Below are 72,089 nucleotides of genomic sequence, written 5' to 3'. Positions count from 1 at the left end.
ACTGGAAGAAGAGAAACTGTCAAACAAATACAGCTTCCACCTCTGAACAAAGTAGAGCTCTGATTGTGAAACAGCACCGTAGAATTTTAAGTAACTTAAGTACAAAACTCTTTTTTAATTCTTGAAGAAGCTGAAAAATAGTCGTAGTGCCAGTTTAAACTTTCTAGCATATTTCTGGTTTCCGGAGCGTGTTCATGTGGGCTATGGCCTTACCAAGTCTGACGTGAAGGTCGGCGGGGCTGGGGACACTGAGGAGGGACACGGACCAGACCTCCCCTGGCCCCACTGACTCCTAGGGAAGAGATGGTCTTAGCAAAAAGTCCTGGGGGATTGAGACCCTGCTCTGCCCAGGCCTGGGCTGGGCTCCAAGCCTTCTGGGACCTGAGACCAGCTGGGTGCTGTGGAACTGCAGCCTCGTCTCAGCAGGGAGAAGGACTCATCCCCAGAGCAGCCAGCTCCACCTGATAAGGCCCCCCAACAGTGCTGGCCCTACTGTGTGTTTCCCTGTTAGGGGCCACTGGCCATCCCTATCAGACTCCTGGGCTGACAACCCACCTGGAGCTGCTTTTCCACTCTAGCAAAATGCTTCTGTGTCCTTTGTGTAGTGTTTTTTCATTGTCAAAATTCTTTCACATCGTATCTCATTTGTTACTGTGACTTTGTGAACCACGCAAGGCAAGTCTTGTTAGAGTTGAGAAATAAATTAACTCAAAGGGGATATATCCCACTAAGCCTTGCACCATGGAGGCGAGTGGGGGGGGGCAGCAGTTGGGAAAAGCCTCAGGTTAGACATGGCTTATCTTCCAGAAGTTCAGTTTGGGGAAGGAAAACTGTTTTTGCCCTCTCAGAAGATTTGTCCCACATGTGCATGAGCAAAATCATCAAGCCTCAGGCTTTAGCTGAGCCCGGCCCCGCCCCCCCCCCCCCCCCCATGTGTGCACACCCAGCAAGGTCTGAGAGGCTGGGTATGGATGATGCTCCTCTGCTGACATCCTAACGGTGGAATTGGACATTGGCCCAGGTTTCTTCATTCTACCACAGTACTATCCCCAAGTAATCATTCCTGTTTTTTTGAAGCCGCCTCTGGATCCCTTATCCCCCCCCAGAGGAGAGACCAGGGCGGCTATTCACTTGGCTCCCCCATGTGTACTTTTGTTAGGCAATAGACTAGTTAAGAAAATTGTTTCTCTGTACTGTATATTTTGTACCTGTTTACACCTCTAATTGATATAACTGATATTTTGAAAAACACATGAAGAGGAAATGCCCTGTTAAAATAAAACCTAACCAGCACTGAGGTGGTTTGGTGGGTTTCATTCTTAGATCTGCGTCTCTGGTGCTGATGCCTCTAAACATGGCCTCCCAAGGCGGTGTGGTCAGCTCCCCAGGCACTTGGTCACCTTGGACCCAGGGAAGTGACAGTGCCTAAGACAGCCGTGGGGACACTACGGCCCTCGGGCCGAATCCGGCCCATTTGAAATGAATAAAACTAAAAAAAAAAAAGACCATACCTTTTTATGTAATGATGTTTACTTTGAATTTATATTAGTTCACACAAACACTCCATCCATGCTTTTGTTCCGGCCCTCCGGTCCAGTTTAAGAACCCATTGTGGCCCTCGAGTCAAAAAGTTTGCCCACCCCTGGCCTAAGAGCTATGAATGGAAGATTCTGGAGACGTTTGGAGGGGTTTATGTAATTCAGTCTTAGGTAATTTGATATGACGCACATGAGGACAGGAAGGTCAGGAGAAAAAGTGCAGAACATCAAAGCAAAGCTGATGCCAGATGTTTTCTCTCTGCATCTTCTGGCTCAGCCAAGGCGAGGAAAGGATGGGCAATGCCTGTAGTTGTGTCTTAGAGTCAAGTCTGCCCCATGGCATTAGACCCAGGCTGACATGCATATTCCCACCAACCAGAGATAACAGTTATCTCATGTTTTCATCTCTACCACCAGCCCCCTTCCAAGTTCTCATGCCTTCTCTCCCTCTTGCCCATGTTCTCTGCATGCAGGAAGCTTCATGCAGAACCCCCAACCATTTAGTGGTTCACTAGATGGATGACTTGGAAGCATCTGGCCCAGCTGCACTCTTCAAGACAATATGGGGGAGAGGGTTTAGATGAGGGAGGGTGCGGAGCTGAGTTTCAGACATCCAAAAGGGGGTTCCCAATCAGTAGTTAGGGAGACCACCAGTGGCGGGGACCCAACACTGTTTTCAGACTCCTGGCAACTCTCGCTCTGAACCCATTGCTCTGAAGCATTCTGTTAAGGCCATAGCACAGTGATCCCTTCCTGTGTTAATCTTATGTTGCTACTGTGACAAATCAACACAGACTTTGTGGCTAAAGCCAACACAGATTTACCTGACAGCTTTGGAGGTCAGAGGCCAAAATGAATCTCATGGAGTTAAAATCAAGATGTCAGCTGGGCTGCTTCCTCTGAGAGTCCAGAGGAGAATCTGTCTCCTTACCCCTTTCAATTTGCAGAGGCGCTTGCATTTTAGCACAGGCAGGACAACTCTTTCATCTCACCCTCTAGGTGAACTGAAGTGCCTGCCCTTCCCTGAGCGCCATGTTGTTCCATGTGTCTACACTGTTTAGTGTTCCTGCTGCATACAGTGTCGCCCTTCCCCTCACCCCCAGCCATCTGGTATATTTCTTACCCTCAGGTCTCGGCTTAGTTTCCCCCAGCTGTGCCCAGTCTCTGCAGGTAGAACTGACGCTTCCCACGTTTCTCTAGGACCCTTGCTCAGATTCCTGTTAGCTTGTTAGACTCTCCCTGACTTTGTATATAACATCTTCCTGGAAATGTGTATAAAGGTATATGTATAAAATGAGACAACAGACTCACAGACACAGGAAGGCTTTATTCCCTGACAGCTATAGAAAGAAGTTCCTGATTTGGTATAATTGTCAAACTCCTTTAAAACCCTGAGTATTGTACAATGTATACATGATTCCTTAAAAATATTAAAAGCATAATTTAGACAATAAATATATGCAATTTCTGTCTTTAAAAAATAAGTAAAAAATGGGTGTTCTCCCACCAGGGAGCACACCCATGCCATTCCCTTCCCCCTATCCTCCCTCCCCTTGGCACGTGTCCCCTAACCTCTAAGGCAGCGGTCACCAACCTTTCAGACCTCACAGACCACCGGTTGGCGACCACTGCTCTAAGGGACTTGCAACCAGGGGAGCAATGGGCAGCAGCAGCTCAACCCAGGCTAACCCTCTGAACCTGTCTCCTTTTCCCCCTTTTCCCCCTTTTCTCTGACTTCCCAGTGAGCTAAGGCAGCCCAGCCTAGGCTCTCCTATTACTTCTTCTACGCCCTTCTGTGTTTCACTGCCCTAGTATGTTTTTGCTGTGGTCAATAAATTCTTGCTTTTCTACAAAAAAAGTCAAAAAAATGTACATATCATGGATTGTATATCCTGAACACACTCCTGATATAAACATCTAGAAGTTCCAAATGGGATATAACATAATATTAAATATAAAGATAAAATAGAAAGTAATACATGAAAATCCAAGTGTGCCAGAAATGACAAAACTAAACACCCACTGTAAGCATTCGAGGAGCTGCTGTACCTACCTGCTGTGGGGTAAGGAGTTGGAACTGACACCTCCAAATAAAGTCCCTTGAAGGCTTTGCCTTCAGAAAATACATAGTTTAGTAAAAATGCATCCCAATACCAAAAGATGTATCCTCAGGAAGTAGATGTTGAGACAAAAGTACAAGAGGTTTATTGGGGAACTAGAAACCCAGTGCACAAAATTTGTGTACGGGTAGGGTCCCTAGGTGGGGCTGGTGATCAGGGCCAATATGTGGGTCGACTGGTGACACCCACCTTGGTGGCGGCCTGGCACCGCCTGCTCATCGGCCCTGACAGGGGGGCAGCTCCTGCATTGAGCATCTGCCCCCTGGTGGTCAGTGCGCATTATAGTGATTGGTCATTCCGCCATTCGGTTGATTTCCATATTAGGGTTTATTATATAGGATAATGACTATGAAAGGTAAAAGGGGGAAGCGGGGTTTTGCATGAAAAGTCTCAGAACAGGATATATATCCAACATCTGTGAAAGGAAAGGAGAGGAAGCAGGTTCAGGCAGCAGGAACAGAACATGAGCAGCTCTGACAAAGTTTTAACGAACCGAACACAGGGTTCTAGAGCAAATATTGCCGGGTAGAGGAGTCTTGTGCGGGACAGAAATGACCAGGCCCTATGAACATACCCACTGAGGACTGGGGCTGCCCAAGAAAACTGTGACCTTGCTTAAAAGCCAAGGCATTTCTCTGGTTGGGGTGGCTCAGCAGCCAATCAATGTTTCTCACATCGATGATGTTTCTCTCTCTCACCTCCTTCTCTCTAAAAAATCAATGAAAATATTTTTTTTAAAAAGCCAAAGCATTTCCTGAAGGAAATAACTGGAACAGTCAGCTGAATCACTCCTTGCAGCTGAATGATAAGTTCTTGAATAGAGATCTGAGTGGCATAACTCCATAGCTGGGCTCTGGGTGATGGTAGTAGATGGGGCAGTATCTTTCTTGAAAATCTAAAACCACAGCTATTGCCTCATGGAGTTTGGGATTCAAATTTACATCCCACAGGGCTGATAAATTGACATAAGAACTGGAATTGGGCCAATGCTAGCACTTAAGGTTTCTGGCTGAAGGGAACTTAGAAACAGGAGGAACTACCCCACAATCCAGACCACAAAACTGGCTCAATATAAACTCACAATTAAAATGTTAAACCCACAAGGAAACAGTCCACCATTAGTGAGAACACAACAAACAGCAGGATCAAAAAACCAGGAAGTTGAGTCTGGCCTGCATGGCTCAGTGGTTGAGCATCAACCTATGAATCAGGTCACAGTTCAATTCCAAGGTTGCTGGCTCCATCCCCAGTGGGGGGCATGAAGAAGGCAGCTGATCAATGATTCTTTCTCATCATTGATGTTTCTGTCTCCCTCTCCCTTCTCTGAAAATCAATAAAAATATATTTTAAAAAAACACAAGAAGTTGAATTTATATAAATATCATTCAAAATAGAACATAAACATGATTAGTTTCATAAGGTATAAAACTAACAGGGCAGAAAGTGGAAGAAGCATGGAAAGGCATTGTAAATACAAATCACCAAACCTTAAGAAAAATCAAGTTACTATTATAAAGAAAAATTTGGAAGCAGAATTTCTAAAAATAAAACACATAGTCAATGAAATTTTAAAAAACTCAATGGGTTGGATCAGGGGTCCTCAAACTACGGCCCGCGGGCCACATGCAAATACAAATTTTGTATTGGTTCCCGTTTTGTTTTTTTACTTCAAAATAAGATATGTGCAGTGTGCATAGAAATTTGTTCATAGTTTTTTTTAAAACTATAGTCCGGCCCTCCAACGGTCTGAGGGACAGTGAACTGGCCTCCTGTTTAAAAAGTTTGAGGACCCCTGGGTTGGATAAACAGCAGACCTAGACACAGCTGAAAAGAATTAGTCAAATGAAAGATAGATGATGAAAGTACACACAGAATGAAAGACACAGAGAGAAAATGATGGATGGAAACACGTTAAGAGCACAGCCTACAAACATCTCCCATACATCTCATCAGATTTTCTCATCTACACTGCTGGTGGAAATGAAAAATGGCAGCCACTTTAGAATTCTGGCAGTTCCTCTAATGATTAAAAATAGAGTGGCCATACAATCCAGCAATCCTATATAGTAAAAGCCTATACATCTGCACAATGGAATACTACACCACTACAAAAAAGAAGGAACTTTTACCATTTGCAACAGCATGGATGGAACTGGAGAGCATTATGCTAAGCGAAATTAGCCAGTCGGAGAAAGATAAATATCACATGATCTCACTCATATGTGGGATATAATGACCAACATAATTTGATGAACAAAAATAGATCCAGAGACAAATGGCAGGGGAGGTAGGGAGGGTTAGAGAACAACCAAAGGACTTGTATGCATATATATTAACATATACAATGGACACAGACACTGGGGCAGTGGGGGCTTGCCCGGGGTGGGAATGGCTGGGGGGGGGGGGGGCGCGGTAAATCAGGGAAAAAGGAGACATGTGTAAAACTTTAGACAATAAAAAAATAAAGAACTGATCACATTTATACTGAAAAAATAAATAAATAAAAGCCTAACATGCTAAGTGTCCAGTTGTCGAGTTGGCCATTCAACCAATCAAAGCATAACATGCTAATGATACACTAAGGCCGTTCAACCACTCGCTATGATGTGCACTGACCACCAAGGGGCAAACGCTCTGACCAGTAGGTTAGCCTGCTGCTGGGGTCTGGCTGATAGGGACTGAGAGAGACAGGCTGGATATGTCCTGGAGCCCTCCTGCAGTCCCTCCCCGGCTGGCCAACCTCCCATGTCCCTCCCAGCCCTGATTGTGCACCGGTGGGGTCCTTTGGCCTGGCCTACGCCCTCCTGCAATCCGGGCTGAGGGACCAACCCCCAAGTGCATGGATTTCGTGCACTGGGCCTCTAGTTTCACTATGAAAGATTTGAAAGCAGGTATGCAAATAAATATAAGTACATGACTGTTCATAGCAGTACTAGTCACAATAGACAAAAGGTTGAGACAACCCAAATGTCCATCAACTAACTAATGGATAAATAAAATGTGGTATAGCCCTATGATGGAATATTATTTGACCATAAAATATGATTGAACAACTAATACATGCTACAACATGGATGGACCTAGAAACTATTATGCTAAGTGAAAGAAGCTAGTCACAAAGACCACATGATATATGACGCCATTCATACAAACGTTCACACATTGACAGAAACAGAAAGTATATTAGTGGTTGCATAGGGCTGGTGGTGGAGGAGAATATTAGGAGTAGGGATAACTAAAACATATAGGGGTGTTTTTTTTTGAGGTAATAAGCGTTCTAAAATGGACTGTGCTAATGGTTGCACATATCAGTGACTAAAAACCATTGAATTGTACATTTTATCTTTTAAAAAAATATATATTTTATTGATTTTTCACAGAGAGGAAAGGAGAGGGATAGAGAGTTAGAAACATTGATGAGAGAGAAACATCAACAGCTGCCTCCTGCACACCCCCTACTGGGGATATGCCCGCAACCAAGGTACATGCCCTTGACCAGAATCGAATCTGGGACCCTTCAGTCCGCAGGCCAATGCTCTATCCACTGAGCCAAACTGGTTAGGGAGAATGGTACATTTTAAATGGGTGACTTGTATGTGTGTGAATTATATCTAAATAAAACTTTTATTAAAAAGAAAAGAAAGAATAGCTGACAATATTCAAGAATTGATAAAAGACATAAAAAGAAAATACTCAAATTCAAGAGAAAAAGACTGACATCAAAGAAAAAGATATTAACCCTGGACAGGTGGCTCAGTCAGTTGGAATGTTGTCCTGTGGTTTGATTCTGGTCAGGGCACATGCCTGGATTGCAGGTTTGATTCCCCATCAGGGCACATGCAGGAGAGAGCTGATGGATGTTTTTCTCTCACATCGGTGTTTCTTTCTCTCTCCCTTCCTCTCTCTAAAAAAATTAATAATCAATGAAAACGTGTCCTCAGGTGAGGATTAAAAAAAAACTTTTTAAAAAGGTAAAAGCTATTAGATTGACAATAGACTTCTATGATAAAAAATAGAAGTCAGAAGACAGTAGACTAACACCTACAAAGTGGTGAGGGAAAATAATTCAACCTTAATTTTATACCCTGATCAATTATCATATACAAGCAAAACCAAATACAGACATTTTCAGAAAAGAAAAATTGAGAATGTACCATTCACAGAAAAACTGAGGACTATCCTTTGAGTAGAAGAAAGAAAGTAAGGGGCCTAGTTAGCAAAAAAAAAAAAATAATGAACATGGGTAAATCTTTAACATGTGTTGACTTTATAAGACAATAAAAACAAATTTGGGTGGACACAACAAAATGGAACTAAATACTAAACAACAATAACATGTAAGAAGGATGGAGCATGATATCAATGAAAGCATCTTATGGACCTTGTGATTTCAAGGGATGGGCAGATATATCAATTCCATTTAAACTTTATAACTCAAATACGTTTAAAATGTTCATCATAGCACTCAGCCTGTGTGGCTCAGTGGTTGAGCATCAACCTATGAAACAGGAGGTCATGATTCAATTCCAAGTTGTGCCACATGCCTGGGCTGCAGGCTTAAATCCCAGTGTGGGGCATGCAGGAGGCAGCCAATCAATGATTCTCCTCTCATCATTGATGTTTCTCTCTCTCTCCCCCTCTCCAAAATCAATAAAAATATATTTTAAACATAAAAATAAAATATGTTAAAAAATAAATAAATAAAATGTTCATCATAGCTGCTAAAGGAACAGAAGCAGAATAACTCCCAGCAGAAAGAGAAAAGGTAAATAAAGAAATCTTGATTAATCTAATAGAAGTAGGAAAACAGGGAAAGAAGCAAAGAAAAGAAGCAAAATAAAATAGAAAAAATCCAAACATATCTATATTCACCATAAATGGGAAGAAAATAAGCTCTCCAGTAAAAAACAAATGGTTAGCCCTACCTGGTTTGGTGCAGTGGATAGAGCATCAGCCTGCGGACTGAAGGGCCCTGGGTTTGATTCCGGCCAAGGGCACATGCTTGGGTTGTGGGCTTGATCCCCAGTGTGGGACGTGCAGGAGGCAACTGATCAGTGATTCTCCCTCATCATTGATGTTTCTATTTCTCTATCCTCCCTTCCTCTCTGAAATCAATAAAAATATATTTTTTAAAAAATGGTCATATTATAACACTGACAAATCCAGCTCTATGCTCTGAAGTTTTAGTGAGAAACATTAGGTTATGATAATGGTTGCAGAACTTTGAACACACTAAAACCACTGAATTGTATACTTTAAATGAATGGCTTATGCTACTTGAATTATATCTCAGTAAAGATGTAATTTAATAAAAGCCAAAAAAATTTTCTAGATTAAAGACCTGTGAAAAAGGGAAACTGTACAGGTTGTATAACAAAATGTTGAGGACTATCCTTAAGGCACTGGAGGAGGGAAGAAAATAAACAAAAAGAGAGAGAAAAAGGAAAAAAAAACTAAAAAGAAAAGTACTAGATTTGATTGTATTTAAATATAAATTTTGGTGCAACACCTACCATGAAAAATCTTGAGATAGTTGGGAGAAGATTTTTGGTCATATGTATAATCAACAGTGCATTATGCAGATTATAACACTAAGAAACATCAAATGTAAGCACAAGGGTGGAGGATAACTTGTTGTAAGGTTGATGCACAACAGATGAAGTGGTAGAATGTGTGTGAAGTAGGCTGTTAAAAATTAAAGATGTATATTATAAAACTTAGGGCAATCATTAAAAATTAGATATAAGTGAATGGCGAAAAATATAATTATTTTAAAAATAATTTAAGCCCTGGCCAGTGTGGCTCATTTGGTTAGGTGTTGTACCATGCACGGAAAGGTTGTTAGTTGTATTCTCAATCAGGGCACATGCCCGTGTTTCCGCCTTAATCCCCGGACAGGGGCATGCAGGAGGCAGCTGATTGATGGATGTTTCACTCTCACATCAATGTTTCTCTCTCTCCCTCTCCCTTCCTTCCTCTCTAAAAATCAATTTAAAAATCTTTTAAAAAACTAAATAAATTAATTAAAAATGGAACTTCCATTTGACCCAGTAATCCCATCCCTAGGAATATATCCCAAGAAAGCAGAAACACCCATCAGAAAGGAGATATGCACCCCTATGTTCATAGCAGCACAATTTATAATAGCTAAGATTTGGAAACAGCCTAAGTGCCCATCAGCAGATAAGAGGATTGAAAAACTGTGGTACATCTATACGATGTAAAAAAGAAGGAACTCTTACCATTCGCAACATCATGGATGGGCCTGGAGAACATTATGCCAAGTGAAATAAGACAGTCAGAGAAAGATAAATATCACATGATCTCACTCATTTGTGGAATATAATGAACAACATAAACTGATGAGCCAAAATAGAGCCAAAGGGAAAAAAATATTTTAGGATATAATAGAAGTAATCCTGTTATTTGCAGATTTTTAATATTTTCTATAATTTTTGCGATATTATACTATGTTAGTACAATTTTGCTAATATTATATTTTAAATCTTTTTTTCTTGAAATATTAATTTTTAGTGCATGTAATATTATATTTTAAATCGTTTTTCTTGAAATATTAATGTTTATTGCATGTAACATTATCATACTTAAAATCATTTTTCTTGAAATATTGTTTATTGCATGTAAAAACAAAATACATATGGAAAAAAAACTAAATAAATTACAAATAGAACTTCCATTTGACCCAATAATCACACTCCTACAAATCTATCCCAAGAAAGCAGAAACACCAATCAGAAAGGATATATGCACCCCTATGTTCATAGCAGCACAATTTACAATAGTTAAGATTTGGAAACAGCCTAAGTGCCCATCAGCTGATGAGTGGATTAAAAAACTGTAGCACATCTACACAATGGAATACTACGCTGCTGTAAAAAAGAAGGAACTCTTACCGTTTGCAACAGCATGGATGGACCTGGAGAGCATTATGCTAAGAGAATAAGCCAGCCAGAGAAAGATAAATATCATATGCTCTCACTCATTTTTGAAATATAATGAACAACATAAACTGATGAACCAACTTAGATCCAGAGACATAGAAGCAACGAACAGAATGTCTAACCTCAGAGGGAAGGGAGGGGTTGGGTGCGCGGGGGGGGGGGGGGGGCGAATTTAAGAGATAAACCAAAGGACTTGCATGCATGCATATAAGCATAACCCATGGACACAGACAGTAGGGGGGTGAGGGCATGTGCTGGAGGGTGGGAACGGCTGGGAAGAGGTCAATGGGAGGAAAAGGAGACATATGTAATACTTTAAACCATAAAGAATTTAAATTTTTTAAAAAACCAGCTAGATTTTTTTTTATTGAAATTGGGCTCAATTTATAATCAATCTTAACATATTGAGTCTTCCAATTTATAATGATGGTATTTATTTATCATATTTGTATAGTTTTAGTTTCTTGTAATGTTTGTAGTTTTCAATACAAAGACCTTTGCACATATTTCACTATATTAATATCTAGTTATTTAACATTTTGGTGATGCTATTATAAGTGATGTTTTAAAATTTTATTTTAATTTTTCATTGCAAGTATATAATATATACTGACTTCGTATCCTGAAGCTATGATAGATTCACTTTTTAGTTCTAATAAAATTTGTGTAGATTTAAAAAAAACCCTAAATAAAGTAATTTAAGAGCAGACAAAAAAGGGGAATTATCAAATATCTGGAACACATGGAAAACTACTAGTAAGATGGCAGAGTTAAATGCAATCACATCAGTAATCACAGTAAGGATTTGATGATACGATCAATATCCAGAATTTTTTTAAAATACCTGTAGCCCAGACGGTGTGGCTCAGCGGTTGAGCGTCGACCTATGAACCAGGAGGTCATGGTTTGATTCCCGGTCAGAGCACATGCCCAGATTGCGGGCTTGATCCCCAACCTTAAGTGTGCAGGAGGCGGCCAATCAATGATTCTTTGTCATCACTGATGTTTGTATCTCTCCCTCTCTGAAATCAATAAAAAATGTATTTTTTAAAAAATAAAAACACCTATAAACCGCCCTGGCCTATGTTGTTCAGTGGTTAGAGCATCAGCTTGCACACCAAAGGGTCTTGGGTTCAATTCCCAGTCAAGGACAGGTTGCAGGTTTGATCCCCGGCTCCAGTTGGGGCACGTGTGGGAGACAACCAATGGATGTCTCTCTCTCACATCAATGTTTCTCTCTTCTCCCCTCCCCCCCATTTCTTCCACTCTCTAAAAATCAATGGAAAAATATCCTCCAGTGAGGATTAACAAAAACAAAACAAAAAACACCGGTGAGAAAGACTTCACAACAGAAATATTGGCAAAGGATATGAAGAGGAAATTCAGAAGAAGGAACCGAATGCCTAGTAAATATGAAAAGATGTTCAGCTCTCTTAATGATCAGGAAAAGACTAATATAGATACCAAGGAAAGTCATGAGCTACCATTTCACAGTCATAGTGCTGGCAAGGCTTCTGGGTCCATTATCAGGGAGTGTTGGCAAAGATGTGAAAACAGGACCCCACCCAGGGCTGGTGGGCGTGCCACCAGGCACCAGCTTGCTGGTGAGCTGTGAGGTGGGCCTAGGGAAGGCGGAGGGGCTCCTGTCCCCAGGGTGCTGCGGCCCTGTCTCTCCCAGAGCAACCATGTCACGGTGCACAGAGGCCCGCGGGCAGATGTTTCCAGCAGCACGTCTGTTCTCATTCCCCTCAGGGGCATTGGAAGTAAACTGGAGTTTACTTATTCAATGAAATACTATGTAGTGGTTAAAATGAATGAACCTGATATGCTTGTTTAAATGTGTCTCAGGAACATGACAAATGAAGGGGGGGGGGAGGAAGAAAGCAAATTCCAACGGGATATAGACTGAATTTCATCATTCACACAAAACTGTAAAATACCAATACTAATGGAATGCACTGCTTATCGATAGAGGGTAGGGAAAGCAGCAAGACAAGTGGTAAGTCTGATCTCTGGGAAGGGAAGGGCAAGGGCTGGGTGGCGCTGGGCTTATCTCTACCCATAAGTGTCCATTTTTAAAGAGAGATCCGAGCCAACAGCACACGGAGTCCTGCTCCCGTTGGCCTTTCATGCAGGCTCCACCCCTGACCTCCCTGGGGTCCCCTTGCAGTGGTTCTCAACCTTCCTAATGCCGGAACCCTTTCATACAGTTCCTCATGTTGTGCTGACCCCCAACCATAAAATGATTTTCCTTGCTACTTCGTAACTGTAATGTTGCTACTGTTACGAATCGTAATGTCAATACCTGACATGCAGGATGTATTTTCAGGGGTCGCGACCCTAAGGCTTAGGGGAACAAATATTACCCCCCCTCCCCTTTACGTTAGCCCCAGCTGTCTTCTCATCGCTTGTAACCACAAGGCCTGCCTACACGTTTTCTTTCCTTTTTTTCTTCTTCATTTCAACTCCAGTTCTTGCTCCCTTGTAGGTAGATGTCCCATTAATATGTGAGTGAACCTGCGCAGGTACAGGAGTCGCCAACTCCCAGCTCCACCCTGGCGTGAGGGACCCTGCTCACGGGTGGAGGGAGCATCCACACCGGGGACCTGGACTGCGGCTCCGGGTAAACAAGTGCCTTCCCGCCCGGCCTCAGTTTCCCCCGCAGGACGGGTCTGGCCCCCGCCGGCCCCGTCGCCCCGTGATTCTCGGAATTCCGCCCTTTCGGGTCACACACCGCGCGCGGGCACTTCGCTCGGGCACCCGGCCCCCTGGCTCCCCTTGGAAGCGCAGCCCGCGTCCCCGGCGCGGCCCTGGACCCCGGCTGCACCGAGCTGGTCACATGCGCCGGGGCTGCCTCTGGTGTGACGGGCGGCGGAGATCCCTTTGTGAGCGCAGGTTTGAAAGGGTTCTGGGTTTGAGAGGCGCCGGGGAGCCGGCGGGGGAAGGCTGTCGGAGCCAATCGAGCCGCCTCCAGACCCCACCACGTCGCCCCGGCTGCGCGCTCCGCTTCCTCCTCTGCGATCCCGCCGCCCGGTCTCGCCGTAGGGTGCCGGGCCGGCGAGGACCCCAGGTGAGAGGCCGGGGCCCGAGGGGGAGGAGGCCCGGGCGGCTCGGCCCGGGCGGCACGACGGGCTGGCCCGGGGCTCAGGGCGTGTCCGTCGCCTCCTGGCTGCTCGCTCGACACTGTTCGCTCCTACCGGCTGTAGATGGAGCTGTCTGGGTTCCTGCAGCCTCCGACGAGCCCCGGAGTGTTTCTCTTTAAACGGCCTGAGAGGGACATGCCTCCCAGGATGCAGTTTGTATCAACATGGCAGCTGCGGTGCAGCTCCCCTGCTGAAGCGGCGCCGGGACGGCAGCGCAGCTCGCAGCCGGGGCCGGGGCCGCAGCCGGGGTCGCAGCGGCGGCCGCACAGGGGCCGCGCGCGGGCCTGGGGCCGGTGCTGAGGGCCGGGCCCAGCTCGAGGCCGGACGCCGCCGGCCGGGCCGCCCGCCCCGCCGCGCGCCCCGCTCCGACGCCGCCGCCGCCGGGCTCGGCCGCTCCGTCCCCGCCCGCCCCGAGCAGGCCGGGCCCGACGGCCGCACGAGCCCGGGCGGGGGAGGAAGGCCGGGCGGGCGGGCGGCGCCCGAGGCGAGGCCGGGGCCGGCCTGCGTGGGGCCGCGCGGCGGCGGTGGCGGCGGCGACTCCGGGCCGGGCCGGACCGCGCAGGGCCATGGCCGAAGCGGTGAGGGCGGCCCGCGCGCGCACGGACACGCGGACTCGGGGCCCCGGGGACGGCCTGCGCGTCCCGGGCTCGGCGGCCCGGCCCGGGGTCTCGGTAAGGGACGGGAACGCGGCGGCGTGGCGGGGGTGGGGGGCAGGGCTCGCGCGCCCCTGAACGGGGCGGGGGGGCTGCGGGACGGAGCGGGGCCGCGGCGCCGGCCGCCGTCCGGGCGAGGCTGCGGGGACGCGCCGGGCCGGGCACGCACGCGGGCCGCCGGTGGGCGCCGGGGCGGCGCGCTGCGCTCCCTGCGGAGCCGGCGCTGCGTCCGTCGGGGTTGCCGCCGCGCGTTTTCCGCAGAGCTCGGCCCCGCGGCGCTGACGCGGCTCTCCCCATTTCGCGGAGCGGAGACACTGAGGCTCGGACGCGCGGCGGCGACCTGCCCTGCCTGCCCCAAGGTCACGTAGCGAGTCATCGTGGCTCGGTGCCCGCGTCCCCAGAAATGCCTGCCTCCCGGGCCGCGGGCCTGGACGGGAGGGGGGCGGCCCCGGCGGCGGCCTCCCCTGGGTTCCGGGCCTGGGCCCGGCGCTGGGTGGACGCGGCCCGTCGGGGTGGGGGAGGGGTGGCGGCCGGGTCGGGGGCCCGGCGGCGCCCAGCGGAGCGTCTCCGTCGCGGGCGGGCGGGCGGTCGGGGCGGAGGGGGGGTTGGGGGGAGGCGGTGTTGTGCCCCTCGGGCTCGGCATCTCGTCCTCCAGCCTCTGCGTATGGAGGGCCCGGGACGAACTTTGGGTGTCTAGACGGATGGGGTCTGGGGCGCGCGCTCCTGAGGGTTTGGGGGCTGATGTGACTCTTCCGGCGGCCAGTCACCGCGGTCTGCCCGGAAACCTCCCCGCAGACCACCTCTTGGAGGCGCGGCAGCGGCTCTGGGGGGATCGCTGCATGGGAGTCTGGGTGCCTCCGAGCCTCAGCTTCCCGTTGTGCACAGGAAGGGGTCCGGATATACGGCTTTCTAAGGAGCCTCTCGGTTCTTAAATAATGGTAATAAAACTCTTTGTAAAATAACCTAAAATGAGGATTTAAAAATGTCTACCTCCAGGCTTAGTTCTGCAGGGCCCCATATAATTCTGGGTGCATCACAACGGCACAGCTTTCTTTATAAATCAGACATGTAAGGTTATGTGTTTTTCTGCTAACATGGCATGAATCCTAAAGACCCCATTCACTCCGGAGACATGGGGTAGGGAGGGACAGTTAAATCCTATACAGTACAGTTCAGAAGAATTCTGTCTCCCCTACAGTTGGAGAATACAGCCTATTAATCTTAGAGGTAATATGTACATCCCTCTCTTGGGCCACTTCTCTCTGCTTAAGGTAATATAAAGCCATTATGCAAAGATAGCAAGGGGCCTTTATTTGGGGGCAGGGGAGGGGACATGCTCCTGTGACCCCCTCATCCCTCCATAGTCTTCCAAATCCGGAAATGGAGAGAGACAGTCGAATAATAGAAAGCAAAGAAATGGTGTTTTCCTTTGAGCTCTGATTAGACTAGTTGGTAACCATGTCTTGCTCTGCTGGATTTATTTACTGTACTGGGCTTGTTTTCATTGTTTTGGTTAAACCCCTGAATTACTCAGGGAGACTAACTTGGCCCCCAGGGGATTTTCCCTTCTTCCTACTACTTGTAGGCAAATGCCCTAATCCCCTCAGAGGATGGGGCCATAATGTGCCTATTGTGTTGCCTTACGCTAGTCACTTTCCCTGTGTCTGAGGTTCCCGTCCCAGAGGGCCGTCCAGTCTTGCCCTCACCTGGGAAGAGTGAAGAGTTGAGAGGTGGCTTAGTTGTTGACGAGCCCTCAGCTTTAGGGGTCTGTGAACCCCTTGAAAGTGTTTGCAGAATTTTGTGTATGTGCCCATGTGCATTTTTTGAGGGGGAGAATCCGCAGCTTTCATTAGGTTTTCAAAGGGATCCCTGACCCCAGCTTTAAATGGCAATGTCTTTTCCAGAAGGGCCATCCACCTCCCCCACCATAGAGCCCCCCAGAGATCTTTTTTTTTTTTAAATATATTTTATTGATTTTCTACAGATAGGAAGGGAGAGAGATAGAGAGCCAGAAACATCGATGAGAGAGAAACACCGATCAGCTGCCTCCTGCACATCCCCCACTGGGGATGTGCCTGCAACCCAGGTACATGCCCTTGACCGGAACCGAACCTGGGACCCATGAGTCCGCAGGCCGACTCTCCATCCACTGAGCCAAACCGGTTTCGGCCCCCCCCCCCCCCCCCAGAGATCTTTGTTTAACCTCCAAGCTTGTGAATTGCAGAGGTAAAAAAGGATTCAGAGCACTAACCAGCCGCCTCTGTTGATGGATAAGATTTGGAGGTGACCTACAATGTGAACTGAGACCCGGGCCCAGGAGCCAGATCATTTTTGTGACCTTGGGCAATTACTTAGGCTCTTCTGCCTCAGGGTCTTCATGTACAAAGAATGGGTAACAATTCTAGTAGTCCCTGTTTCATAGGGTTTCCTGAAGATTAAATGAGATAACCCTTTAAAATGTTTAACACAATTCATGAACATAAATGTGGAGTAATCGTTAGGCATCTCCCTACAAATAGCTGTCATGTCTGTCTGGTTCGCTGTAGAGCTGTTGTATCATACTACCTCCGAATTCTCTTGCCAGAATAAAGTCTTACGCCTTTCATCCTTGGCTTACAAATGTAATAGTGTCTTAGTTAATTGACTCACAAGTGAATGAATGAACAGAGAAAAGAAAGATGGTAATAGAAGTATAAATAGGTTTAGATGACCTTTGATACAAGACTGAAAGAACTTTATTTACCTTAATAATTTTTTTCATAACTCAACAGTTTATACTATTCATTCATTCACCAGCCATTTATTAAGCACATACTATATCTCAGACTGGACACAAGGGATATGTTAATTTTCAAACAAAGAAAATGGGGATTCCAGTTACTTTAAAGATCCCTAGTATTTGGTGCATAGTAATTGGCATTTGGTAGATTCATTGAAGGAAGCTGATGAGGAAATGAGCAAACGTTGTTATAGGAGAGATTCTGTTCAGTTTCAGTAAAGCTATTGGTTGTCTGGATAGGTAAATGGGGAACTCATCGTGCAGATGTTGGCTTCACATCCCTGATGACAAAAGAATTCTCTCAACATGGATGTGTCAAGGTGGGGAACAAGGAGAGTATGACTAATTGAAATCCCAAAAGGAATCAGTCTTTATTTGGGTTCTCATCCCCTCCAATCTTTTTTTTTTTTTTTAATTTTTATTTATTTATTTATTTTTTCAAAATATATTTCTTTATTGATTTCAGAGAGGAAGGGAGAAGGAGAGAGAGATAGAAGCATCAATGATGAGAGAGAATCATTGATCGGCTGCCTCCTGCACACCCCCTACTGGGGATGGAGCCTGCAACCCAGGCATATGCCCTTGGCCAGAATCGAACCTGGGACCCCTCAGTCCGAAGGCTGACGCTCTATCCACTTAGCCAAGCCAGCTAGGGCATCCCCTCCAATCTTGACATGCATAACAAAACTGGCAGACTTTAGCTCTGCTTCCAGCCCTGGCAGGCCTCTTCCTCATTTCCCACCTCACAAACCATAGGGAGGAACCCAGACCATGAAGTAGACCATCTGCCCAAGGGACCTCCCTAGGAGTGTTGAAATGCCATGCCTCTGCCAGTCTCCTTGCTTAGAGCAGAAGTCAGCTTGGAATGTCCAGAAGGCCATTCAGCCTCCAGTAGGGGTTGTGTCCATATAACATGTCAAAGCCAACCCACACCATAAAACTCTAAAGAATTTTATTGGTAAGTCAACAGTTCAGCTTTTATCAAATGGTCAGTAAAACTTAAGGTCATTGTGTGTCTTCACTATTGGACAAAGTGGGAAAAAGAATATGGGCACCATTGACAATTCGAGTAGAAGCAGGGGGCCAGATGACTTACCTGTGAGATAGGTCAGTTGACAGCACTGGCCCCACCTGAGATCACCTCCCACCTTGCTGGGAGTCGGCATAGGAACCATGCCTGGCATTGACAAAATTCTGCTCTGTCGTTTTCCAGGTTTTTATTTTATTAAAGAATGCTCAACTCAGTGAGGTAGCAGGATGTGTCGCATTTGATGGGTGAGGACACGGAGAACAGAGGGGTAAAATGACTGGGCCAGAATGACATTGGCAGAAATAGGTGTGGACAGGCCTGAGAGCCACATGTTCTAATTCAAGACCAGTACCCTTTCTCCTCTCCAACACTACAACTCCTAAGATGGTACCCATGAAAAGTATATTGTGAAAAAGGAACTGGCTCTACGAAGAGAAGAAGGTGGCATAACCATCTTCTACTTGTTGTTAATGGTTTTTTAATTGATGTCTGAATGAGTGCTAGGTTTTCAGGAAGATTCATATCCACAGAACACATTGCTATCAGTGCCCTATTAATGTGTGTATCTTTGGCATTGATTTTGCTAGCTGTAGACTGGCCTTTACTCCTGCCCTTTCCTTGAACAGGTCCAACAGCTGGACATGGAGACCCAGCGCTCATCGCCTCTGTCATTCCCCAATGTCCTGCCAGAAGAAACGCCACGGCAGGCCCCTGCTGGACTCCCCCGAGAAGCCCTGTTCCAGTCCCGTGTTCTTCCCCCCAAAGAAATGCCTTCTTTGTCTCCCTCTGTTCCCCGGCAAGGCTCCTTACCCCTCACCCCCAAGCAAGAGACCTCCAGCCGCATGCCGCACATCCTCCAGAAGGGACCCTCACTCCTGTACCCTGCAGCCTCTGAGCAAGAGACACAGCTCCAGGGTCCCCTGACTTCCCAGGAAGAGACCCGGTACCCACCCCCATGTGCTGCTGAACAAGAAATCTCACTTCTCTCTCACTCCGCCCACCACCAGGAAGCCTCACTCCACTCCCCTGAAGTTCCTGAGAAAGACCCCCTTCCCCTCTCCCCCACAATTCCCGAGGCTGACATGGACCCCTTGCTCCAGAGCCCAGTTTCCCAAAAGGAAACCCCCTTCCACATCTCTTCTGCAGCCCAGAAGGACACGCCACTCCCAACGGCGGAGATCACTCGCTTGGCCGTGTGGGCTGCTGTCCAAGCTGTGGAGAGGAAACTAGAGGCCCAGGCCATGCGGCTACTGACGCTGGAGGGACGGACCGGGACAAATGAGAAAAAGATAGCTGACTGTGAGAAGACGGCTGTGGAGTTTGCAAACCACTTGGAGAGCAAATGGGTTGTGCTGGGGACCCTGCTGCAGGAGTACGGGCTGCTGCAGAGGCGGCTGGAGAACATGGAGAACCTGCTGAAAAACAGGAATTTTTGGATCCTGCGGCTGCCCCCAGGCAACAATGGAGAAGTTCCCAAGGTAACCCTGTCCCAACTGGGGCTCCCAAGGAGTGATCTGAATTAGAATATGTTTTAGGAATGTAGTTAAATGTAAAAGAAGGGGAAAGTGATGGTTGAGAAGAAAAGAAAATAATGATACCTGGTTGGTTGTCAGCATCGCTTTATTAAGAACAGGACACACCACCCTTAAATTATTTCTCCTGTTGATAAAAGCATAGGTTAATAGATCAGAGGAAGGTCCTAGTGATCAGGAAGTGTTGATTTAGAAGGGCGTTCAGTCCATGATGTCTGAGAGGATGAGAGTACAGAGCAAAGGCCCAGGTTTAGAGATGTAGTCAGTCCTCATGAGTGTGAATTAGCCATTCACCACTAGGGAGGGAGAACTCGGGAAATAGTATGGGGCTTGGTTGGGCTTAATGTTTTTGTTTTTTCTCTCAATCCTCATGTGAGGTTATGTTTTCGCTGAATTTTAGAGAGAGGAGCATCGATTGGTTGCCTCCCATACTTGCCCCCACCCGGGAATCAAATCTGCAACCTAGGCATGTGTCCAGACCAGGAATCGCACCTCTGCCCCCTGGTGCACTAACTAGCTGAGCCACACACAGCTAGGCTGAACTCAACATTTTTATCAGTTGACTTATAAATCATGTTAATGCCAGTAATAATATGATTTCAAGAAGGAGCCTAAAAACACGAGAACATTAGGTTTTGGTTTTAAAAAAAATTTTTTTATTGATTTCGGAGAGGAAGGTGGAAGAGAGAGAGAGAGAGAGAGAGAGAGAGAAACATCAATGATGAGAGAATCATTGATGGGCTGCCTCCTGCACGCCCCCTACTGGGGATTGAGCCTGCAACACAGGCATATTGCCCTTGACCAGAATTGAACCTGAGGGCCCTTCAGTCCGCTTGCCAGCGCTCCATCCACTGAGCCAAACCAGCTAGGGCAAACATTAGGTTTTAATATTTTCCAGAAGATTCTGTAAGAATATGAATGTGGACCAGATTTCTTTCTAGTTTTTTGTGCTGCTGCCGCTTTTCCCAGCCTTTAGGAAAGAACTTGGACTATATTCTTGAGGCCAGCACTTGTCCAATTTTATTGTGTATGTGAATCACCTGGGTTGCTTATTAAAAGCAGAATCTGATTAGTGGGCTTACAGTGGGGCCCGAGAGCCTGCATTTCTAGCAAGTTCCCTAGCTGTTGCTGCTGGTCTGCACACCAGGCTTTACAGCAGTGAGGGCTATCCTGTTGAGAGGAAAAGAACCAGACAGGATCAGGTCCTTACTCTGTGGTGTCAGAACAGTGGCCCAAGCCTGGTTAGACCTCTTGGTCACATCCCAGGCCATGCTTTTGTCCTAAGAAGAGGTGCTTGAACCAGGCCAGGGGGTTGGGGCCATTTGCTTCCTTGGGATTTGGCAGCCGAGGATCTGTGACAACCCTCCAGTGGGTCCCAGCTGAGCTTGTCCTGTGGTTTCAGGTCCCTGTCACGTTTGATGATGTCGCCGTCCATTTCTCGGAGCAGGAGTGGGGGAACCTGTCCGAGTGGCAGAAGGAGCTATACAAGAACGTGATGAGGGGCAACTACGAGTCTCTGGTTTCCATGGGTAAGGAGAGGGCTTCACTCGCCAGGGCTGCCTTGACACAAGCTTGAGGTTCATTTGGAACCGTTGGGAGTTCTGAACTCCAGTACTACCAGTAGTTGAGAACAAGGGAAACTGAATGTTAGAGAACACAAGAGATTAGAAAAACCGGTGCTCATATACTTAAGTATATCAGTACATCCCAGATCAGGACAGCTCATGAAGTGGTCCTGGAAAAGCCACTGGGGCAAGAGGAGAAGGCAGACTCGGATCTCAGGGGTCTCTCACCTTGTATTGTTTTCCCCATGGGCCCTATATGTATATTTTAAAATTAGTTTGTCCAGCAAACTGTTATTAAGCAAATGTAAGGTGCTTTACAAGAATCATATTACTTAATCCTCCTCATCCTCAATAAGGGAGTTAGGAACAGAGGTGAGCACTCCTGTTTTACTGTTCAGGTGACCGAACACTGTCATCTGTTGAGGGCTTATGTCCCCTAGGTTCCCATCCCCCTATGTAGAGAGGGGCTGTGACCCAGGGCGGTCCTAGGTCCCCACCAGGAAGTCAGTTTCACTGAGCTCTCTCTCACCCCAAAGTCTAGGGATTATTGTTGTCTTCATTCAGTAAGAATATCATTAAATAAGAATATTTAAAGATGAAAATCTAGGACAACTATAGTTTTATGTGTATCCTTTTCTCTGATATGGAGAACTTTTTGGGCACACAAAAAAGTTTAAAAATATTAAACACACTGTTGTATAGAAATGTTGATTCTTGCTAGAGTTGGTAATATCATACACATCTCTTCATAGGATAACTTTCCTCTTTTTAATTTGTTTTTTCTTTTCATTTTAACGTACATACATAATTGTGAAAAATCAGCAATTTAGATTTATATAATAAAGAGCATCCCCCACCCTCGCACCAGTACTACTTCCTAGAGGTAACCACCTCAAACCCACTGGCCTGCGTGGTTTCCCATATTTTTTTAAAATATGTTTTATTGATTTTTTTACAGAGAGGAAGGGAGAGGAAGAGGGATAGAAAGCTAGAAACATCGATGAGAGAGAAACATCGATCAGCTGCCTCCTGCACACTCCCTACTGGGTATGTACCCACAACCAAAGTACTTGCCCTTGACCGGAATCGAACCTGGGACCCTTGAGTCCGCAGGCCGACGCTCTATCCACTGAGCCAAACTGGTCAGGGCAGTTTCCCATATTTTTTGTGCACATGCAGACATAACACACGATGCTTGCACTCATGCACATGCAGTTTGTGGTTTGCACCAATGGGATCCTTCACTCATTTCATCTAACGGCAGGTCACAGACAGCTTTTCATGTCAACACACATAGGCTTGCTTGGGAAGATGAACACTGGGCATTTAATGGGCAACCACTGGATTTTGTCTTCTCCCTGTTAGAGTGTTGCCATAAAACATCTCTGTGTGTCTGTGCACTTAGAAGTATTTCACTGGCACAGATTCCTAGAAGTGGGTTTTGGAGGAAAGAGGATGCACATTTACAATAATATCATGGTCACTGCTATAGTGCCCCCAGAGGCCCTGTATGTTTATGCAGTGGTGTGTGAGAATGCCTTTCCTCCACACCCTGGACCAGCTGATGTTCTTCTATTTTAAATATTTGTCTTTTCTGATGGGTGAAAAATGACACCTCATTATCTTAATCTGTATTTCTTTGATGATTAGTGAACTTGTTTATCATTTCATGTGTTTACTGGCCATTTGCATTCTTCTATGAATTACCTATTATCTGCTTTTTTATTTTTTACTAATTGTAGAGACTTTTTATATATAATTATGGATATTAGCCATTTGCTTTACATATGGCAAATGTGTGTGTGTAATGATATTTTCTCCATGTTTCTTCATCTTTTAACTTTATTTCCAAATAACTTTAAGCTTTTTTAATATAAGGAAATTTATCAGTGTTTTATGTTATGGCTTCTAGAGTTTATCAGGATAGTTTTGTACTTTATAAAAACTTAAATATCTTGTGCCTTTGTCATGAAAAACCTGAATAACAGGTGTGACAATGACAAAAGAGCCAGTTTTCGTTGGTGGCAGGTAGAGCCCTACTGCCGGACCCCGCATGGGAGGACATAGTACATGGCTAACACACGCATCCGTGTGCACGTGTACACACACAGTGGGCCCCAAGAAAAGGGCTGGAAACTTGGCTCATTTCTTTTCCAACATTGTTAGCTGCAAATTAGGGGAGCTGCCATGGAATCACATTCACACAGGTGACACATTGGCAGCATCCAGTGCAACCTCACCCCATATTATACCTTCTTCCCTTCCTTCTTCCCAGACTATGCAATTTCTAAACCAGACCTCATGTCACAGATGGAGCGTGGGGAGAGGCCAACCATGCAGGAGCAAGAAGACTCAGAGGAGGGCGAACCGCCTGCAGACCCCAGTGCTGGTGAGTGGCTGCCAGGCAGCCCAGAGATCTGCCTTCTAGATCTTTCAGAGTTATAATCCAGTGTAAACCCTGGTCAGATATGTTAGCCAACTGCTGCAGGAAGGAGGTCCACCTGCAGGTGCTGGGGTCTCCTTGATCACCAGGCTGATAAGTAGGTCTGCTGTTGGGTTCCTTGTCTCAGGGAATTTTGTCATAACTGAGTGTCACCTCAGTCTACAGGAAACAAAACAAGAACTGAAAGAAAGATGGGCACTTGTCAGGGTGCTCATACATGCTAGAGCTCCCTGGAGAAGGGCCACATCCGGATCCTGTAGCTGGTCAGTGGACTAGGGACAGACGTGGCTTTACCTGAAACATCCTCCAAAGTGCAGGGCAGTGTCTATACAGGGCATTAGATGGAGGCAGCAGAGAGGACTGGCCATGTGGCTCAAGTGTCTGGCTGCCTTTGTTTAAATCCCAGTGTGTCTGCTGACCAGCAGTATGAGTTTAGTTACGCGGCCTTTTTGGAGGCCTCATTTCTTCATCTACTAAATAGGATTGGTACTAATATGTAGGGCCTGTGTGGTGCCTGGCATATAGGATGGCCCAGTAAACACCAGCCGTTGTCACTCTGTGGGGCGTCGTCCTTTCCACACTGGGCATTTGGTAGCTTGCGCACTTACTCTGTGGTGCTCTCATGGAGTGTAGTTCACTTTGGGAGCTTCTAGTTTGGAATTACCTTTGGACTTGCATGACTTACCTTGAAGGTCTTCAGTGGAAGCAGGTCCTTGTCCTTCGTGGCCAGCCATCATTGGTGATCGTGGAAAGTAATCTCATTGGGGCCGACAGTCAGGTTTTATTTGGAGGAAATGTCATTGATTCTAGGACCTATAAACTGGCCCAAAGATGACACATGAAGGGTTGTCATCCCCATGGACTAAGAGCAAAGGTCACTTACGGTAATGACAGACCCTGTGGAAAAATAAGTGCTGGCATGTTTCAGAGAAAACAGTGTCATACTCTCTCAAGATTTGCCTGGAGATTTGAATCAAAGGGAGTGGCTTTTCCTGAATTAATCCGGCAGACAACAAAGATGAATTTAAAAGTAGATGAGAATGGGGGGTTGGGGCAAAGTGTGGCATGTGACAGAGTGATCTTTTGCTTGGAGGAAAGTAAGTATATATATGAAATGTTTGGTTACATCCAAAAACAAGGGCTGTATGGAAATAAAGAGATTCAGAGTAGAAGAAATAAGGAAAAAGAGTTGTGAGGCCAAGAATGAGAGTATGGGAGAGGTGATTTGGATGTTCCAGTGTGGTCTTGTGGTCAAGGTGCTGCTCTTCTAGCATCTAGTTGCAGCGGCTGGAATGAGAGTATCGCTCCCCTTCCTCTGTCCACTTGTCATACCCTTTTCACAGGTGGGCCTCCTACAGACTGGGGCCAGAATTGAAAAGCAAAGAACCCCACCTACTGTGCTCTGGGCAGTTTGTTCTGGCACATGCACATCCATGGCTGGAGCTTCTGTGGGAAGTTGCAGCCTCAGAGAGGCTGCCTTGTATGGCTGGAATGTGCCATTTGTCCCACTAACCATCTCTAGCCACTTGGAGCCTGACCGGGAGGGAGAAGGGGAGAGCATGGGAACTGTGCTCCAGGGTTGGCCTTGATCTCACACCTCTGTGTGAAACCAGAGGCCCTGGCCTCTGGATAGCAGAGTTGTTCTGAGAATCTGCAGTTACCAGAGCCCCAGACACGCCCATAACCTGTCTGTCCATGTGTCTTCTCCCTTACAAAGGGGGCTGCAAAGCCAGCCCTGAGCTAGACCCAGCGGTATACCAAGGAGGAAAAGTCTAGAAAATTGAGAATGTTCATAGTTCCATAGTTGTTTGCTTAAGGTGGGGATTGCTAAAGCCTATTGGAAATTTTGATGGGAAAATTAATGATGAAGAATTGGAAAATGTCAATACAACATGAAGTCAGTGATGTAAACAAAAGGGAAAAAATAATGGATGCAACCATACCAAAATCACATTTCTCGGTAGTTTGCAGAATTTTCTGAAGTGAACATGTATTCTTATTCATTAAGAAATTTTAAAAAAATGTGTGAATAATGACGGGTTTAACGAATTGAACATGTGTTTACCCCATCTCCCCCCAAATCCTACTAAAACCAGAGTGAAGGAACTTTCAAACAAATGGACAAGGAGACAACAGCAACTAGATTTTGGAAGCCTGAAAGCAAGTGACTAGATGATGACCGATTTAGAAAGCCGCATCCAAAATTGATACTGGGGAAAGCTGAGCAAAAACGTGATTTTCACTCCACCCAACCACATTCAGGACTCAGGAATTAGTACCAGAGATTTCAGGTATCTTTGGAGATGGGGTAAAGGTCAGGTTAAACTAGGATTTGTGAAGCAGCTTTTATTTATTTTTTATGTTTTATATTTTATTGATTTCAGAGAGGAGGGGAGAAGGAGAGAGACATAGAAACATCAATGATGAGAGAGAATCATTGATCAGCTGCCTCCTGCGCATGTGCCCTGACTGGGAATCGAACCATGACCTCCTGGTTCATAGGTCACGCTCACTGGCTGGGCAATGTGGAACAGCTTTTAAAAAGGCCTTTAAGGCACTACCGTCTTCATTGCTTCCCCCCAATTCTGTTCTCTGCCTCTCCCAGCCCTGGTAGAGGACCAAAACATTTTCTGGAGAGGATGAACAAGAGGGTCTCTGAACATGAGCACCAGGCACAATTTCCCATGCTGAAAATAAGGGAATAAGTAAGAGTTGATAACCAGATGTTGAGATCACCATCCTTCTTCCCTAACTTCTCTCCCAAAATAACGCTGGCATCCAGGATTAAACCCTCAGGGTGGGACATTGGAAGAGTTTTATAGGGAGACTTTTGGGACCATCCAAGAAATTTCCCATTGAAATGACCCAAAGAAATCATCTTACTGGGAGGTGCATAGTCAGCAAACGCTACCTGAATGCACCAAATTTTCAGTTCCCTTCTGAGTGTTCCACTTTAATATAAATGGACAGCCAAGAACCACAAGACATTCGAGAAAAGCCTCTAATATACAGAGACCAAAGGGGAAAAAGCCAGAAAAAATAAATTTTGAGACAACAGAGACCATGCAGAGAGGGAGAAAAAGAGTGTTTAAATACATACAGACTTATATAATCCTAAGAGAGTTAAAGTGAATGCATCTATGACACAAAAGTACAGTGCTTATTTTTAAAAAAAGGATAGGAAGGAGCTATTCAAAATTAAAAATTTAATAATAGCCCTAGTTGGTTTGGCTCAGTGGATAGAGCACCAGCCTGCAGAGTGAAGGGTCCAGGGTTCGATTCTGGTCAAGGGCATGTACCTCAGTTGCAGGCTCGAGGCCACATGCAGGAGGCAACCAATCAATGTGTCTCTCACATCAGTGTTTTTCTCTCTCCCCCTCCCTTCCACTCTCTCTAAAAATTAATGGAAAAATAGCCTTGGGTAAGGATCAATAACAAGTGTGTGTGTGTGTATAAATATATATCCTATATAATAAAGAGGTAATATGCAAATTAACTTTCATGCCCTCACAAGATGGCTGCCTACAACCAGGCCAGCAGGGGGGTTAGTGAGGAACGACCAAAGGACTGAACAAGCAGGCTGCGTGGGGTGACCAGGCCAGCAGGAGGGTTAGTGAGGGATGACCAAATGACTGAACAGCAGGCCGTGAGGGGTGAACAGGCCAGCAGGGGGGCAGGTAGGGGTGACCAGGCCAGCAGGAGGGGCAGTTAGGGGTGACCAGGCTGGTAGGGGAGGCCGTTGGAGGTGATTAGGTGGGCAGGGGTGGCAGTGAGGGGCAACTTGGCCAGCGGGGGGCAGTTGGGGGCGACCAGACCAGCACAGGGGTGCAGTTAGGGGCGACCAGGCAGGCAGGCAGGTGAGCAATTAGTAGCCAGTAGTCCAGGATTGTGAGAGGGATGTCTGACTGCCAATTTAGGCCCTGGGATTGGGTCTAAACTGGCAGTCGAACATCCCCCAAGAGGTACCGGATTGGAGAGGGTGCAGGCTGGGCTGAGGGGACCCCCCCACTCCCGTGCACAAATTTCGTGCACTGGGTGTGTGTGTGTGTGTGTGTGTGTGTGTGATACGAGTTAAAAGCTCATAACAGTGTTAGTCTATAACATTGACTGCACATCTCAGAAAATAAAGCAAAAGGGCAAAAAAAGAAAATAGGGAACGAATAAGAAAATGGAAGGATGAAAGTCCAATTTCCAGACATTGGGAATTCCAGAAAAAAAGAATAGCAGAACCAAAAAGAAGGGAATTAGCAACAAAAGAATTCAACAAAAATTTCCAGCTACAACTGAAACTGTCAACGCTAATTGAAAAATAAAAATAATAAAAAAATAAATTTTGCACAAAGAAAGAAAAATTCCCAACTTCGAAAGACATGGTTTTCCAAATTGAAAAAGTCCCCACCAACTGTCCAGAACAATGGATGGAAATAAACCCACACCTTAGATGCTGCAGCAAGAAATTTCAAAGACACTGAGGATAAAGGAGACCCTGCAAGTTTGTGGAGAGAAAAAACGGGTTCACACAAAGGAACAAGATAGAATGGCTCTGGACTTTTAAACGGTATTGGAAGCTACAAGACAGGAAAGCAATGCCTTCAAATTCCTTTAAATTTTAAAATTGGAAAATATCATCCAACTGTTCTAGAATGTGATATCTAGACTGTTAATTCATTATGAGAGTGAAATTGAGACATTTTGAGGTGTTCACAGTCTCCTACGCCTCCATTCTCAAAATGGGGAAGTAAACCCAGAAAGGCTTAGGAGCTCCAACATAAGAGAGATGAAGGGACCCCTGGGTGCTGTGGAAACCCTAAAAGACAGCTGTGCACCTGGAAGCAACCAGGCCAGACTGAGCACATTAGGAGGTTTCAGAAGTTTTTTTTCAAGTAGCTGACATTGAGAAATACCCAATTTGCATTGTTTGAGAAGAGAGTTACAGAGCAGGTTTGGGGGAGAGTTCATGGTAATAGTAAGCCAAGGAAAAAAATTATTAGCTCCAAGGAAAAGCAAAGAGGGCATTGAACAGTGCTTATAGTAGACTGTATTGATCCAGTCAGAATTATAAGCTAAACTGGAAGGATCAGGGACTTGGAAGAATATGGCTGGATGAGGAAGAGATGGTCCTCACTACAGCTCTTGGAAATCAATAGATTACACTTAAAATTGAAAATTCTAAAATTCTCAATAAAATTCTAGCAAATCAGATCCAGCATTACATTAGAACAGTGGTTCTCAACCTTCCTAATGCCATGACCCTTTAATACAGTTCCTCATGTTGTGGTGACCCCTAACCATAAAATTATTTTCATTGCTACTTCATAACTATAATTTTGCTACTGTTATGAATCATCATATAAATATCTGATATGCAGGATGTATTTTCATTGTTACAAATTGAACATAATTAAAGCATAGTGATCAATCACAAAAACAATATGTAATTATATATGTGTTTTCCGATGGTCTTAGGCGACCCCTGTGAAAGGGTTGTTCGACCCCCAAAGGGGTCACGACCCACAGGTTGAGAACCGCTCCATTAGAAAGATCATACACCATGACCAAGTGGGATTTATTCCAGGGATGCAAGGCTAATACAATATCAGCAAATCAATAAACATGATACATCACATAAATAAATTGAGAGACAAAAATCACATAATCATATCAAATGATGCAGAAAAGGCATTTGACAAAATCCAACACTCTTTCCTGATAAAATTGAAAATTCAAGGAGTAGCAACCTAAGTATGTTACTTAGAGTTATAAAAGTATGTGACAAACATCAGCTAGAAGAATTGAAAGTGATTGTCTCTGGGGAGCTGGTAATAAGGAGTTGGGGTGGAGGAAAGCCTATTTATTTATTTTTTTAATCCTTATCTGAGAATACGTTTTTTATTTATTTTAGAGAGAAAGTGAGTGGGGAGAGAGAGAAAGAGACATCGATCGGATGCCTCCCGTAGGCACCCTGACTTACCCCGAAATCTGGGTATATGCCCTGACTGGGAATCAAACCCATGGCCTTTTTGTGTATGGTACCACACTCCAACCAACTGAACCATACTGGCCAGGGCGCGGAGAGCTTTTTAAGAACAAGTTTTGAAGCACTGTTCAATCCTCTGACCTGTATACATGTATAACTTTTTAAAAAGACTTAAAAAGCTAATATACCAAAAATTTAAAAATCTAACAGGAAGTGCAGCCATGAGAAGGTTGGAGAGCTAGTGTGAACTGTCATTTCTTTGCTTAGAGCTGATAGAGAAGGTGAAACAAAGTTTCATCAAAAAGAAGAAAATAACAGTGCTCACTTGGGCAGCACATATACTAAAATTGGAATGATACAGAGATGATTAGCATTTCCCTTGCTCAAGGATGACATGAAAATTCATGAAGCATTCCATATTTTTTTTTAAAACCCACAAGAAAAGAAAGTTTAGAGAGTAAAAGTCCCACATAATTCTCCTACAAGTCAACAGTTTATTCCATCCAACTTATGTGCAAATAGTAACACACACACACACACAGAGCCTTAATTTTATAAATGATACATAAATACATACCCATTGTAAAAAATATCCAAACAGCATAGAAGTGTATTATTGTTTGGCAGATAGTTTGTTTCAATACTGTATCTTTGACATCTTTACATGTCAGAACATATAAATCTATCTTGTTATTTTAAAACTAGTGGCCCAGTGCACGAAATTCGTGCACTCGGGGTGGGAGGGGGGTCCCCCAGCATGGCCTGTGCCCTGTCACAATGCGGGAGCCCCGTGACCCATCACCCGAAAGAGGTAGGCCCCGCCCACCCATCCGGGGCTCCTTGATGGATTGCCCCAAAGAGGTAGGCCAGAGCTGGAGGAGGCCTGCGGACTCCCAGTGCAGGCTCACGGAGGCCCCGCCATGGCCCTGCCCCTGGGCCGGGCCACAGCGGAATCCTGTGAACCTCCGCACACCTGTGGACCCTTGGCCGGGCCCACGGTGGAGGGGCCTCTCTATGCCTGCGGAACCCTGGGCCGGCGCAGGGGGGCAGGGACATGAGCCTCCCATTCCCTGGGCCCATTGCCGAGGTCGGGGACACGAGCCTCAAGTCCCTGGGCTGGCGCAGGGGGCGGGGCCATGAGCCTCACCTCCCGGGGCTGGGGACACGAGCCTCAAGTCCCCTGGCTGGTGCAGGGGGCGGGAGCGCAAGCCTCACGTCCCAGGGCCCGTTGTCGGGGTTGGGGACATGAGCCTCATGTCTTCGGGTTGGCGCAAGGAGCGGGGACACAGCCTGCTGATGGGTCATTACGTGATGGCGTCCCAACAAATTTGCATATTATTCTATTATTAGGTAGTAGAAGACTATAGCATCCTGTGCATTACTTACATAACTTATTTAAATAAACTTCTATTCTTGTACACTTAGAGTGGTTACAAGTTTCAGTGCTTTATTAAATGTCCTTTACAGCCGAAACCAGTTTGGCTCAGTGGATAGAGCGTCGGCCTGCGGACTGAAGGGTCCCAGGTTCGATTCTGGTGGGGGGCATGTACCTTGGTTGCGGGCATATCACCAGTGGGAGATGTGCAGGAGGCAGCTGATAGATGTTTCTCTCTCATCGAGGTTTCTAACTATCTCTCTCCCTTCCTCTCTGTAAAAAATCAATAAAATATATTTTAAAAAAATAAATAAATAAATGTCCTTTATAAATATACTAGAGGCCCGGTCACAAAATTCGTGCAAAGGCCTTGGCCCTGGCTCCCGCCCACCATGGCAGCGGCTTTGTCCGGAAGGAAGGACGTCTGGAAGGACATCCGGTCTAATTAACATATTATGCTTTTATTATTATAGATTTTGTGCACATGTCTGAAACTTATTTAGAAGTATATTTTCTGGGTCAAAGGTTATACCCATTTAAAAATTTAATAGATATTAGCAAGTGCCCTTTAAATCAATTGTTCCAATTTATAGACCTTCATCTATGCATGAAACTACCTGTTTCCCCACATCCTTGGCAATAGTAGGTATTATTTATCCTTTTATTATTTGCTAAAGTGATGAGTAGAAAGGACAGTATTTTGATGTTTTCATTCCACTTCTGTAAAAGTGAAGTTGAGTGTATTTTTATACCTTTATTAACCACTAGTATGTCTTACTTTATGAATTGCCTTTTGCTCATTGTTCTTTTGAACTATTTATTTTTTTTATTGATTTGTAAAAGCTTCTTAAATATTAAAGATAGTAGCTCTACTCTTTTTTTAAATATGTTTTTATTGATTTTAAAGAGAGAGGAAGGGAGGGGGAGAGAGAAACATTGATGAGAGAGAGAAACATCAATCAGTTGCCTCCTACACAGCCCCTATTGGGGACCGAGCCGGCAACCTGGGCATGTGCCATGACCTAGAATGGAACCAGCAACCTCTCAGTGCTTGGGACGACATTCAAACAATGACATGAAAATTCATGAAGCATTCCATATTTAAAACACACACACACACACACACACACACACACACACACACACACACACAAGAAAAGAAAATTTTGAGCCACATCAGCCAGGGCAGCTCTTCTCTGTTTTATGTATTTGAACATGCTCCCAAGTTTATGCTTTAACTTTCTATAGTATTTGTGTGTAGTATAGCTGTCTTACATTTTTATGTGTTCAAATTTATCAAGTTTACGTTTCTATGTATTTAAATTTACCAGTAATTTTCTTTATGGTGTCTGTGTTTGTATCAAATGTAGAAATACTTACTTGGCCCATTTTATTCAGTAAACATTATGATCACAGACCTTGCACCTATGTGCTTTTCAAATTCTATAAAGATATTTGAAACATGGATTAAAATATATTTTGTTCCAGAAAACAAAAATAAAATTGCAAACTGTAAATTACTGTTTAATTAAATGTTTACAACTTTAACCATATACCAGATTTATTAATTATTAAAAATGCATTTGAAAACAATTTATCGGACAGATTTTTCCCATCTCATCAAAGTTCTTAGGAAGAAACGTGATTACAGAGAAATCATAAATTAGATGTTTCCTATACCCAAACAATATCGAGGCAAAACTACAAAAATGGTTTTCAAAAAATTATAGTTAATATGGGTTGGGTACACCAAATATGTTTGGATGACTGACTAGACAGCTTCCAGAAGGGATAACTGAGGTCCCTGGTGTCTAGGAATAGCCGGTTCTTAAGCTCAAAGTCGAAAAAGAAAAAGGAAGAAGGAGGGGAAGAGAGAAAGAAAGGGCTGTGCTTTTTTCTAATACTAGTAGCTTTTATTATTTATGTTTAAATTGTGGATTCATTAGTAATTAATTTTGATATGAAATATATGAAGCTTTTTTTCTCTCCTAGGAAACCAGTTGTGTCTAATCCATTTGTTTGTGTATTTATTTAGTTAGTTATTAATATATTGCATTGATTTCAGAGAGGAAAGGGGGGGGGAGAGAGAGAGAGAGAGAGAATGAATGAATCATCAATGGTGAGAGAGAATCATTGATTGGCTGCCTCCTGCAGCCCCTATAGGGAAACAAGCCCACAACCCAGGCATATGCTTTGACTGGGAATTGAACTGTGACCTCCTGGTTCATAGATTAATACTCAACCACTGAGCCACACCAGCTGGGCTTGAAACTTTTTGAAAAGCTACCTTTGGTCATAAACTATATTCCCACAATGTATGTGTCTTCAATTCATTTTTTCAATAGGAGAACAAATTACTACTTAAAATTGCAAGTTGGTTATCAGTATTCTTTCAAAAGTTGTTTGGGTGGGAGACCTTTTTGGGGAAAAACAACTGGCTTCTCTACTACCTAACAAATGCGGGGGAGGGTGGAAATGTGTAAATACATGTTTTGAGAGGAAAAGAATTAAATATCACACTGAGGAATAGAAGAGTACTAGGAGTTCAGAGAAGAGCACAGCTGTGCTCCCTGAAAGCACTGCGAGAAGTTTGGTAGAGTAGGGAACGCTGGAGTGGGGTCTTGAAGTAGGGACAGGTGTTGGAAGGCAGTGGTCGTCAAGCTGGGGTACTCATGCCCTTGATGGTACAAGGTCCAAAAGAGACATGACAGATGGCATTGAAGGTTCAATTTCTGGGTCTTTAGTCCATCTGTTCCCATTCATAAAACCCATCAGCTAGAGTGCACAGCACAGGCAACCCCTGAAATGCTGGTCTTTGTCTAGAACAGGTACCTTCCACCCATCTCTACCTTATTATGGAGCATTTCACTTAAGTATAAAAAGCCCTCTGGGTCACAAAACAAAGAAACAATCCTAAATGTTGGGGTACATGACCAGAAGTTCATGCTTTGGGGCCTAGGTGGCAAATTCTTTTGCAAGTGAGATCATTTCCAATACTTTGCTTTTAACAAAATTGAGAGAGAAACTAATTAAGATGTCAGCTAATAGGTCATTAATAACAATTTTTGATATGTTCACCAGGTGCTTTCATAGAATTATATTTCAGAAATTCAAACAAGAGTGATGATTCCCTAACAAAGCTCCTGCTAGCCCATCTATGTATCTATCTAAATGAGCTTTTCCAGAGCTTTTATATATAGAAATGAAAAATAGGAATAGATTGGATTCTGAACTCGGCCTAATTCAAACAATGAGAATATTCATTTTCAGATAAATTAACTAATTGGAGAAAAAAAATCCCTATCTATCCTTGTAAGATACTTTTCCAACCAGTTTTTTTTATTGTTTTCTATCTTGAATAATTGTTTATCTTCCTACAATTGTAATAAGTAAAGGTAACTTAAACCAGGGATGAAAAAAATAAACACTTAGAGCCCTATGGTTATTAGAAATGAAAGCAAAATTAATCTTTCAATTTACATACACATTTTTGTGGCAGAGTGGTAGGTGAGGTGATCAGTAAAAGGCTTCTAAGCATGAAAATGTTTTCTATTAGGATAAAATTATGTGGGCAAAGTGGAAATGGAAATAGAAGTTCAAGGTGGAAAGGAATGATATAAAAACTTCAACTATCAAAGAAGAACTTGTTGGTGTGTTTTTTAAGTGAAGAATGGTGGGTTTTAAATTGCTGGGATTCTTAGATTCCATTGGTGACATTAAAGGGTGATGGAAGAGTTTATTTTAAAATATCAATATTTACAATACTCCAGAAATGACATCTTTTGCAGTTACTGAAGCATTTCATATGTTTATTCAAAAAGATGCAGAAGATACATAGTTTTAAAAACATTTTAGGGAGGAGGATAGCAACAAAATATTTTAAGGAGTCTGCCAGGAAAATCTTGTTCTAATGCTGGAGTCATGCTGATGTTTGTGGATTTACTGCAGAGAGGAGGATTGAAGGCAGAGAAGAAAGGGACACAGCTCATGCAGCACACACAGTTCCATGGGGAAACATGGGCAGGACTAAGGAAGCAAGCAGAGGACTTAGGAGAGAGGAGAGACACTGTTTAACTGAGATTGGGGTCGGGGGGGGGGGGGTTGCGTTCCAGATGGTGACCTTGAGCTAGAGCAGGGGCAAGTCCAAGAGGTAAGTTTGGATAGAGCATAGGACACTGATGACTTTGGACAATGAGAAGAGATCTTTGGAAACTCAGCTCTGGAGGAAAGAAGCCACAGTCTGCATTTAAGGCTTGGGGCGGGCCTGTAACCTGGGAACATTAGAACTGCTTCATATTCTGTCTACTCCCAGATGGGCTCAGGTGGTCAGTCAGAGGGGAATTAAAGGGTTTCCGCACATCAGAAGGAGCCCAGTTTGGGGTCATCAGGTATGGTTACTAGCATACTTGGCCGGTTTGCTTTCTCAGTGATGTGGTCCACTTGATGGGAGTGATGAGAGCATTTGGCAGAAGAACAGAGGAGGCTTTGGGGAGGCAGGGACTGTCAGCCTTGTCCACTAGTTTTCTGGTCCCTCCCTCCCTCCCTCCCTCCCTCCCTCCCTCCCTCCCTCCCTTCCTTCCTTTCTTCCTTCCTTCCTTCCTCCCTCCCTTCCTTCCTCCCTCCCTCCCTCCCTCCCTCCCTCCCTCCTTCCCTCCCTCCCTCCCTCCCTCCTTTTTATTCCTCACCCAAGGATATTTTTCCATTGATTTTTAGAGAGAGTGGAAGAGAGAGGGAAAAACAGACAAATATTGATGTGAGAGAAGCACATCGATTGGTTACCTCCTGCACAAGTCCCCACCCAGGCCTGGGCCCTGGAGGAGCCTACAACTGAGGTATGTGCTCTTAACTGGGATCAAACCTGGGACCCTTCCCGTAGGTGATGCTCTATCCACTGAGCCAGATGGGCTGTGGCATAATTTCTTCTCTTTTTCCACAGTACTTACACCTTCTAACATACCATAGAATTTATTAGTTATTTTTATTGCCTTATGTAGGATATATGATGCAGGGAGCTCTGCTTTGTTCACCACTGTATCCCAAGTCACTAGAACATGGCATAGTTTGTGCTTAATAAATATCTATTGAGTAAGCATTCAATGAAAGAACAGATATGTTTATGCATTATACATTTATTATTTCCTTAATTAACAAAGTGATGTTCAGCCTGCAAGGGGGTTTATGTTGGCACAACTCAGAAGGAAGAAAATAAAGTGGAACCTCTAACTCACACCATACACAAAACAAAAATAAATTTCAGATGCAGTAAAGACTTAAGTGTACATAATTAAACAACAAAAACTTTGGAGTAAAATCTAGGAGACCAGCCTGGGCAGCGTGCCTCAGTGGTTGAGCATCGACCTATGAACTAGGAGGTCACGGTTCGATTCCTGATCAGGGCACATGTCCAGATTGCGGGCTGATCCCCAGTGGGTGGTGTGCAGGAGGCAGCCAATTGATTCTCATCATTGATGTTTCTATCTCTCCCTCTCCTTCCTCTCTGAAATCAATAAAACTATATTTTAAAAAAGAAGAAACTAGAAAACTAACAAAAGTAATTTAAAACAAAATCTAGGAGACCAGATGAACCATCTAGGATGGGGCAGATCCTCTTAACTAATGAAGAAAACTCAGGAGCCATAAAGAGAAAGAGGGACACATTTGACAATATGAAAACTTTAAGGAATATGTGTGGTAGAAGGCAACAGAGTCAGCAGACAAACGATAGATTTCGAGGAAGTATTTGAAATGTTGATAAGAGCAAATGGGTTATCTTTAACACAGAAATCAAAAGACTCTTAAAAATTGAGCAGAACATGATTGGCATATAATCAAATCTAAAAGGCTAATAAAGAAATGAAACACACACACACACACACACACACACACAAAAGAAATTATATTTAGATAAACTTAGGGACATGGAATTAAAGTATCAAAAGTTATCACTTTATACCCATCTGAGGAAAGTTACAAGTACATGGTGTCTGTTGCTGGCAGGAATGTGGGGAAAGGATGTTCTCTTGGTGGGCTGGTAGAAATCTGAATTGTCACAGCCTTGTTGAAAAGCAGTCTGATGACATTTATCAGAATTAAAAATACACTTCTTGGCTTTGCATTAACACTCCTGGGATTCTCATAGAAATAAAACCGCAATTTTTTAGTTAGAGATATAAATAAATAAATGTTTATTGCAGTATGGTTTATCATGGCAAAAGACTGGGAAGAAAAAGTGAATGTTCTTCAGTAAGGGACTAGTTGAACACATTACAGTATCATTCTCACCATAGTGTGTGTGCAGTATTCAAAAGGATTGCATTAGCCTACCTGTAGAGAAAGCTACTAGATTAGTTACAGGGTTATCTGGGAAGGTCATAACTATGAAATGGGAAATGAGGGAGGGGAAAGCAAATTAAAAGGAAAAAAATACTGTACTAAAGGACAGAAAAGTATGCCATAATCCCATTTATGTAAAATGATGCCTGTGTAGGTAATGACATTTGAAATTAACCTTCAGACTTATAGGCAAGTTTTAAAAAAAGGTCAGGTCCAGAAAATTCTATGTCAAATCAGTGCCAACTTAGTATTACATTTCTTCAGGAAATATAAGAGTTTTTGAAATGTAAATTCTAGGGCAGGTAGAATGAATGTGTTCTGGATTCTTCTGTCCTCCTTCCCCCACCCCTCCACCTTCTCTCAGCCCATGACGGCATCGTGATTAAGATTGAGGTGCAGACCAACGACGAGGGCTCAGAGAGCTTGGAGACGCCAGAGCCCCTGATGGGACAGGTGGAAGAACATGGCTTCCAGGACTCGGAGTTGGGTGACCCGTGTGGAGAACAGCCAGATCTGGACATGCAGGAGCAGGAAAACATGTTGGAGGAGTCCACAGAAGGCTCCGGCGAGTTCAGCGAGCTCAAGCAGATGCTGGTGCAGCAGAGAAACTGCACAGGTCAGTCGGGGCAGGGACACTGATGGTTCAACAGGTGTGACAGAAACCAAGCACAACCTCAGGTACAAGCTTCCTGCCTCAGGGTTTATGAGCATCTGTCTCTGGGCTAGGGAAGAGGTGTTAAAGCCAAATACTAGGTCAGGCAGGATCCCTCCTTCTACAGGCAGGAGAAGATCAAATGAATTGCCCAAGATGGTGGCAAAGCTAAAACTTCCCTGTGCTGACATGTCCTTGATTGTTCTTATGTCACACTAGATCTCTCACCTGACTTCAAAATTTCAACCCTTGGAGAGCACGTTTTTTTGTTTTGTTAATCCTCACCTCAAGATCTTTTTTTCATTGATTTTTAGAGAGAGTGTAAGGAAGGGGACGAGAAAGAAATATCGATGTGAGAGAGACACATCAATTGGCTGCCTTCTGCACGTGCCCAGGACCCTTCAGTCCAAGGACCGATGCTCTAAACACTGAACCAAATTGGCTAGGGCCAGAGCACATTTTATATATATACTAAAGGCCCAGTGCACGGATTCATGCACCGGTGGGGCCCCCCAGCCTGGCCTGCGCCCTCTTGCAATCTAAGACCCCTCAGGGGATGTTAGACTGCTGGTTTTGGCCCGATCCCTGCAGGAGGCCTGGCCTGCAGGGATCAGGCCAAAACTGGCAGTCCAACATCCCCCGAGGGATGTAGTAGTGCATGAAGTGGCAGGCAGCTGGGGAAGAGCCGCTCCCGCTCATCCCAGCCCTGCTACACCTGCTGCCACCAGTAGCAGCTGCACTCGCCAGGTGTGAGCCTGGCATCTGGTGCCCATTGGTCAGCTGAAGTGGCGCTCCCACTGTGGGAGCGCACTGACCACCAGGGGGCAGCTCCTACATTGAGTGTCTGCCTGCTGGTGATCAGTGCACATCATAGCGACTGGTTGACTGGTGGTTCGGTTGCTTAGGGTTTTATATATATAGACTAGAGGCCTGGTGCACGAAATTTATGCACTGGGGGTGGGGTCCTTCAGCCTGGCCTGCACCCTCTCACAGTCCAGGATCCCTTGGAGGATGTCCACCTATGAAATTTGTGCACTTGCAGGGGTGATCCTTCAACCCAGTCTGCGCCCTCTCGCAGTCCGGGAGCCCTCGGGGGATGTCCAACTGCCACAGAGGCAGGAAAGGCTTCCACCACCGCCATTGTGCTCGCCAGCCATGAGCCCTTCTGGATGAGCAGCGCTCCCCCTCTGGGAGCGCACTGACCACCAGGGGGCAGCTCCTGCATTGAGCGTCTGCCCCTGGTGGTCAGTGCGCATCATAGCGACCGGTCATTCTGCTGTTTGGTCAATTTGCATATTAGCCTTTTATTATATAGGATATTTTATTTCAGAGTGGGAGGGAGAGAGAGAATCATCAATGATGAGAATCATGCCACAACCTGGGCATGTACCCTGAATGGGAATTGAACTGTGAACTCCTGATTCATAGGTAAACGTTCAACCAGTGAGCCACACTGGCCAGGCAAGAGCACATGTTTTAAAACAACTGACTGTGCTTTTTCTAGTAGAATCTAGGCATCATTTTCATTTAATTATAAAATTTCAGGGTCACCATTCTGCAAACTTATGAGTCCAAGGAGAACAGTAGAGAAGTGGGCTTGCACAGCCTCATCCCAGGATATCTTTTGTGGTCATTTTCTGATGCTGAACCAACCATCCATGCATTCCTAAGAAGCCCTACCTGATTGTGGTGGTGTCTTTCTTAAACCTATATTAGACCTTGTTAGCTACTATTTTATACAGGAGCTTTATAACTGCATTCACAAATAAAATGAACCTGAAGTTCTCTTGAGTCATCCTCATCTGTATTGGAAGCAATATTGTAGTTGACTTAACCAATGATCTGGAAAGCTTTTGCTCTTTTTTCTATATTCTAAAAGTAATGTATAATATAGGAACTAAGTATGTTCCTTAAATTTTTGGTAGAACTCACTTGGGTTTGGATAATTGATTATGTGTGAAAGTCAACCATCATAGCAATTTACATATTCTTTATATTTAGAAATATGTCCACATCCATTTTCTATTTATTTTCCAATTTTTATTTATTGAATTGAGAGAGAGAGAGAGAGAGAGAAAGAAACATTGATTTGTTGTTCCCCTTATTCATGCATTCATTGGTTACTTCTCATATGTGCCCTGACCGGAGATCAAACCCACAACCTTGGCATATTGGATGACACTAACCAACTGAGCTACCTGGCCAGGGCATTTTAGTTAGGTTTTTTAAAGTATTATGTTGATTTTTTAAAGTTTTTTTATTTTATCTAAGATGATTTCTCTGCAGTTTGCCTTTTTGCACCTAATAAAATGTGGACATCCTTGGTCAAAAAATGTGGATCTAGTTCCTTATTTTTATCTTTTAAACATTTTTTATTATCCTCACTCAAGGATATATGTATATATATTTTTAATTGTAAAGAGAGAAAGGGGAAGGAGAGAAAAAGAGAGCAATATCAATGTGAGAGAGAAAAATTGGTTGGTTGCCTCCCATACATGCCCCAATTGGAGATCAAACCTGCAACCTTTTGGTGTACAAGAGGATCCTCCAACCAACTGAGCCACACCAGCCAGGGCTAGCTCCTTATCCTATACAAGAGGCCCAGTGCACGAAATTCGTCCCTCAGCCTGGCCTGCGCCCTCTTGCAGTCCAGAAGCCATTGGGAACGTCCGACTGCCAGCTTAGGCCTTGGAGAGTGGGCCGAAGCCGGCAGTCAGACATCCCCCAAGGGGCCGTGGACTGCGAGAGGGTGCAGGGCGGGCTGAGGGACAGCCCCCGCCCTCCAATGCACGAATAACTGCATGCTGTTTCAGAAGCCTTTTTAATATACTGTGTTGTCTTTCACAAAAGAATAGTGAATTGATTCCAGTCAAGGGCATGTACCTTGGTTGCGAGCACGTCCCAAGTAGGGGGTGTGCAGGATGCAGCTGATCGATGTTTCTCTTTCATCAATGTTTCTAACTCTCTATTCCTCTCCCTTCTTCTCTGTAAAAAATCAGTAAAATATATATTTTTTAAAAAGAATAGTGAAAGACACAAATCAAATTGTGAGTAGATGCTAAATTAGACCTTCATAATAGAAATTCCAGATTGTCCTTTGAACAGTCCCCACTAATTCTATTAGAACCTTAGAAAATTACTAAATAGTCCTTTTGGGATTTTGAGCCATGAATTTTAGGGCCAGATGTTCCATTCTTATTTCATTAAGAAAAAACAACTCTGATGCTGAGTCATTGAGATTCTTTCTCTTCCTCTCTGAAATAAAATATATAAATATAAAATGTGCTGGAGAGTCTGAATCCTCTAAGGTCTATACTTCCCCCTCTGTCTTTCACAAACAACCCTGGATAAACACCAGGGCAGCTAGTTACCAACCTCGAAAGCTGCTTCCTCCTTCCCCGTCTTTTAAGCATTGTGGTCCTAGGACCTTCTAGATCACTTCCTGTCAAGAATCCTGACAGTACTGAGGCAGCGTTGTCTTATGGAGCTCAGCACATCTATGTTCTGACTATTACACTGCAATTGTTCTGGCTTCAGAGGAGTAGTAGAAAGTGCTATGGCCTGGCAGTCGCTAATAAACTTAAAAGACCTTGCCAGTCACAGCCGCTGCCAGCTTCAGTCTCTCTGGCAGTTGAGGAGATTGAGTAGGTGGTTCCCAAACTGCAGGCTCTGGAAGTTCTGACTTTACTTACTTTATTTGGGAACACAACTTGCTATCTACAGTCTTGGATGCCCCATGTCTGTGAAGTGGGGATAAGATATAGTGAATATGAAAAGAGAGAATAGGTATGAAGTGCTTTGAAGAAGTTCTCTGTTTGCTTTTAAGAATTCCATAAGTGCAGATTGTTATTGCATCTTCCATCTCACAGGTGGGATTAGAAAAGTGACTTTCTCAGGTCACACAAAGTTGGTCAGTGTGACTAAAAATAGAATCCCCCATTAACAGTGTTTAGGGAGTACCAAATAAGTTCAAGGCACTTGAGAAAACCCAAACAGGCATGGGAGGCCACTCCTTTCCCCTAGGACTTACATTCTCATGGGCCACAGGAACACAGCCTTATTTTGGTCGTAAAAGACCAGATTAGAGGGGGGAGGGGGAGGCCATTCGTTAGTGGGAGTGTTTGTGGCACACACACCAGGGCTTGTGGGAAAGGCAAATGAAACCCCCTACCGTAGCTTCAGGGTTGCTAGAGCCTGACTGTGCAGGTGAGTCATCCACCTGTGCAGGGGAGATGCTGCAGGGGAAGGCTGAATTCTCGGTCCTGAGGAGGTGCACCCCACATGCTGAGGGCTGCAGGTTGGGATGATCAGGGAAGGTTTTAGGGAGATGAGAGGATTGGAGGTGGGTGTTAATTGATGGGCACGATTTGGAGACATGGGAACGGGGCGGGGGGCGGGGGAGTGATGAGTAAAGGTACCTGAGGAGAAATCTCCAGTTGAGTCAGAAAAGATGTAGCCAGTGGGGCTGAGCTGAGTTCAGGTAGAGGAGACCCGGTGACAACTTGATGAGTCAAGACCCTTCGGATACAGCGGGAAGAAACCCATCCCTTAAGTAACTTAAATGGAAAATTAGTTTATGGGCTTGAATGACTGGTAGGTTCACGTGTATGCCAACCTCAGCACCTGGATCTGGGGGCCCCTCAAGAGGACTCACATACTGGTGTTCTTTCCTGCTGATTACTAGCAATGTGGGAAATGGGCACCAGCAACTCGCCTTACGTAAAGTTCTGAGAGGATCTGGGCTCATTCCTGAACCAAATGGGTATATTGGTTATTTAGCCAACCCTGTGGCTGTGGGGATCACAGTGGCAGGCACTGGAAAGTCTTGTCCCAAAGAAAGGAATTAGGGTGACAATATTTGTGCCATGCTTATTGGTGAGGATGGAGCGATGCTTACCTAGATTAGCGTTGCCAGTGCTAGGCAGCAGCTAATGTCTTCTTACTGTCTCTCCCTTCCTGTGCCTGGAGCAGAGGGGATCGTGATCAAAACCGAGGAACAGGAGGAGGAGGAGGAGGAAGAGGAGGAGGACGAGCTGCCGCAGCACTTGCAGGACCTCGGGGAGCTGTCCGGGAGATACAGCGCCAGCATATACCAGACCCCGCTGCCAGGGGAGCTGTCTCCTGAGGGCGAGGAGAGCCCCCCGCCCCTGCAGCTAGGAAACCCGGTGGTGAAGAGGCTGGCGCCCATGTCCCATGGCGACCGGCACATGGGTGACCGGCACATGAGTGACAACCGGAGCTCCTCGAGTCAGCAGCAGCGGAACCGGCGTGGAGAGCGGCCCTTCACCTGCATGGAGTGCGGCAAGAGCTTCCGGCTGAAGATCAACCTCATCATCCACCAGCGCAACCACATCAAGGAGGGGCCCTACCAGTGCTCTGAGTGCGAGGTCAGCTTTCGGCACAAGCAGCAGCTCACGCTGCACCAGCGCATCCATCGCGTCCGTGGAGGCTACGTGTCGCCAGAGCGTGGGCCAGGCTTCGCTTCCAAGCACACGCTCAAGCCACGCCCCAAGTCGCCCAGCTCAGGCAGTGGCGGCGGCCCCAAGCCCTACAAGTGCCCCGAGTGCGACAGCAGCTTCAGCCACAAGTCGAGCCTGACCAAGCACCAGATCACGCACACGGGTGAGCGGCCCTATACATGCCCGGAGTGCAAGAAGAGCTTCCGCCTGCACATCAGCCTGGTCATCCACCAGCGTGTGCATGCGGGCAAACACGAAGTCTCCTTCATCTGCAGTCTGTGCGGCAAAAGCTTCAGCCGCCCTTCTCACCTGCTGCGCCACCAGCGGACTCACACGGGCGAGCGGCCCTTCAAGTGCCCCGAGTGCGAGAAGAGCTTCAGCGAGAAATCCAAGCTCACCAACCACTGTCGCGTGCACTCCCGGGAGCGCCCTCACTCCTGTCCAGAGTGCGGCAAGAGCTTCATCCGCAAGCACCACCTGCTGGAGCACCGGCGCATCCACACGGGCGAGCGGCCCTACCACTGCGCAGAGTGTGGCAAGCGCTTCACGCAGAAGCATCACCTGTTGGAGCACCAGCGCGCCCACACGGGCGAGCGGCCCTATCCCTGCACGCACTGCGCAAAGTGCTTCCGCTACAAGCAGTCGCTCAAGTACCACCTGCGGACCCACACAGGCGAATGAGCCGCTGCCCAGCCTGCCTGCCCAGAGGCCTGAACCCAGCGGGCAGGGCACCCCTCTAAGCCCCCAGCCCCTTTGCTGTGAGCCCCCCTCTCCTTTCATCCCTCCTCCCAAGGACACAGGGGTCCTGAGACCAGGTCACTTGCTGCCGTGTTTACCGGGGCTCCAGGGGTGGGGAGAGCTTGGACCTGGGGGAACCCCTTCGGGCTGTTAATTTCCTTGACAATAAAATGGATGAAACCAATCAGCACGGGGGGAGTGATTTGGCCGCCTGCCACTGGGAGGGGCGGTGCAAGGGCACTTAGTTGGGGATAGAACTTTATAATTACCTTTTGGATACTGTGGTTCTATTTGATAATAATAGAGTAATTTTTTAAAAGATGAGTGTTTCCTGTTTGCCGTTTTTGTTTGGTTTTGAAGGGGAGGGGTTGAGAAGGTGGCCAAGGGACATCATGTGCCTAGTGTCAGTTGACAGGTTTTCTTGAGTCCCTTTTATGTGCTTATTCCCTATGTTGGATGGTGAAGGGGATGCAGATCCCGCTGATTATAAAATCGAAGAGAGACGGGGCTAAGGAGCTTGAAACAGTGAATGGGCCTGTGGAAGTGTAGAAGCTCCTGGCGCCCTGATGTTGGTGGACAAGTGGGAGCTCAGGGGGAGGCAGGAAGAGTGACAGGTCTAGCATGGCCTGGAGAGATGGTCCTGCAGCAAAAGCTGGGTGCTTCCCTCAGGACCAAGCAGCCTGCTGAGCTTGAGATGTGGCTGAGGGTGGTGTGGCTGGTGGAGGGAGGCATAGGGAAGGGGTGCAAAGGCCCCTGGGGCCAGTCTTAGGGGAAACCGTAAAAGATGACACCATTCTGGACTTTTTTTAATTTTGTTTGTATGTTGCCCTAAAACTACTCTCTAGATTTGTTACATGCATGAATGCACCCTGGTTTCACTAGATATTCATTACCAGTTGCCGTCCAGCGAGGCCTAGAGAAAATGCAGGCATGTTCCATTGCCCACAGAGCAAATGACTCGTTCTGCTCCTGGGTTTGGCAGTGACCCAGAGAGAGTTCAGGTGATATGGAGGCGAATGGAGTGCCCACTCTGAGAACTGGGGAGGCCAGACTTCGCTGAAGGCAGAGAGACTGACCTGAGAGACAAGAAGTAGGCAGACTAAGCCGTGAGTCTGGGAGTGGGGAGGGGCTAACACACAGGAGAATTAGAGCGAGGAGATGCTACACTATTGTCTAAAAGGACCACAGCAGTCAACCCACCCCTTTCCTTGTAAAGATGCACAAAGCATGGAAAGGGGAAGTGATGCCCAAAAGCTGACACTTGAAAGGATATGACTTCTCTGTTTACACTGCAAATTTGTAAAAGGATGGTAGGACATCGGGGCAGGCAGCCAGAGCAGGGGCAGAGGCTGGATTGGCACAAAGAGCTGGAGAGGTGGCCAGTCTTAATCCAGATCTCCAGAACCAGCTGGAGAGGAGTCACATCCAGAAGCAGGGACTTGTATGCAGGAAACAGTGCCAAGCACACAGTGTTCTACTGACCACAGGAGCTGGAGAAGTCAGGACAGCTTCTCCGTGGAGGTGGATCTGTGGGCTGGGAGAATTCCATAGATGAGGAAAATGAGGAAGGCCTTTGGGTGGGGGTATTCGGAAGTGTGGAAGTGTGGAAAGTGGGCTGTAATTGATGAGAGAACAGTGATTGATTTGGGAGAGAACTTGTGGAGAGAAAACAGGGTCAACAAGGTTGGCTTGGAGTAGACCTGGGGTGCAGAGGGATCTCAGACTTCAAGACTGGAGTTTGAATTTGACCTTTTATGAGAAATCACTGAAGACTGCTGAGCAGGAGAGAACATTGATGCAAATAGATGGCAAAAGACTGAACCTGGAGAAGGAATCCTACCATAGACATGGGAGAACCAACTGTATTCAATGGATGGGTCATGATGATGTTAAAGGATGGCTGAGGAAATGGCTCTTTTGAACACCACCGTATTTGAAGCCTTGAAGAGGTGTTGGCAGAGATTTTTTGGAAATATTTAGTGGAGGGCCATTGCTGCTCCAAATCTTGACTAGTCCTGGAATTTGAGGACCAAAGAGTGCTGGAAACATTCTGACTCAAGTGAAAGATGATGTTTTGGGATGAAATCCAGGGTAGGAATTCAGAGAGTAACTTCATTTGTTATGCATTTACCAAGAATGGTGCTAACAGGCTTTCTTTTTCTAGGCATCTGGTGTAAAAGATTCAGTATAGTCAAAGACTGGTACTTCTTATGTGGAGCTGGGCTGTCAGGGGATCTCTGTGTCCCTATCTCCCTTTCCTGGGCTTTAACCCCCTCTTCAGGCCTCTTCCGTCTACGCATCCAGCACCCTGGACTCCAGTCGTCCCTCTCCTCATCCTGACACCTTGATACCATCATGATTCTTACTTTCCACCTGGCATAAGTTCCATAGTGGTCCGAGGCCGACATCTACAGAGATGGTCGCTAAAGTGTGGACAGCCTCTGGGGTCAAGCAGATGTAGATTTCAATTTAGTTGTGTGAACTTGCACAAACTAACAGAAAACCAACTTCCACATCTGTTCAGGGGGATAACGAAGTTCCTATTGTTCTGAGGCTTAAATAACATAAAGAACAAATACATAACAAAGGCATTGGCACCTACTAAAGTTTTTTTTAAAATATATTTTATTGATTTTTTACAGAGAGGAAAGGAGAGGGATAGAGAGTTAGAAACATCGATCAGCTGCCTCCTGCACACCCCCTACTGGGGATATGCCCGCAACCAAGGTACATGCCCTTGACCGGAATCGAACCTGGGACCCTTGAGTCCGCAGTCCGACGCTCTATCTACTAAGCCAAACCGGTTTGGGCCTGAAGTTTTGATAGAAGTTGTCTAGAAGCTAAAATTTCATTATGAGCTTCTAGCTAATAATGCCAGTTTAATTTCATTAAAACAGAAGTTCACGTAGGTGGTGGGCTGACAGTGTATTGTAAAAGAATGAATCTCTGAAAAGGAAATTTCCCCAGCAAGCAGAAGCGGAAAATTATTTTCATGTGAGGAAGTTCAAATCAAACCATATAGGCAACTACACTGGGTCATGATGTCATAGTTGGTGGGGCCGGGGGGGGGAGGGCGTTCAGCAGTGGGTAATACCCTCCTTGCTGGGTATCGGGTACTCTTTCTTAGTGCTTCCCAAGAGTGCCCTTAATTTAATTAGAAAGCCAAACTTTAAAACTCCTAAATTGCCACTGGCCCCATGGGGTTCTGTACCAGAAAGAATAATTGCCACTTATTGAGCACATATTACTTTAGAAGACTGCCTTCTAAACAATGCATAATTCTGTATGCATCATTTGACTCGTTTCATAGGTGAAGAGCTTGAGGTTCAGAGAGATTAAATAGGCCCAAAGTCACACAGCAATCAAATGGTAGAGCCAGGATTTGAACCTGTGTCTTACTCTAAAGTCCACGTGCTTGGCCACAAAGTTCTTTCCCTGGGACCTGAAAGATTATTAAAAAAAGGAAAGCCGGCGCCTCTTTCAAATTATTCCATTTTATTCTTAGACAAAATGAAGGAAAACAACATATCAAGCAGAACATGCTCTGTGCCATATGTTTGTCAAAATTATGAATGTAGTAAGAAAATAAAACTTTTAGAGGCAAAAATGGCCTTGGTGTCCAGCCTATGGTTTTCCAAATGGAGAAGTTGAGACAAAGAGGAGCAGGTTGCCTGTGCTGGCTTGGTCACTCACGGAGGTCAGCAGATGGAGCAGGGCCTGGCCCCTCAGGGATGCGCACTGTCACACAGCCCCCATTTTTATTAATATATGTGTGCAAAGCGTTGTGCTGAGCTTCATGGAGAAACAAAGGATCAGGAAGCCATCCACTGCCATGACCACACTGAGCCTGATGGAGACTCTGGCCTAATTCTCTAGACTCAGCCTTTGGGAGTCTGGAGAGCCGAGGCCATCATGGAGGCCTGTAGGCAGAAAGAGCCACACCTCCATCTTTTCTCTGTCCCTCCTGTTAGGGTAGCTTTAACGAGCCAGGTGTCGGTGGGGACCTTTCCTGAGGCAATGTGGTAGGCTCTTCAGATTAAGGGATCAGGGCCAGAGGCCTCTGGGCCCTGCTGTTGCCAGGGCAACGGTGAATCAGGCCAAGGCCTATCCTCCAGCTTTTTGGAAAGTGTTTTGGTGCTGAGGCCTCTTGCTGCTTCCCAGGCATAGTGAGAATCTCTAGATTTAAATTTAAGAATCGATTCTGCATTTTCTAGTTCTAGTTAGGTTCCTTGAAACGAGTATTTTTTGTTAAAACATAATAGAATCTAACCTTTTTACTTCTATTTTCTACAAAGGGTAACTCCAGCCTAAAAGAATTTTTTTAAAAAGGGAGAGAGGGAAAGGGGTGGGGGGAGAGAAAGGAAGTAAGAAGAAAAAGAGAGAAAGGGAGGGAGGGAGGGAGGGAGGGAGGAAGGGAGGGAGGGAGGGAGAAAGAAAGGAAGAGGAAAAGAAAAAAGAAAAGAAAGAAGGAAGAAAGAGGAAAGAAAAATGAAATCAAGTAGTACTGATAGTGGCCTCACATGAAAACTTCCAGGAAGCAGTCAGACCCTACCCTCGAGTTTGTTAGGGATAATAATCATCATCACTGATTCTTACCATGTTCCAGGCACTGTAATGAGTTAATGCTGTCTTGTTTTATCTTGTGACAACCTGTGAACTCATATTCATATCCCCTTTTACAGATGAAGTTCAGAGAGATTAAGCAATTAGCCCAAGGCCACATGGCCAGAATTTAAACCTAAGTACAGTGGGGCCTTGACTTACGAGTGTCCCAACTAACGAGTTTTTCGAGATACGAGCTGTCTCTCAGCCGATTTTTTGCTTTGAGTTGCGAGCTAAAATTCAGGTTACGAGCCAGCTTCAGATACCCCACCGCTAGTTGGCGCAGCGAACGTCACAGTGAACGCCACAACATCAGCCCAGCATCACGTGTCTCACTCGTTCACTTCTTGATTTGACATACGAGTAATTTGAGTTACGAGCTCCGTCACGGAACGAATTAAATTCGTAAGTCAAGGCCCCACTGTATGTGCTGTTAATTGCTGTTATATACTGCCTCCCAATTTCAACATGGATCTTTAATAAAAAGGCAAAACAGTACTATTTCTCTCTGATTGGCAGCTCTGCCTGTCCTGTGTAAGTGCCAGACCTGGCTGAAAGATAGCTCGCTGGCTGGCCAGTCCAGCAACACTGGGACTGGGATCCAGCTCACCTAACCAGGATAGAATGGATGTGTCTGGGTGCCAAGCTGGCCCCCATTTTAAACTGATCCCCTCTCTTCCGGAGGAACTTTGGGAAGAGGCAATCTATCAAGGCAAAGGCTCCCTTTTTGTGTCTGTCTCTGATGTTGGGACCTAAGAAGCCATTTGTTTAGCCCTCAGAGAAGGAGTTGAGTGACGTAGAGTATAAGGAAAATGCACCCATAACCTAATAAAATAGCACTCACACCCTGCGTCTAATCTTTTGGGCTTATACTACCTCTTGGGGTTCTCACCATTCCTTCCCCTACTATTACTTGAATGAAATGCACTGCTTCTCTTTATAAAATAATGGCCAAATTCTCAAACTAACTCAAACTGCAAGATAGAAGTACCACAACTGTCTCTTAACTAGGGTAATAGAAAGTTGAATTTTAATGACAAAATGTACCAGTGAAAATTACCCTCACAAGTAATGTTATTTAAATAATGAATTTCAGGATAACAAACTGTTTCCTTCTAGGATCAGTATAGTCTAATAAGTATACAACCTTTAAAAGGACCATATTCAATCAGTTCTTTATTTTCAGGATACACAAATACTAAAGTTATGCCCTCCAAGGATTTAAATTGATTGGATTTAAGCTAAATTCAATTAAGTAAATTAAACAGGTTATGAAATGTGACATTTACCATTCATTCTCCTACTGAAGGTTTGATCCAAGAACCACAAGATTCCATGATCAAATTTTCTGCAGGTAAATTATTTACGCAAATTCTAAGTTCTAAGATAAAAAATTTATGTCTCTATTATCTTCATTGCATGGATGGTCATCACTGAATGTCATATTAATTTTGTCCAAAAGTAAAAGCCGTAAGTTGGTTGGCATAGTTACCCGCTGAGCAGTTTAATAACAAATGTCCCACTAAACGTATTATTCCTTTCCCATTTTAACCCAGTGGTTTCCTTTGTTTATCTTGAAGTATTGATGCCTTACCAAGCCAAAGGTTATGATACATTTTGAAATAAAGCTAGAAAAAATGAAATCTCAAACATTTCAGAGTACCACTAAAAAAGCCAGTCAATATCCAGACCCAATCACACCAATCGCCAATATAGTTGATGCAAACAGTAGACATAGTGAGAAGAAATAGACAAGTTTTTCTTGCCCAAATCTCTGCCAGTTCTTCAATCTTGGAACAACATAAACTGCATACAAACTTGCTTGGGTGTTCATTTTACCAAAAAGATTAAGTCAGGTAATAATCGCATAACAGAATTAATTTAACCCCCCTCCCAATAAAAAGGCCATTGGTAGGTTGGTTTTTTTGGTCACGTTAAAGGGATTTCTGAGTTCCAAACAATAAAAACTAATCTTAGAATTGAATGATCCCTTATTTCTCCAAGAGAAGGTATCAATTCTCATCCATTAATGTAACAGAAAAAAAATCATTTTATTTCCCAACCAATTTGAGAACTTTTAACCATCTCCACACCTCACATATTTTTCAGATTCAGGACACAATCTTTATCAGGTTTATAATGTTGGCCAACTTTTCTGGGCATTATGTGTGGTGGTGTTTTTTTCAGTTTAAAGTGTATAAATTTTTATTACATTCTTTTTTAAAATTCTTTAATTAAATCTTTATTGTTCAGATTATTGAAGTTGTTCCCACGTTATGTGTGTTTTCAAGCTGTTGTTTTTAGCCTCAGAATCCCTTGTTTAAATAGAACCATTTTCAGAAGCTACATATGTAAAATAACTGGAGGCAGAGGAGCTGGAATTGGAGCGAGTGGGAGCCAAACCCACCTGCTTGGCCCTCTCTGGGGCCTGGAGGCTGCTCTGAGGGTCTCAGAGGAGGAAGCCGCTTCAAACCCTGCCCTGGGCAAATCCTGCCCATCCTTCTCCCTTGCTTTAACCTTTCCCAGTCTCAAGCCAAACTCCATATGTTTAATTTATCCAGTGACACATGCTATGCTTACTTAATTCTTTGCTAGGACACAGGATTTCTTAAGTTTATTTCTTCCTTCAAAGGTATACCTGCATTTCTACTCTATAATCTCTACTGAGCACATGGTCTCAGCAGACAGTGCGGAGTCCCTATAACCTCATCCAGGAATCTAGCGAGCTGACACCCACCAAGAATCCCTGGAAGGCATGGGAAATAGCAGCACAGATGTCCAGAAAAGCCCTGTCAGAAGCTACAAGGATCCCCAAAGTTATTTTTGCAGCAAACGCCTACACTGAAGGCAAGGGAAGATTCAGATGCAAGTTACAGCCCTACAGGACCCTGGGCTCCACAGCCTGGCTGCAGGCAGCCCTGAGTCTCCCTCCCTGCTGCCCTGGGCTCAGCGGGCACACCCAGTGGCATGTGTGCTCAATGTTCCCAAGGACAGGCTGCTGTTTCCCTGCTTGCTCCTGGGTCTGGCCCTGCAAGGCACTCCATAAAAGTTAAAAAATGAATGGGCACAGAAGCCACAGATAACAGTGCAGGAAAAAAACACAGGTAAAATCCTAAATCTGTCCTGTTGGGATGCAGATAACTTTCTTCATTAAAGGTAATCCAAAACCTTTAAAAGATACAATGAACACGTCTTGCATCATTTCCTCTGATATTAGGTAGAGCCCCCATCGCTACCAAATCCTCTTACCACAGTCGCAGGGTGCTTCCGGCGATGACAGAAGTCCTCTGGGCTGCTGGGCCTTTGAAGGAAGGTCACCCAGCCCCCTGAGAAGGAGTCAGGGGCAGGCAGCAGAGCTAGACTGCAGGGAGATGGAGCCGTTGGCATCTCCCTGGCACCCAGCGCCCTCCCACTCTTCCTCTGCTGGCCGTGAGCTGTCACGCAGTCACTGGTCTGTTTGCACAGGCTTTCTCTCGGTTTAAGTCGCCTCGCTCTGCTGTGAGCTCCTGCTCTCTACAGCAGCGGCACACACACACACACACACACACACACACACACACACACACACACACACACACACGGCACAACATTGAGGCGCCGGGACCCCCAGGAAGCGGCCTCTCCCAACCCCAGGTTCCCAGCCCCTTGAAGACGTCCCTGGAAGTCCCGCCGAGCCAGGTCCCCACGCGGACAGCGCTGCCCTGTCCTCAGCCTCCCTCGTCGACCTCCTGGCTCCATCTTTTCCTGCCTGAGACTCCGTGCACCCTCCGTCTGGGCCCGAGCGAGCGCCTGTGCCATGAGGACGTGCAGTGTCTGTACCGCAGGGGCGCTGGAGGCGACGCGGCGGGGCGACGGGGGCTGGGGTTACTAACAACCGCTATATATGTTTAATAGACTTATATTTTAAATAAATGTATGTGTAGTTTGTAAATTTGATTTCTAATGACTTGAATTATTTGAATTCCTCGTCCCGAGCCTCCGCTCGCCAACCGGCGGACCCTGCCGCGCGCACCCTGGCCCCGCCGCCGGCTCCGGCCTCGCTGGGGGCGCCCGCGCCACGTGGGGCCGCCGGGCCGTGCTGCCCCCTGGCGGCCGGAGCCGGAGGCCCGAGGCCGGCGCCGCACCTGGCCGCCCGCGGCCGCTCTAGGAACGCCGGCCTCTCGGTGGTGGCGCGGGGTCGCCGTCGGGCGCCTGGGAAGGGTCGTCCCCGGAACCCCGGGGAAGTGCCGGAGCCGGGCCGCTGCACCCGGAGACCAGCCAGTATCCCGCGTTTTCTGGTTTCCTCCCACGCCCGGCCCGCTGGGGCCCGTGAGTGGTGCAGATGCGGGCGGCTGGCGCGCACACAAAGGGCAGGTCCCTGGGCCCTGCAGGGTGCGACGGAGCCGAGCGAGCCCCATCCCGAGGGCGCAAAGCCACTACGGAGGAGCGGGGTACAGAGGCAATGCGGGGGGCGCGGGGACAAAGAAAGGAGGGATGGCCCCAGGAATGTACCCGAGCGAGCGGCAGCGTTTATAGAATCCTCTCCCGGGCGGCAGTTCCTTCTAACGACTGTCCGTTAAGCTAGTGGCAGATGCATTTCCACCCTGTGCAGGCGGGTGCACCTTGAGAAGCGCCCTGGTGATGGGCTGGACCTTTCCTGGTCCTTGAAACATTTTCAGATATTTGTCTAGTTATGTCCAAGAGGTCGACTTGCCCTGTCAAAGGATATAGACACTTTTTTTTTAAGGCTTTGTATGCATATTGCCAAACCCGTCTCCAGAAGGGCATCAGTTTACACTTGTTCTCTGGTGGGTACGTGCAGGCCGAGGTGAGAATTGGGAAGGCGGCCCCTTGAGGGAGAGGGCGGACACAGAATCACCTGGTTCCTTGTGAGTGATGGCCATGGCATCGGAACGGTGGCCTGGGCCAATATTGTGAGGCCTGACTCCATGCTTTGAGAATGTTGGGCCAGAGGAATCCTTTGAAAATGCACATTTGCTCATGGTGTTCTGTGGTGTTTGTTTTGTGTTTTGTTTTGTTTTTTGGTTAATCCTCACTGGTTGGTTGGTTGCCTCCTCCTTGACCAGGAATTGAACCTGTGACCCTTCTGTGCACAGACAGATGCTCTAACCACTGAAAACACCAGCCAGGGCCCTAAGAGTAGCGGTTCCCTTTGCTCTTGGGGTAAAATCCAGAATCTCCTGAGGGCCCACCAGGCCCGCCTGCCTCTCCAGCCCTATCTTGGGCTGTGTATTTGTTTATTCGTTTCCTAGGGCTGCTGTCACCAAGTACCACAGTGTGGATGGTCTTATACAACAGAAATTTATTGGCTAGATAGACGTGCAAAATCAAGGTGAGGTCACAGTTGGTTCTCACTGGCGGCTCAGGGAGAATCTGTTCCACACCTCTCACCCAGCTTCTGGTGGCGGCCGGTAACCTTTGGCATCCCTTGGCTTGGAGACATATCGCTCCAGTATCTGCCTCCATTGTCACCTGGCTTTCTCCTTGTGTGTCTCTAGCTCTGTGTCTCTTCTTATAAGGACAACAGTCATATTGCACGAAGGGCCTACTTACTCCAGTATGACTTCATCTTAATTTAATTACATCTGCAATGACCCTATTTCCAAGTGAGGTCACATTCTGAGGTTCCTGGGAGGACATGAATGGTAAGACACTATGCAGCCTCCAAGACGCCCTGGCCCTGGCTCCACCCAGGCTGCCTGGTCCTCCTGGACTACTCATCTCCTGACTAGCTCCCCCCCGCTCCCCCCTCCTGCAGGGTGTTGTGGAAATGTCACTTCCTCAGAGAAGCTCTCCCGAACCCTACAGACTAGGGTCCCCCTGCCCTGGTCTGTGGGCTCACAGCACTCATCACATGGTATTTGAAGGGGTATCTGAGTGACAGTGGGTCACCCTTGCATGTGCCTCCTCTGCTATAATATGGCCGCCACCAGGAGAAGAACAGGCCAACTGGAAGAACAATAACAAACCTAAAATCGTGGCCAAAGAGGCTATCATGATAGGACAGGCCAGAGATGTCAGGTCCCAGGAAACCCACTGCAGAAAGCCCATGAGGAAGGCCTCAGAGCAGTGGCCCCTGCACATGGCCGGAGATAGGTCTGCATTCAGACCAGGCTCCACCCTTCCCTAGGTGGCACATGAAATAAAACCCACTGCTGACCATGGCTTACCAGGCCCTGTATTGTGACCTGCCTCACTTCCCTGACCTCTGCTCCATTCTGTCCTGCCCCGTCCCTTCCCTGCAGCTGCACTATTACTGTTTATGCTCCATAATCCTGCCTTGCTAGTTCCTGCCTTAGGCCCTTGGCAGTCATTCTACCCATAGCCTGGAATGTTCTGTATCCAAATTTCTACATACTGGTTTCTTATCTGTCAGACTTAAGCTCAAATTGTCACTTCCCTGAGCACCCCATCTAACTTCCACCGTCTTCCATCACACCACCCTGCTTTACTAGTATTTCCCTACAGTGTTTTCAGTGTCTGCGGTGATCTGGTTCATGCATTTGCTATCTGCCACCTTACACGTCTCGGAATAGAAGTTCCATGAAGGCAAGGACCGTGTTGTTTGCCTTGTTCATTGCTGAGCCCTCAGTGCCTAGAGTAGAATTTGGGATGCAATGGGTCCTTACTGTTTGTTGAATGAATGAAAGTGACTTAACTTTCATTCATTCAACTTGTTGGGGAGCACACAAGACTTGGTTGGAAAGTTTGTAAGGAGGTCATTCTGAGAAAAGCAAAGTGCGCCAAAGGCCACCTGCCCTGTTTATCAGAATTCTGACTTAGGAGAATGCTGAATCACCTATCCAAACAAGTCTGTGCATGTGCAGACCCCCAGGTGTTTACTGGAATCCTTATGCTTAAATCTTTGGGTGTCCTTGCTTAAAGAATACTACAAACATATGTTCTCCCAAGATTACTTACCCTACTGATTGTCTCTTAAGATAAACTTTATCTCAAACTGCTGTTACAATAAAAGCCTAATTAGGCAGGCAATCAAGGCTGCCTGGTTCCTTTAGCCAGGCAGTCCCTTAGCCCTCTCTTTCACAGCAAACATGTTGGAGTAATCCATTCATTCTTCACTCAGGGTCTGCTGGTCAGCCCTGACATCAACTGAATGTTTTTCATCTGTAAAATAGGGGTAATCTTAGCTACTTCATGGGAGACAACAATTTTACCTGCCTCAAGGAGTTCTTGGGAGGAAGCTGTCCATGCAGTGCTCCCAACCGAGTAAACACTCGACATATGTGAGCCTTGATTAATGTCTTAGATTGACACACATCCTAACTGAAGAGGTAGTAGACAGCAGATGAAGCTATGTCCTCATCTGCAAAAATGGAAATAAATATCCGTTTAAAAGCTTGATGAGCCCTCACTGGTTTGGCTCAGTGGATAGAGTGTCGGCTTGCAGACTGAAGGGTCCCGAGTTCGATTCCGGTCAAGGGCATGTACCTTGGTTGCGGGCACATCCCCAGGGGGTGGTGTGCAGGAGGCAGCTGATAGATGTTTCTCTCTCATCGATGTTTCTAACTCTCTATCCCTCTCGCTTCCTCTCTGTAAAAATATCAATAAAATATATTTTAAAAAAACAAAAGCTTGAATGAATGCTATATAAATTATGCATATTTCTCAAATTAGTGTTCCATTGATCCTTTTTGTCATAAAGCAATTATTTATGACAATAGGAAATTATGTCAATAGGAAATGGTATTGCTTGCCATTACTAAAAGGGAATATGCTTAAATTTGTGGTATTTATTGGTTGTTTTGATTTTGAAAGCAATACATTTTATGCAGAAAATTTGGAGACTATAGAAGAGTATAAATAAGAAAGTTTAAAAAGTCACCCATATATAGAATGATGCAGCCACTGTGGAAAACAGTATGGAATTTCCTCAAAAATTTTAAAATGGAACTGCCTTTTGACCCAGCAATCCCACTTCTGGGAATATATCCTAAGAATCCTGAAACACCAATCAAAAAGAAAATATGCACCCTTATGTCCATAGCAGCGTTATTTATAATCGCTAAGATCTGGAAACAGCCCAAATGCCCATCGGTAGATGAGTGGATAAAAAAGCTGTGGTAAGAAAACAGCCACACAAAAAAAGAAATGGCTACAAACAAATACCTTTCAATAATAACTTTAAACGTAAACGGACTAAATGCTCCAACCAAAAGACATCGAGTGGCTGAATGGATAAAAAAACATGACCCATACATCTGCTGTCTACAAGAAACCCACCTCATTAGAAGGGACTCACACAGACTGAAAGTGAAAGAATGGAAAAATATCTTTCAGGCAAATGGAAAGGAAAAGAAAGCTGGGGTAGCAATACTTATATCGGACAAAATAGACCTCAAAGTGAAGGCCATAACAAGAGATAAGGAAGGCCACTTCATAATACTAAAGGGATCAATACAACAAGAAGATATAACCCTGGTAAACATATATGCACCCAATGCAGGAGCACCCAAATTCATAAAAAAACTCCTGGAAGATATCAAAGGAGAGATCGACAACAATACAATCATAGTAGGGGACTTTAATACACCACTGACAACACTGGATAAGTCCTCTAGACAAACAATCAGCAAAGATACAGCAATCCTAAATGACTCACTAGATCAGATGGACTTAATAGACATCTTCAGAACACTTCACCCCAATGCCACGGAATATACATTCTACTCAAGTGCTCATAACACATATTCAAAAATAGACCATATATTGGGTCACAAGCAAAGTATCCCCAAATTCAAGAAGATTGAAATCATAAAAAGCATCTTCGCAGACCACGATGGCATAATATTAGAAATAAACTACAATAAAAACAACCCAAAATACTCAAACACCTGGAAGCTGAATAGCATGCTATTAAATATTGATTGGGTTACCAATGAGATCAAAGAAGAAATTAAAAACATCCTGGAAACTAATGACAATGAAAACACAACATTCCAAAACCTATGGGACTCAATGAAAGCAGTCCTGAGAGGGAAGTTTATAGCTCTACAGGCCTATCTCAAAAAACAAGAAAAAATGGTAGTAAATCATCTAACTCTACAACTCAAAGAATTAGAAAGAGAGCAACAAGAAAACCCCAGAGTGAGCAGAAGGAAGGAGATAATAAAGATTAGAGCAGAAATAAATGACATAGAGACCAAAAAAACAATACAGAAAATCAATGAAACCAAGAGCTGGTTCTTTGAAAGGATAAACAAGATTGACAAACCTCTAGCCAGACTCACCAAGAAGCAAAGAGAGAGGACCCAAATAAACAAAATCAGAAACGATAGAGGCGAAATAACAACAGACCCCACAGAAATACAAATGATTGTTAAAAAAATACTATGGACTGCTCTACTCCAACAAACTAGACAACATGGAGGAAATGGACAAATTCCTAGAAAAATACAACATTCCAAAACTCAATCAGGAAGAATCTAAAAATCTCAACAGGCCAATAACTATGGAAGAAATTGAAGCAGTCATCAAAAAGCTTCCATCAAACAAAAGCCCAGGACCAGACGGCTTCACAGGGGAGTTTTACCAAACATTCAAGGAAGAACTAAAACCTATCCTCCTCAGACTACTACAAAAAATTCAAGAGGAAGGAACACTTCCAAGCTCATTCTATGAAGCCAGCATCACCCTAATACCAAAACCAGGTAAAGACAACACAATGAAAGAGAATTACAGGCCAATATCCCTCATGAACATAGATGCCAAAATCCTCAACAAAATCTTAGCAAATCGGATCCAGCAGTACATCAGAAAGATCATACACCATGACCAAGTAGGATTTATCCCAGGGATGGAGAGGATGTGGAGAAAAAGGAACACTTGTGCACTGCTGGTGGGAATGCAGACTGGTGCAGCCACTATGGAAGACAGTATGGAGTTTCCTTAAAAAACTGAAAATGGAACTCCCATTTGACCCTGTGATCCCACTTCTGGGAATATATCCCAGGAAACCAGAAACACCAATCAGAAAGGATATATGCACCCCTATGTTCATAGCAGCACAATTCACCATAGCTAAGATCTGGAAACAGCCTAAGTGCCCATCAGTAGATGAATGGATTAGAAAACTGTGATACATCTACACGATGGAATACTATGCTGCTCTAAAAAGGAAGGAACTCTTACCATTTGCAACGTCATGGATGGAACTGGAGAGCATTATGCTAAGTGAAATAAGCCAGTCAATGAAGGAAAAATACCACATCATCTCACTCATTCATGGATAATAGAGACCATTATAAACTTTTGAACAATAATAGATACAGAGGCAGAGCGGCCTCAAACAGATTGTCAAACTGCAGCGGGAAGGCCGGGGAGGGTTGGGGGGCAGGAGGTAGGGGGGTAAGAGATCAACTAAAGGACTTGTATGCATGCATATAAGCATAACCAATGGACATAAGACACTGGGGGATAGGGGAGGCTAGGGGACTGTCTAGGGCGGGGGGATAAAATGGACACATAGGCAATACCCTTTGTAATACTTTAAGCAATAAATAAAAAAAAAATAAAAAAAAGCTGTGGTACATTTACACAATGGAATACTATGCAACTGTAAAAAAGGAAGGACCTCTTACCCTTTGGGACAGTATGGATAGACCTGGAGATAATTATGCTAAATTAAATAAGTCAGTCAGAAAAAGGCAAATACCGTATCATCTCACTAATACGTGGAATCTGATTAACAAAATAGAACCAGAGGCATGGATATATGATACAGATTGACCATAGGGAAGGTAGGTGGGGGAGACTGGATAAAAGAAGGCGAAGGGATTAGCCAACAAGCATATATGCATAGCCCATGGACACAGACAAGAGAGTGATGAAGACCAGGGAAGAGGTAGGGGGCTGGATGGATTGGGGCAAAGGAAAGGAAATGGGAGACATCTTAATAGCATCATCATCAACAACAAAAACACAGAAAAGTCACCTATAATTGCCCTCTACATTTTTTTAGCCCTCACCTTAATGCCATGGAGAAAACAATGCAAATGTAATTGTATCAGAGAGGAAATGCGATGCCAGCAGGCCGGTGGAAGGGACAGCTAAGCATGTAGGCTGTGATAATCTTTTCATTAAATCTGCATATACACTGTGGTGTTCTCCCAGTTCCGGACTTCAGGTGTCCTGTTCTTGGGGCTGTTTTCAGTCTTGGGTTTCAGTAAATGTTCTGATTTTACTAGGATAAGTCCTCCAACACTGCTCTGTTATTTTCAGTTTTCTTAGCTTCCGACATATATTTTGTTTTGGGGAGTAAATGGTCCACGTTTTGTTTACTAGGCCTGTCTTCCATTATATCTCAGGTAAGGAGTAAGTTTTAAAAAGACAACATTTGAAGTAGAAAAAGGACTAAGAAGATCTGGGTGGTTAGGGGAGGAGAGAGGCTGGGGAGGTGGGCAGTGAGTGACATCAGAGAATAGTGGGAAGAGGAAAGACAGGTGGCGAATGAAAGAGGAGAAAGACAGCAAAAAGAAAGAAGGAGGGATGAAGACAAGATGACAGATGGAGGGCAACTGACAAGTGAACAAGGTGGGCCGGGCCCTCAGACCCAGAGCTTGGTGAGGGAAAAGGGCTCTTTCCCTCTCAGTAACAAGAGGGTACCTAGACCCCTGCTATCTCTCACTGTGAGCAAAAGATTGTGACCAAATTATGGATGGATTCACCAAACTTGGGAAAGAAAGTGGGTTGGGCTTCAGAGCAGAAAGGCCAGTTTGGAATGACAATGGATATGAAGCTAATGATGCAGAGGCTGTGATTTATGGTCTGGGCGTGGCTATATGAGTATAAAGGTATGAGTGAAGGAAAAGCACATACCTGGGGGTATAGCTCAGGGGTAGAGCATTTGACTGCAGATCAAGAGGTCCCCGGTTCAAATCCGGGTGCCCCCTTTGTGTGTCCCTTTTTCCAGGATTCCAGGCTCCCAGCAGCCTTCCCTGGTCTCTGTAGATCCAGCATCCCCCCTAGATGAAATTAGGACCCACCCTCTCCTCTTGACTCTGTGCCCTCTGTTAAAATATGTCTTCACATTCTTATATCATCCTCAGAGGAAAACTACAAGATAGGTATTTTCATCAGTAGTCCTCTTCTGATTACTATCTCAATCACCACCGCCATCACCATCGTTATCATGGATGATGGTGACACAGAAATTTGAGGCACCTTGTCCCAAATCACAAAGTGACAGAATCAAGAGTTAAATGACTACCACTAGTCATTTAGCCAGTAGTTTGTGACTACTTCCAAAAAAGAGGAAACCAAAGCAGTTATAAGATAAACTAGAGGCCCGACGCACGAAATTCGTGCAAGAGTAGGCCTTCCTTCCACCGGCTGCTGGCACCAGCTTCCCTTCGGCTGCCGGCAGACACCTGGGACGTGGGCTTCCCTCGCAGCCCTGGCTTCATCCGGAAGGTCGTCCAGTCTAATTAGCATATTACACTTTTATTATTATAGATGACTCTTGGGGTGTAATGTGTAGCATGGTGACTATATTGTGTATTTGACAGTTGTTGAGAGAGTACATCACCCAAGTTCTCATCACAAGGGAAAAAATCCTAACTATGTATGGTGAGGATGTTAACTAGACTTACGTGATTTCTTTTTACTTTATTTGTATTAAATATTTTCCAGTTTTATTGTGATATCACTGACATAAAATTGTATTTTAGGTGTACAACATAATAACTTCATATGTGTACATATTGCAAAACGATCACCACAATAATAACAGAGTCTTAATTTTTCTCTGTATGCTATTTTGTACATTTTCAATTCTGTGCCATGTGAAAACATTACTCGTACAAAAGCTAATGAATTCACACATTTAGAAAATCTCAGTTCAAGTGCTCTGACTTCCAGAAGCCGCTTGGGTCCTCTCAAAGCTCTGATCCCCTCTGCGTTTCTGGGCAACCCCATTATAAGAGGGGGAGGAGTTTGCAGGGAGGTAGGGAAAGGGGACTGCTGATTGTCACAGGGCTGGAGAAGGGTTGGTCCTGAGGCAGCAAAGCCCTAAACACCCATCCTCCCAGGGCAGCTGAGTTGTGGCAGGGTGAAGTGGTAGTCATTTAACTCTTGATTCGTCACTTACCCTGTGATTTGGGGCAAGTTGCTTCAATTCCCTGTGTCACCGTCATCCATGATAAGGATGGTGACGGTGGTGATGGCTGGGACAGTACTACCACAAATAATTTTTTAAGTCATACATATGAAGGTCTAGAACAGTTTATCTAGCACATTGTAAGTGCTCAATAAACATTATAATAGGTGTCTAGGGCAGGGGTGGGCAAACTTTTTGACTCGAGGGCCACAATGGGTTCTTAAACTGGACCGGAGGGCCGGAACAAAAGCATGGATGGAGTGTTTGTGTGAACTAATATAAATTCAAAGTAAACATCATTACATAAAAGGGTACGGTCTTTTATTTCAATAGTTTTATTCATTTCAAACGGGCTGGATCCGGCCTGCGGGCTGTAGTTTGCCCACGGCTGGTCTAGGGTGTGACTGCTCAGTAGGAAAGTCCTGAGGAGGTCTAACTATTCCAAGAGGGGGTATATCTCAGGGGTAGAGCATTTGACTGCAGATCAAGAGGTCCCTGGTTCAAATCCAGGTGCCCCCTATGTCATTTGACTTTTACTCCAGTGGAAATATATCACCTTGTTATCCCAAAGGCCAAGCCTCATGGAATCTAAATTTCCAACATTTGTGTTAGAGACTTAAGCAGCTCTTGTGACATTCATCATGCATTTCATTTTTACCTCCTCAACCATACTCATTTGCTGGAGAGGTAGAGTAAGTCTGTCCTAGGCGTTCTCTGTTTCTCTAGTGCCTAATTATTACCATCCTGATTTTATTTGTTTATACCAAGCTTGCTTCAAAAAATAGGATTTGAGGCAGCTTACAATAAAAGATGCAATAAAAGTCCAACTGATCAAGCAGGTATAAAAAGGCAAGGGCTTACTTATATGAGGCAGTCAAAGTCATAGAGATGGAAAGAATCATGGGAGCCAGGGGCTGGAGGTGGAAGGATGGGGGGGTTATTGATTAATGGGGACAGTTTCGGCTGGGGAAGATGAACATTTTCTGGAGCAGGATGGTGGTAATGGTTGCACAACATTATGAATTACTTAATACCACTGAACTGTACACTTCAAAGTGTTATGTGTATTTTACCACAATTTTAAAAACAGAAGGCAAGCCCTGGCCAGTGTGTGCAATAGTTAGAGTGTAGGCCCAGGCACCAAAGGGTCATGGGTTCCATTCCCTGTCAAGGGCAGGTGCCTGGGTGCAGGTTCCATCCCTGGCCCCAGTCCAGGCACCTGTGGGAGGCCTCCAATCTATATTTCTCTCTCTCACTCTCCCCCACTCCCCGCCGTCCTCACCCCTGCTCCCTCTCTCCCTTCCACTCTCTCTAAAAATTAATGGAAAAAATATTCTCAGGCTGGCCCGGCCGCCTTGGCTCAGTGATTGAGTGTCAAGCTATGAACCAGGAGTTCACAGTTCAATTCCTGGTCAGGCCGGGTTGCAAAACCCCAAATTGCAAACTATAAAAGATAAATTTGATTATATCAAAATTTAAATTTTTATGTGACAAAAACTCCTTAAACAAGAGATTGAATTTTGCAACATATATGATGGAGAATGTATTTGCCCCAGAAAATAAACAAAATGGAAAAGGAAAGTGTTTCTCAACAATAGTCTCATCTCCAGTAACCTGACCCTCTGTCCCCAGTGCTGGGTGAATAATGTAGTTATCAGACGTGACTGAGATTTCCGCAGGGCACTCTGTCTCACTCCTGCCTCTGGTGCCTGTACTGATTTTATTTTGGACTCTCAGTTAAACCACCTTTAACTGTTTAATTTGATTACATTATAGGACTGAAAAAGTTTTACCTATTCCACTATTAATGGACATACTAGAAATGTTTTGTCTTTTTACAAATGATGCTTCAGTGAACATCTTTGTACATATCTCCTGATACACGTATGCTAGAGTTTCTCAAAGGGACCCTGAAATGAAACTCCTGAATTGTATGCACACTTCTAATTTTACTAGAAGTGGAAACCCCCGAGGCATGGCCTCAGCTAGTCAGGGGGAGGTGGAGGCAACTAGAAAAGGCCTCAGCACAATTCTTTTAAATGACCCAAGACCTAGGCTTCCTATGAGGAAACAGGTGACCCCATAGTACTCAGCCGATGAGGAAACGGAGGAGGGACTGAATAAATGGGCTGTGTTCGCTGCCCCAGGTGTGCCTGTACAGCCAGACAGACACTGCTCTCGAGAGCCTATTAGAAGTCTCGCTTTCACCATATTTCTGTCTCTGAGCACGTTATTTGAATCTGGACAGGTGAGCATTTCTCACACTAGGAATGAATGCTAGGTGGGGAAGGACCATGTCCCAACTCTCCCACTTCTAGAGAAGAACAGAAGTTGAAATCAGAATCCATTTCAGAGTACTGATTATTACATGTGATTGGATATTTTGATTACTGAATTCAGACAGCAACCATCGGGCTTTCTGTTACCTATCATCATTAAAGTCACTTGAACAAGAAAATATTTCACCGAGAAAGTTTAAAAGGTCAGCAATGAGAGACAAAAATGAGGTTGCTTTTCTCTTTTTAAAATATATTTTTATTTATTTTAGAAAGAGGAAGGGAGAGGGATAAGAGAGATAGAAATATCGATCAGCTGTATGTGCCCTGAATGGGAATCGAACGTGACCCTTGGTTCATGGGCTGATGCTAAACCACTGAGCAACACTGGCCAGGCGAGGTTGCTTTTCTTATTACCTCCTGAGTCCCACAGGTCCAGTGTTACCAGATCAAGAGTGACACAGGCCCTAACCGGTTTGGCTCAGTGGATAGAGCGTCGGCCTGCGGACTGAAAGGTCCCAGGTTCGATTCCGGTCAAGGGCATGTACCTAGGTTGCGTGCACATCCCCAGTAGGGAGTGTGCAGGAGGCAGCTGGTCGATGTTTCTCTCTCATCGATGTTTCTAACTCTCTATCCCTCTCCCTTCCTCTCTGTAAAAAAAAATCAATAAAATATATTAAAAAAAATAAAAATAAATCTTAAAAAAAAAAAAAAGAGTGACACAGATAGCTCTCAAAGACATGGAGTCTTGTGCAGAAAAAATTAAGATGCAGAACTACACATCCAGCCACCTGGGTTTTAAAAACCTAGAACAGTACTGGCTATTGTTTGTGCATTTTCAGTTATGAACATAAGAGTATTAAAAGGGGACTTGTATTTAAAATACATAAAGAGCTGTCAAAATTCAACAAAATGTCCAATTAGAAAATGGGCCAAAGATATGCACAGACACTTCACCGAAGAGGATGCACGGATGGCTAATAGGCACTTGAAGAAGTGTCAACATCATTACTATCAGGGAAGTGCAAACTGAAACCTCAGGGAGATGTCACCATACACCTATCAGCAGAACTGAAATATGAAAGGTGATAATATCAAATGCTGGTGAGGGTGCAGAAAAAATGAGACCCTACTGTACACAGCAATAAGAATGTAAAAGGATAAAGCCACTCGGGCAAGCAGTTTGTCAAGTTCTTACCAAACCAAATATATGCTTACTACATGTGATAGTTGATTTTATGTGTTAACTAGACTAGGCCACATGGAGCTCAGATATTCAGTCAAACACTACTCTGGGTGTGTCTTTGAGGGTGTTTTTAAATGAGATTAACACTGGGGGAGGCCTGTTGCCGTGTCAAAAGGGTACATCAAGAAGCCCTGTGAAGAGGCCCATGTGACAAGGAACTGAAGCCTCCCCCGACAGCCAGTGAGGAACCGAGTCCTCTTTCCAGCATCATGTGAGTGTTCAGAGCTTAGGCTGGTTCCTCCAGCCCCAGTCAAGCCTTCAGATGAGCATCCCCAGCTGACATCTTATCTGCAATCTCATGAGGAACCTGAACCAGAACTGCCCAGAAAAGTCTCCCCCAGATTCCTGAACCTGTGAAACTGCAAGTTAAAACAGAGATTTATCATTCAAAGCTGCTAGATTTTGTGGTGTTTTGTTATGAAGCAGTATCTAACTAATACAGAGTCATTTTGCCCTAGAACCAACCAAGCCTCTGGATCTCTTGGGGAAAGCACAAGAAAGACAGCGATTTGGTGACTAGAGAGAAAGTCAAAGAAACAAAAAGTTTAGAAGATTTATATCATCATGGATGGGAGGGAATGGCTAAAGAAAAGACAGGACGGGGGAGTGAGCAGTGAGGGCAGGATACAAAAGACAGAAAGCTGAAATAAAAAATGAAGTTCAAATGCCTTAAACAGGTGTGGAAACTAAAGGTGATTGGAAGAGAAGATCATCTTGGTCTCACACTATGGATTATTTGAAAGTGATTTCAACTGAAAAATAGGTAATGAATAGTCTAGTCCTTGCTCATGAAGCATCAGCTTGCCTCTGGGCTTCATCTTTTTGATATACCAAGCCAGGTACAGGCTGTGCTGTTTCAAATGGAACTGGACAGTTCTAAATATGATTCATTGCTAAATGTTAAAATACAGGGTAGTATTTTGCAGACCCAGCAATAAACAAGATGAGCTGACAGGAACTCAATCACATGAAAGTAGCCAACTGCAAAAAGAAAGAGAGAGAGAGAGAGAGAGAGAGAGAGAGAGAGAGAGAGAGAGAGAGAAGAAGAAGAAGAAGAAGAAGAAGAAGAAGAAGAAGAAGAAGGAGAAAAAGAAAGAAAGAAAGAAAGAAAGAAAGAAAGAAAGAAAGAAAGAAAGAAAGAAAGAAAGATGTAATTAACCAAATACCTCCAGGAGGCAGAGCTTTGGACATGAATCCTGGGTCTCCTTTACTAGCTCAAAGTTCGCAAAACTACCTTGTGGCAGCCACATCTGGTTCTTAAATGGAGCACCCCCAGTAGTGAACCCCTTGAGTTCAGTTAACAGCACTTCCAAGCTGGTGCCAACAAGAGATGGTATCTTTTTGGAAAAGAATGATAGTTATGGTGTGAGGAATGCATGCACCAGCATTCCTTAAGGAATGAGCAGGACCAGCAGCTGGCTGCTGAGTCAGAACCAACAACCTGTGTGTGAATGGAAGTGTAAAGAACACTATGAGTTACACAGTATTGTTAGTAAGAAGGGATATAGCTCAGGGGTAGAGCATTTGACTGCAGATTAAGAGGTCCTGGGCTCAAATCTGAATCCTGGATCCTGGGTGCCCCCTCTAAGAATCTCTTTCCCTGTTTGATCTAAACTGACAAAATCAACTTTATGCAGGCCATACTGTAGTCTGCTTCCGGGAGGAGACTGGCTAGAGCAGTGGTTCTCAACCTTCCTAATGCCGTGACCCTTTAATACAGTTCCTCATGTTGTGGTGACCCCAACCATAAAATTATTTTTGTTGCTACTTCATAACTGTAATTTTGCTACTGTTATGAATCGTCATGTAAATATCTGATATGCAGGATGTATTTTCATTGTTACAAATTGAACATAATTAAAGCATAGTGATTAATCACAAAAACAATATGTAATTATATATGTGTTTTCTGATGGTCTTAGGCGACCCCTGTGAAAGGGTCGTTCGACCCCCAAAGGGGTCGCGACCCACAGGTTGAGAACCACTGGGCTAGAGCCTATGAAACAGCACATTTGTGGCCGTCCCTTCTTATTCAGGATCCAGTGAGGTGCTAAGCACAGCCTTGAAGACCAAGGGCAAGACTAAATGTATCCTCAATGCCTTCTTTTAGGGTCTGTTTCCTGGAACCCCAATGGGACTAAATTAAGTCTCATCCAGGGTCCAGTCCAGACACAAAAACTGAGCCAGTTATGGGTGAGAAAGGTGAAGGAATTAAGGAGACACACACATACACAAACAACCCATAGACACAGACAACAATATAGTGATTCCCAGAGGGACAGGGAGGTAGAAGAGGGTAAAGGGGGGAATAAATGGTAATGGAAGGAGACCTGATTTGAGGTGGTGGACACACAATACAATATACAGATGATGTATTATAAAATTGTACACCTGAAACCTATATGATTTTATAAACCAATGTCACCCAATAGATTCAATTTAAAGAAACTGAACCAGTTATTTTAACAGAATTTAATATAAATAATTGTTAACCAGTATATCAATTTCCTGTAGCTTCTGTAATTAAGTACCACCGTGTGGGTGATAAAACAACAAATTTATTGTCTCACAGTTCTGGATGCCAGAGTCTGAAATCAAGACTCTAGAGGAGGGTCCCTCCTTGCCTCTTTCCAGCTTTTGGTGTTTGTTGGCAATCCCGCCTTCCTTGGCAGCTACAAGCTGCTGCCTCATTTCAGTCTCTACCTCTGTCTTCAGCTGGCTGTCTTCAGCCTGCGCGTCTCTCCTCTTCTTATGACACCAGTCACGTTGGATTAAGGCCCACCCACTCCATGGTAATCTCATCTTAAATAATTCCATCTTTGAGGACACATTCCTGCACACGGGGGCTGCGGGGATGCTACAAATTCAACGTATCTTTTGGGGGATACAATTTAATCCACAATAACCAGGAATTTGAAGTGAAAGGGCAGAAAGGGAAGACTAAGTATCATAGAGGTAGTTTCTGTAGAAGCAGCCACCACTCGAGGGCTGCGGACAAACAGAAAGGAGGAACTTAAGTCTTACAAGCTTGGGGAGTATCTCTGGGATCAGGGACTCAGATCTCGAAGGTGATGCTGCTGTCCCTGAAGAGTCATGACGAAGCCGGGCCTGTGAGCACCACACTGCACGTGGCAATCGCTGTTTCTCCTGGATGGACAGCGGCTGCCAGGTGACACTGACAGGAACCCAACGCCGGAACCCAAAGCAAGTGCTTCTTCCTGCTCCAACCTTCCATCTCGTTTTGCAGCTCTCCTGGCAGGACCAGCCAGGACGCCACCTGGCGAAGGAGAGCCTGGCTTACAGAGGCCCAAACCCAGCACCACAGAGCAGAGCACAGGAAGGTGGATTTGGAGCCTAGAGACCGTCATGTTCATCTCCCCCAGCAGTTAAAGGGCTGACTGTGGAGATTCGGGCACGGGGAGGGGTCAGCATTGTGCAGAGAGCTCTGATCTGTAGCCAGGCAAGTGTGTTCTCTCTTTGAGGTGCTCCGTGCCTGGTCAGGCCATGAGGCATTTTGAGTCTGTTTTCAGATGCTCAGCACAAAAACCACTATAGAGATGTGAGTGTGGATCCCTCCAGCAGCCAGGGAGTGCTCCCCACATTACTGCCCTCCTCTAGGGACTGAAGGTGGGGAGGTTGTGGAGCTGTGGGAGGAGGGAACCTGCTGCTTCTTCTAATGTGGGGAAACGAGTTAGCATAAAGCAGGTCTGGCAACTCAGCCAAGCTATATGGACAGGGTATCTAGGGCAGAAGCTCTGGGTGTGGCCACACAAGGAAAGGGTGTTCACTGGGCCTCACTGGTATGGCAGGGGGTATAGCTCAGGGGTAGAGCATTTGACTGCAGATCAAGAGGTCCCCAGTTCAAATCTGGGTGCCCCCTAGCATTTTAGTCTCAATGGTCTTAAAGGTCATAAAGGAGTTCTGCCGGGAGCCGGTCCATGCTTGCTGTTTCAAGGGACCTGGCATATATGGCATACCGTTCTTAATATGTTTGCTCACCTTCTTGGCACTATGTGTTTTAACCAAGGTCTCTGAGAAAGGTTGTTTCCCTAGGTAGGGATTTTCCCCTGAAGTTAGGGAGGGAATAAAACCTCTGAACTAAGTGCCAGGCGGGTAATTAATCACTTTAACTATGAACAATCATGCTTAAGCTACATAATCTTTACTCCCTGGAATGGAGATAAGAAACGCCCTAACCTTTGTAATAGAGATTGATAGGATTGAATCAACTGGTATAAATACAGATGTAACAAGACAGCAAGAGACAGAGAGAGAGACAGAACCTAGGCACAGAACCTACACAGAACGTTCTCTAGGGACAGAAGAACTTCGCTGGAGAGAACATGGCAAAAGATCTTGGACTGAACCTGACTACAGAAATTGGCAAGAGAACCTGACTAGAACCTGGTGGCTGAACCTGGCTGGAGAACCTGGACAGAACCTGACTGGAGAACCTAGCGAGAGAACATGGCTACAGAGCCTGGCTGGAGAACCTGGAGAACCTAACAAGAGAACATGGACACAGAACCTGGCTAGAGAACCTAACCAGAACTTCGCTGGAGATCCAGACCAGAACTTGGCTGGAGATCCTGGCTAGAGATCCTGGCTAGGCCGCTGATGAACTGAATGCTGCCTCCATGTCATTCCTTCTTCGCCAACTCCGTCCACACCTCTGGGGACCCCTGGACCTGCTGGGGTTGGACCCCAGCAGAGTTCCAGTTTCCTCTCCTCTTTCTGAATCTGATCTCTAGTCTTCCTGCAAAAGGTGAAGAAGCTGAGGAGGCCCTTTCTGCCCAGAGCAGGGCAGCTCTGCTCAGATGATGTGTTTGTCCCACTGCTCTGATCTTCCTACTCTCCCCTCACCTGGTCCCCTGCTCTCCAATGTGAACTTGATCTCCTGGCTGAGGTTGAGCACTCTGACCTTTGCAAGTAGCCAGAGGGAAACCTGAGATCACCTACAAAGGAACAATAGTTGGACTGCGGGTTGACTTCTCAATAGTTACAAAGAAAACCAAAAGATAGTGCAATGACACATTCCATATGTTGAGAGAAACAACAGTTAACTCTGAATTCTATTCCCAGCTAAACTGTTCTACATTCGAAGATCAGAGAGTTTACCACCAACTGACCCCCACTAAAGAAAAAATTAAATATATACTTTGTAGAAAAGAAAACTGATGGGAGGTCTGAGATACAAGAAGTAAGCTGAATAAGGAAATTGTAAGTTATGTAAGTAAATCTAAAAATCATTGACCATATAACAATATTAATGTCTAATTTTGCAAAGTTTTTTTAAGTTAAAACTAAAATACTGTTTAACAATATTATATCAGGAATGGGATGATAAGAGTGAAAATTTTTATGTAATTTGGGAGGAGGGTAAAAATAATTATTAACTTAGACTTTCAAAATTTGCACACAAATTTCTAGGATATCATTTTAAAGGTCGTGGTTTTGCCCTAACCGGTTTGGCTCAGTGGATAAAGCGTCGGCCTGCGGACTGAAGGGACCCAGGTTTGATTCCAGTCAAGGGCATGTACCTTGGTTGCAGGCACATCCCCAGGAGCGGGTGTGCAGGAGGCAGCTGATCGATGTTTCTCTCTCATCGATGCTTCTAACTATCTATCCCTCTCCCTTCCTCTTTGTAAAAAATCAATAAAATATATTTTAAAATAAAAGTTGTGGTTTTGCCAAACTAAAGGTGATAAGGGGATGTATGGCTTATGGTGTAGCCTTGCTAAAACACTCATTAACTCTAATAATTTATTTTTTGATTCTTTTAGATTTCATATATATATAATCATACCATCTAAAAATTTTAAACATTTTATTTTCTTTATCCAACCCTTATATATTTTATTTCCTTTTGTTACCTTATTATACTTATTAAGACCTCCAGTATAATGGTGAATAAAGATGTTAATAGTAGGTGTTGCCTCCTTTTGATTTCACATGAAAAGTTTTCAACATCTCACCATTAAATACATACTGTAGACTATACTTCTTGTAAATGGTCTTTACCAAATTAAGGAATTTTCCTTTAGTTTGCAAAAATAAAATTATCATAGCCCTAGCTGGTTTGGCTCAGTGGATAGAGTATCAGCCTGCGGACTGAACGGTCTCAGGTTTGATTCTAGTCAAGGGCACATGCCTGAGTTGTGGGCTCAATCCCCAGTAGGGGGCATGCAGGAGGCAGCCAATCAATGATTCTCTCTCATCGTTGATGTTTCTCTTTCTTTCTCTCCCTTCCTCTCTGAAATCAATAAAAATATATTCAAAAATAAATAAAATTATCATGGATGGATGTGAATTTTTATCAAAACCTTATTTTTGGAAACTATTGAGATAATCATATGCTCTTTCTCCTTTAGTCTGTTAATATGGTGAATTATATTTACAGCTATTGCTTTTTGTAAAATTAAATACAACTTGCAGTCTAGATGCAAGTCCAACTTGGTCATGAAGTTCCATTATTTTTATGCAGGTTGGGCCAAAATAAGTTTACAGTTGTGAGTACGTGAAACACAGAGTGTATTTTTATATTATTTATTA

The 72,089-nt window shown here is 45.0% G+C and overlaps 2 protein-coding genes across 4 annotated transcripts in view; both read left to right on the top strand.

Annotated features, from left to right (window-relative positions):
• ZNF746 (zinc finger protein 746) overlaps positions 1-1,297 on the top strand; it is a 19,195-nt gene extending 17,898 nt beyond the window's left edge. For all 3 annotated transcript variants that reach the window (XM_081102517.1, XM_081102516.1, XM_081102515.1), the window contains exon 7: positions 1-1,297. This exon is cut by the window's left edge. The gene's annotated coding sequence lies outside the window, so the exon portion shown is untranslated.
• A 13,032-nt stretch (positions 1,298-14,329) lies between these two features.
• ZNF777 (zinc finger protein 777) lies at positions 14,330-44,622 on the top strand (the record flags this gene model as incomplete). Its single annotated transcript, XM_081102514.1, has 6 exons — positions 14,330-14,434; positions 18,852-19,703; positions 21,160-21,286; positions 23,598-23,711; positions 37,815-38,066; positions 43,074-44,622. The coding sequence occupies 6 exons, from the start codon at positions 14,330-14,332 to the stop codon at positions 44,240-44,242; spliced, it is 2,619 nt and encodes an 872-aa protein (XP_080958640.1). The 3' UTR covers positions 44,243-44,622.
• Positions 44,623-72,089: the final 27,467 nt, after the last annotated feature.

Source organism: Myotis nattereri (assembly GCF_964212035.1).
Source record: "Myotis nattereri genome assembly, chromosome: 11".
In the NCBI taxonomy this organism is placed as follows: Eukaryota; Metazoa; Chordata; class Mammalia; order Chiroptera; family Vespertilionidae; genus Myotis; species Myotis nattereri.
Note: the sequence above shows the minus strand (reverse complement) of the source record. Positions and strands in the feature narration are given on the sequence as shown.